Below are 72,089 nucleotides of genomic sequence, written 5' to 3' on the forward strand. Positions count from 1 at the left end.
GTACGTCAGGGGTTAAGTGTTCTGTTGTATAGTCTGGTAGTCCTTGTCACTACCTTTCTTTACTGAATGTTTTAGATTTCATGTGAGAATGTGGGACGAACACAATCCTTTCTTTTTTCCCTATTTTTTTCCCCCCCGTAACTAATATCACCTACAGTCTTGAACTGGTAAATGAGATTTTTTGCTTAAGATTTTCAACCAGCTCAGCAAGTGACTTTCAGAGGAAGCAAAAAAAAAAAAAAAAAAAGAAAAAAAAGCCACATGCAGATGACACACAGCTCTTCCAAAATGATTAAATGTGGATGAAAATAACAGATTATAGGACGGCAGCCTGTATAGCCAAGTGAGAAAGATGAATTCCCTGTTGCCTGGCAGAGAAACTTATTGTATTAGAGGTGTTTTGCAGTGTTGCATTTTAACAACAGTGTGTATCTCAATATATTCTTCTTATTTTTATTTTTAATTCCTAGAGTATAGGTAGTGCTTACAGACTGAGTGACAAACTTTTTGTGAGGCCATACTGACATTCTGGTGGAACTGCATAATTAATTGTACCTGGACTATTAATGATCCTATTGTTTTTATTCCTCAGGGTTGCTGGGCTATTAGAGCTGTGGGTGAATGGAGCAGAAGAACTACTGCACTAAACTGTTAATTTGATTTTCATTGTTACCTCAGGAAACTTTTACTAGAATGTGATAATGTTGTAGCTGTGGCTCAGTGGATGCTTTCATTTTCTGAATGTTATTCAGGCCATACAACAAAAATGTCTCAGATGCTGTTCATGCTGCATTTCAGATTTTGTGCATAGTACGTGACAGTGAAGGGCAGGAGGAAACGTGCCTGATATATGATGTTCTGAGCTAGCTAAAAGAATGGGTTGTTTACAAAAAGTCACGGGAAAGCCTGGAGCTCAATTGGGTCTTTATAGTCTTGATAAGCACACACGGTAATGTAAACCTTCTGGATGTGTTTTAACCTGTTATCTATGGTTCCTTCCTTTGTTCAAATATTGTTGTATTTGTGGAGCAGTGGCAATAATGTGTTACCACCACTGGAGGACATATTCCCCACTTAAAGCTGCCATTGATTGATTTGGAGCAGATCTGCAGTAAGCAGGGTACTGTTTTGAATGTGCTGTCCTTGTTTATATATAAAAAAAAAATCTAAATTACAGACTGAGTAGCTGAAACTGCAAGGAGGTAAACTTGGGCATATCACATGTTGGTCACTGGAGAACAGTGATAGTCACTGAATTTGTGGCTAGATCTTGAGTTGCTGACTGTGAGTTGGAATTACAGCTTGCGCTCAGTTGCATTGAATTCTGCTGAGAGAGCATATATCCTCAAATAAAGTATGCATTTAGGTAGTTGTTTTATACCCACTCTTCTAAGAAAGATGTGGGTTGAAGAATATCCATAGTGGTTTACAATGCTATCACTCTCTGCTAACTATTACCTTTCATCCTGGCTGCTGTTTTTGTCATCTCCCCAGTTTGCTTACATCCCAACTCAAATGCTTAGTTCTCATTGGGGTAATGATTAATGGCTGGAGATTGAAGCAGCTGAAACTAAGGGTTACACACAGACAGCTCTGGTCATACTGTTAAAGTAGAAGAGCTACATGTAGGGTAAGGCTGTGAAGTTTGATGTATGAACGAAGGAAGTGAGAGGTTCAGTTAAGGTATAATGATATGCACTAAGGAAAAACCTCCACAGTTCTAAACAACTCATGCTTCAAAGCATGTAGCTATTAGTGTTGTGTTAAGAGAGCCATTAGACACAAAATGAAGAAATAAGTATGTTGAAAATATACAAAAACTAAAAGCCATACTGTCAGGCACTTCAGGTGTAAACTTGTTGGAGGGTGAAGAAAAGGCATACCTGTGAACTTCGGTATGTCAGTAACCACTCAGACAGCTGGGAGGCGTGAGCACCATCTTACCTCATCCCCATGCTACCCAAGGGAGCAGCTGTGCCAGGGGCTGTGGCAATGTACTTTGTACACAGCAGAGAAATAGCCTTCTGTGTGCCCTGGTGACTTACAAGCAAGCAGGGACAGGTTTTATAGCTGTAGGAGCTAAAGTGCATTCATTCCAGGTCTGCTTTCCCAATGTGACACTTATACATAGTGTTTTTTGGCATGGGAATTATATTAAGAAAGTAAATTGCAGAAGCTGCAGATGACAAATGTAGATGTGTTAAGTCACAGATCTGTCATTAGAAAATAGAGTTGGAATTAGGAAACTGAAGATCTCTGAGGACCTGGGCTCTAATCCAGGTTAAGTAAGGAACATTTTTCAAAGTGCGTGTTAGTGTCTTGCCTGTAGCTAGTTGCAGTTACTGAAATCTTGGATGCTATTTGAATTTCTTTTAAAAACAAACAACTGCTGTTTTTATAAACAAAGGCTTCAATGGTGGTGTTCTCCCTCTAATTACATTAATGCTTGTCCTTTAATTCTTTGCATATGGGAGCTTTAATTGATTGTGTTGCAGAGAAGTTCTTTTGATGCTAAAACTTCTTGTGCTCAGCTTCTGGAAAACGGATGCTATGGTTGTCTGGTGATGAGCCTTATGTGAAGAAAGAAGGGTAGAAATCCTCTTCCTACAAAACAGCAGAGACAGTCTTCCTCATCCATGTAAGCAAGTAGTGTGGTACATGGGGAATAGATCTGAGTAGTGAAACAGCCAGTGCTGGGGACTGTATTGACACTGGAGGAACTGACATCAGACCAGCTCTTGTCCGATCCTGTGAGCTGATGCATTGACATGCTGCCAGTTGTACAGGAATTGGGGAGGCTCCAGGGCTTGTCAAAAGGGTTGTGGGGGGGGCTCACTGACTTGTTGAGAGTGTCTGAGCTTCATGCAACGGTTGAATCATGAGTTGTTTTTTCTGGATGAGCTTAAGCTGAATGTGTCTGCAAGTGCTGTAGTTACAGCTTTGGTTAAACTGTAAACATAAAATCATTTCACTTGAAATCTTTGGATGGGTGTGGTGTTTTTCATTACTTGTTAATCCCTCTGTCTTCATTGATTATTATTGAGGTAATGTGCTTTCATGAGAGAATAAACAGGTGGTTGGTAATCTAATGGTAATCTAATCCTTTCTGTTTAGATTTGAGTTTGATAAACCACCTTCTAGATGCCCTGCATGTTGAAGGCTGTGATTTTTGTCTGCCTGGATTTTTAGAACAGGAACTTTCTTCCTACACACAGCAGCTTCCTTGGTAACTTTGTCCCTGTGTTTAGGTATAGTCACTTCTAAACAGATTTGCCCATCTCCTTGGAGACAGAGCAATACCATTACACATGCTATTAATCCTTAAAGATGTTATACATGCATAAGTTAACACGGAAGAATTATGTTGTCTGCCTTACACTGTAAGGTATGTGGGCAAGAAGAATGTCTTGGCCTATATTAATCTCTGGTGGTACTGCTAACAGGTGCCTCCTGCAGTGTGTTTTTGGTAATTGTGCTGTGTTTATACATGTACAGATAGCATCCAAATAAAGCTAGTTAAGCTGCTAAAATAAACCTGTGGGCAAAATGTATTCTCCTAACAATAGATAATTGTTTACTGTAAATATAAAGTTAGGTCACAGGCTTTAAGGACTGGAACCACTACAGTTCTAGTGCATGTGTGTAGAATATTTGCTCTGTAGTGGGTTGGTGATACTTGCATATCTGAAACCTTCAGAAGAAGCTTGAATTTGTTTTTGATATATTGGAGTGTATATTGACAGAAGGTATATGTAAAATACATAGCTGTTCTTATTTACTTGTATGTTAGGACAGTTCTACCTCTTCTTCCTGCAAGATTTTTATAAACATAAATATACTTTTAAAGGTCCAATTAATGCAGTGAAAATGTGTGGGAGAAATTAACTTTGAAAGCATTTTTCTACAGACATAGCACTTAAATTCAGTAATTCTGGTGACTGTGCATGTGTGGGTGATGTGGAAGAAAGCCTTCTGAAGCCACTAAGACACATCCTATACATTGCTGAGTGCTTCAGTGCTGTGCAGGGGTGCTTGGAGTTGTAGCACAACACAATTAAACACAAAGGCTCATAAGGGTCTGATTATAAAAGCTGCTCCATCAAAATTATCACTTGGTTTTACTGTATTGTACTCATCGTACATCAGTCAAGCACTCCTATGCACTGGTGATTATCCTTTAAGTGCTTTTATGTGGATGAACAGACATGAATTGTAAGCCTGTGTAAAATGTCATAAGGCAAAAACTGTACTGGACACGTACCACAGCTGAGTCAGATCTTCATTACATGAGTCTTGCATGTGGTTACACACAGCTGCAGTGCTGGTGTTTTAAGGCTTTGTTGAATCTGTCTGAAGTTGTCAAAAGAACTCAAGTTCTGTTTTCCCTCTTAGCTTATCCACCGTTGATGCTGTCTTGTGCCATTAGTGACTAAAGCTTGCCTTTGCAGTCTGGTCTGGATGGCTCCAGGTCAAGTTTGCTGAGAGCATCTATAAACAAAAATCTGTCTAGCCTTGCAAAATGGTGAGCTGTGTTTCTTCTGTTTTTCTCTACAGCTAAAAGCCAGACTTGGTGTTCACGAACACCTGTGTAAATCCATCATATTTGATGTGGTTCCGTAAGCGCGTCTTGTTCTCAGTGAAGTCCTCTTCAGATGTTCTTGTTACCCTTCAGCTGTGTTGTGTGCAGGTGCCCAGATGCTGGCGTTGAGAGCTACAGAGGCCTTTGTGAAGGCTCTCTGGGTCAACCCATGCAGGGGACAGCCCGTTCCAGCAGACTCACAGCAGATCGCAGCTGAGCCCATCTGCCAAGCTACTGGCCCCTCTGGTAAAATATATCTAAAAAAGGGTAGAATATTGCATGGTGGGGAAGTGAGAGAAATAGCCCTGCAGGTGCTGAGGTCGGAGGAAGAGGATGTGCTCTAGGTGCCAGAGCAGAAGTTCCCCCCAGTCTATGGAAGGGATCATAGCGTAGCAGGTTTGTGCTGAAGGACTGTAGCCTTAGGAGGGGCCCATGTTGGAGGTGGGGAAAAGCGTGGGGATGAAGGGGATGCAAAGACAAAGTGTTATGGACTGATTGCAATCCCTACTCCCCCTGCTCTGCATAGGGGCAGTTGGGAATGGAGGAGTGAGGTTGAGCCTGGGAAAAGGGAAGGTATTTTGTCTTTGTTTCTCACTATCCAAGTCTAATTGGCATTTAATTAAATTTTCCCCAAGTGGAGTCTGTTTTCCCCATGACAGTAATTGTTAAGTGATCTCCCTGTCTTTATCTCAGCCCATGAGCTTATTTTCTTCCTCCTGTTGAGGAGGAGTGAGAGAGTGGTTGGGTGGAGATCTGGCAACTGGTCCAGGATAATCCACCACAATCCTTAATTTATATATATAATTCATTTCAAAACCTTTCTAAAGGAATTGTCTGGAAAAAAAATTGTGCATGTTGAAGATGTAGGCTTATGCACTACTATCTGACAGTGACAGCTGGAACACTGCTCAGTTTGCAGGTGATTTATTTTTTTCTTTACTAAATGCAGCACTGTAAGCTTTTGCATTACAGTCAAGTGAGTTTAACGCTTTTAATATGACTTCTGGTAACTGGGGCAAGGCTCTTGTCTTAAAATAAGACTATAGATGAGAAAATACATTCTCTAAATGAGCCCAGTGGTATTGTGATGTAACAAAGTCTGGAAATGAATTTAAAGCTGCAATAATACCTGCATGACTTATAAACAACAGAGGTGTGCAAGTATAGTGGGGCATTTTCTTGTTTGTGGAGCTGGTGGAAGTCACAGCAGTGATGTTGGTTTTCGAACAAACCCAGCTCTTACATCAGAGTGCACCCTCAGTAAATTTGCAGATGACAACAAATTGGGAGGAAGTGTCGATCTGCAGGAGGGTAGGAAGGCCCTGTAGAGGGACCTGGACAGGTTGGGTTGATGGGCAGAGGCCAATGGGATGAAGTTCAACATGGCTAAGTGCTGGGTCCTGCATTTTGGCCAGCACAACCCCATGCAGCGCTACAGACCTGGGGGAGAGTGGCTGGAAAGCTGTGCAGAGGAAAAGTACCTGGGGGTCCTGATTGATGCTCATCTGAACATGAGCCAGCAGTGTGCCCAGGTGGCCAAGAAGGCCAACGGCATCCTGGCTTGTATCAGGAATAGTGTAGCCAGCAGGACCAGGAGGTGATTGTCCCCCTGCACTCAGCTCTGGTGAGGCCACCCCTCGAGTACTGTGTTCGGTTTGGGCCCCTCACTACAAGAAGGATATCAAGGCCCTGGAGTGTGTCCAGAGAAGGGCTACGAAGCTGGTGAAGGGCCTGGAACACAAGTCCTATGGGGAGTGGCTGAGGGCACTGGGGTTGTTTAGTCTGGGGAAGAGGAGGCCCAGGGGAGACCTTACTGCTCTCTACAACTCCCTGAAAGGAAGGTGTGGGGAGTTGGGGATCGGCCTCTTCTCACAGGTAATTAGTGATAGGACTAGAGGGAATGGCCTCAAGTTGCACCAGGGGAGGTTCAGGTTGGGAATTAAGATAAATTTCTTCTCAGAAAGAGCAGTCAGGCATTGGGACAGGTTGCCCAGGGAAGTGGTGGAGTCACCGTCCCTGGGGGTGCTTAAGGAATGGTTGGACCTGGTGCTTAGGGATATGGTGTAGTGGCTGACATTGGTAGTAGGGTGATGGTTGGAGCAGATGGTCTTGAAGGTCTCCTCTTCCAATCTTAATGATTCTATTATTCCAGAGTGGGTTTGTTAACTTTTGCTTATGTGCAGTAGGTGTGGAATCACCTTTTCCTGGAAGTATTATAATGAGTCTGAAGGAGGGCCACAAAGATGATTAAGGGACTGGAGCACCTCTTCTATGAGGACAGGCTGGGCGAGTTGGGGCTGTTCAGCCTGGAGAAGAGAAGGCTCCAGGGAGACCTTACAGTGGCCTTCCAATACCTAAAGAGGGCCTGCAGGAAAGCTGGGGAGGGACTCTTTATCAGAGAGTGGAGTGATAGGACAAGGGGGAATGGTTTAAACTAAAAGAGGGGAGAGTTAGAACAGATATTTGGAAAACATTCTGCACTCGGAGGGTGGTGAGACGCTGGAACAGGTTGCCCAGAGAAGCTGTGGATGCCCCATCCCTGGAGATGCTCAAGGGGTGGGTGCTGCTGGATGGGGCTTTAGGCAACCTGGTGTGGTGGGAGGTGTCCCTGCCCATGGCAGGGGGTTGGAACTGGGTGATCTTTAAGGTCCCTTCCAATCCAAACCAGTCTTTTCTTCTGTGAATCATGGAGGTGTTTATTTGTGGAAAAGCTCTGATTGACTTCTTCTTGCAGCAGTATTTTAGATAGTTACTGAAGCTATGCGCAAAATGTATTTCCTTTTTTTTTTTTTATGAAGTCCTTAAATATATGTAGGGAAGTGGGTACTGGTGCTCAGTTCTGTAGAAGTGACCATGAGTTCAGGTCGGGAGCTTTAACAGCTGTCTATGTAGAGCTGCAGAGCGTGTGCATCAGTTACTTGTCATCTCAAAAGCAGCAGCATTCATTTGAACACTGGAAGTGCAAATAATTTACATTTCAACTGTGTGCCTCCAAAGTGAACTTACTTTTGGGAAGGGGAGACTATTTGGTTTTTATTTTGGGAAAAGATAAAATAAGTCTACTGGTAAGATGGAATACTTAAATAAAGAGAGGGCTTGGAAAAAATGGATTATCTGACATGATCGACTCTCCTAGTTGCTACTGTAACCTCAATGATGCTGGTATGGGTAGTGGTATAACTTTGTCCACTGAGAGGTTACAGGACTGACTAGATTAGTAAGTAGAGTCAGTTGAGAAGTCTTTAGAAATCAAATCAGCATGCATGCTGTGCAACATATGACATACATTTCAACAAATATTGTAAAAATACTTGGAATTTGTCAAAGGTGGATGTTGTAAGTATCTTAAAGGGTAGGAGTGTAGGGCCTAGGAGAAAGCCTTAATAAGGCAGAAGTTGAGGGCTTGTCTGTTCTGATGCTGGATTTTCCAGACCTCTAATTACTCAGCCTTGCCATTTTAAAAGTGTTTGGCAATCTTTAAATCAATCAGTCTGCTAAATGAACAGTTGTGTGTGCATTTAGGATTTGCCTTGTAGGGAGGCATGTGGGCTGGAGCAGTGCTCTTGTTTTGTAGGAATGACTGAAAACACCAGGTCTAATTGGACTAAGGCCTTCCCCCCCCCCCTCTTCCCCCAACAGGTGGTATCGCAGGAAAGACACAAGAAACCTGCTGTTTTTCTGTTGTTCTGCAGACTATAAAAGGTGTTTCCTGGGCGAGGGAAGGTGATGAGTTAGGAAGACGGCTGTGCTGTTCAGCTAGGGGCCTGCAGCGTCGTGTGGCACACAGGCCTGTGGTGGCCTGCTGTGGTGACTTGGTTCCCTGATCGCGTGTCAAGATGGATGCACGCAGGCATGGACCTGCAACTGCCATTTGCTGCCTTCACTTCGTTCCTCGGCCTGTGCCTGGCTTCAGCCTCCAGCATTTGCTAGTGTGGCTGATTTACCTGCTGTGCAAGGCCCCTGGTGTGGGTATAAGACTATACAGAATTGTTTTTGTGGAGATGACTTTTTTCCTCCGCTGTGTTTTCAGTTTATTTTCCCCAGACTTGTTGACACCGCTTTTCCCTTCAGTGGGTGGTGGTTCTTGCCTCAGTTCATCCACCAGCATGTGCTGCTTTAGTAAAATCATGCAATCTCTTTCTGAGCAGTGAAAGTCTTGTAACAATGCTTCTGTTCCAGAAATATGTTATCAGGTTGGATGCTAAAAAAGCTGGTTTCCTTTGTTTAAGAGATACAACGTAAAAAAGAGGTTTTACAGGCAAAGTAGGAGGCAGTCTAGTTACTCAAGCACAGAGAGGAAAAATAATAGTTGGTTTATTTGTGTTGGCCTAATTTGATGATTTCAGTAGTAGCAGGAACACTGCTACTACTTTATCTGCAACGTCAGTAGCAAGTTCTTGCCTACATACCCATGACACAGATCTTTCAGCAGAAATAAAACTAGAGCTGGCAGACATTTTGCGTTCAGCCTGTTTAAAGCTGTCTGTGTGTCACCTGTGAAAAATAGAGCATAGCAGTCTGAAGTGGGATGGGATTTTTGGAGATGCATTTCAACCCAACAGCTGAACTGAAGACTTTTCCAGGAACATCTTTTTTTTTTTTTTTTTTTTTTTTGTTGCAGGGAGAACACCTGTAAAAGAAGCCAACCAACCAAAAGCTACCTGGAGTAGAACTCTCTAATCCATATACTTCTGATGAAATACGCAAAGTTGTTTCTTGCATCACACAAACAGGAATTTCTAAGAACTGATGAACATTTTAAGTTGTTAAATCTTGGGAGAGGTTCCTACCCTATCATTACCTAAGAGAGACGAGTTGCAGCATTGTGGATTCATCTAGATAATCAGGCCGCTTTACCCAAGACATTGTGGTTCAGATTGTCTACCCTTGGTGAGATAATGATTGACAAGAAAATTGAAGATGACACCATGTTTCCAGAGTAGAGGTGGTGGCTAGATTCAGAAAAACGAATGAGAAAGGAATTTAATCTTCTCTCCTATAGTGTCTTTACAACAAACTGGTTGTGAATGTGGCTTAGAAGTTCAAGTTTAGGTTGTGAAGGATTCATGAATGCATGTGAAAATCCTGAAGCCTGAAAACCTCATTAAGTTCTGTGTAGCATCCCCATCTTTTGGTTGAAGATTCTTGCAGTGTGTGTCCTGGTACACAGGACATCTGACCCATACAGAGGCTGATGAACTTTGGAAGCTGTGTTGTTAGCAGATGTAATCAAACCCCTGGTGACAATGGTGATGGTCCTAGCTGTGTCCAGTAGTTTTGGCCGTAGAGATGGTACAGTCCCTACATGATAATCCACTTCTTCCATGCATGTGTTGGGACAGTGGTGTGATAAACTTGCAGGAACCAAGGCCTTCTTTCCACCGACTTCCAGGATAACTTTCCAAATGAAGGCAAAAAATAGATTACCTGTAACCTCCTACTGATGTTGTTCATCACAGCCTGCTACAGATACGGGGTAGATGAAAAGACTCAGCCCTGTGTGCCCCTATAAAGGGATTTATGCTGATAAGATTTTAAAGTCATAATTACTTTCCTTTTATATTGTGGGATAGCAGGGTCAAGAAAACATGGTTAGAATCCAGCAATCGGGATTATTTTTTTCTAGACGAATGTTAGCAACATAACTTCTTTAATATTTGTCTAGCTTAATTGGAATGCCATAGAAAATTATATGATCTGCTATTCTTAGTTTTCCATGTCTGTTTTGATGATACTGTACATTAGACTGCTATTAAATATTCTAAGCCATTGTACTTGTTGTCGTATTGCATCTGCCTACGAGAAATTTGTTTGATCATTAAGTCACTGGGGGGAAAGGATACAGCTCTGTGCACTTTTTTTTTGAAGTAGGTAATTCTGAAGCTGAAGTGTTTCTAGGTATGATGCTAGTGGCAGGCTTCTCAAACATAGCAGTGACAGCATTAAAATATTCTTCTTTTAAAACCCCAAGAGCAGGCATCAGCAAGACTTCAGTCTCACGCCTTTAATTATCTGTTCCAACCTTGCATTTCCTCAAATGCAAGAAACTCAGCATTTTTTTCCCCTCACGGTGTCACGCTGTTGCATATTATATTGCTGTAAAGTTAAAACTTGATGAAAATGTTGGTAGATACCTTAGTTGAAGATAAGGTGCTTGGAAAAGAAGGTGTGTATTTTTGGGCAGGCTTTGGGCACTGAGGAAAGGTTTGGCCCAGAATCTGCAGTGTAGGTAAAATAATCCTGCTGCTGTGTAAACAAATGGAAGTGAGCTGGATTGCCTGCACAATGGATTACACTGCATGAACAAAGGCAGGCGGTCTGGGAGCTCATGCTAACAGCAAATATTTAAACTATATTTTTAAGATGTGCAAATTTTGAGAGATGTGCAACGCTTGAAAATTGGCTTCTCTTGATCTGACACGTTGAAGTTCATGCATTGTTGGTCTCTCCGCAGCAGTGCGTGACATCAGAAATGTCATGACCACTCTGTTAGCACATTTATCTTCTTCTGCTAGAAAAAAAAAAAGGGGGGGTAATTCTAGTGGTGTGGCCATGTAAATGAGCTCCCTTTCTTCCTGATTAATGTCAAAAGGTAAATGGGTTATCCTTTTTCTCTTTGCATTGTATATGAACTCTTAATGATCTGTTAGCTATTATAGTGTTAGAATTAATGATGAAATACGTGTGTTGCACAGAAGTCTGGTAGTTGATGTTAAGAAATTCATTCTGTTGAATATGGAACAAAACCTAATCCACAAATAAATAGAAAACCATATGTATTCAAAGTTAGACTAGAAGGTTGTTTCCCTAGTGTTGAAGTACCATGCTCTTGATGGATATTGTAATTTTTTTTCCTTTGTTCAGTAGTTAAAGATCATTATGCGTGTTTGTCACTCAAATGTTGGGACACTTAAGAGGGGGCAGAAGGCAAATAGGAAAACAGCATAACTGTTAAGAAAGAAACTTACTGAGACCTCAGTACCATGAGTGTGCTGGAACCAGCAGAAGAAACGTAAAAACTTTCTTATTTTTGTGAAATAGTGTGGCTTGGTCATCTTAGTGACTTCCTTCTCTTTCAGCCTTACTGTTTCCACTGGTATCTCTGTACTTCACTGGTCTGATAGCTGTACTAGAGCAGTAAAATGTTTCCTGCAGTTTTCTCAATCTTTTTTATGAATGCACTGAGGCTCATTTCATCAAGAGTTTCTGATGACACCAGTAGTTCAGGAAACACTGCTGTCATCTCCAAAAGATGTTGGCGGTATTTCTATGCTTTCTTGTTTTATGCCTCTTAATAAGCCAGTTTCCATTACATGTTGCTAAACTATTTTTCTTAATTAAAGTTACAATTCAGTTGAGCCCGTCTCTCAGCACGTTTGGAGGACATAAATGTATATCTAATTTCCGTCCTTCCCCTTTTCTCTGCAGACACAGTTGCATTTGTAGTCTGCAGAGATCACTGGGTCGCCTTGTGCAGTAACAAAGGGAGATTCCCACCCTGTGAAGCTACCGGCATAGCAGAGTAGGAGGGGAGGAAAAAATAGTTAAAATTCCAAGTTCAGTAACATTTGTGGTTTATGCTCATTCTACAAGAGAAAGTAAACCAGTTATTTTTGATGGAAGTGCTCTGCTGCTAAACTGAAGGACTGAGCCTTCTTGAAAGTGAGGACATCTGTTTCAAGTTTACTGTTTGCTTGACTGCTTGACTTTAAGATAAAGAATAATGCTTATCGGCTTCACTTTCAGCCTTTTGCTGGAATGGGACATCTCCATGCAGATTAAAAAAAAAAAAAAATCGATAAATGTGAATAAACTTGCCTGAAAGGTTGAACTCCTAATTTTTAACTATGCTGCAAATCTACCTTAACAAGCATAGAACTGTTTTAGGTGGATACATTCAACATAATCCCAAAAAGTAATGGTTCCAGATACAGTAGAAAACTCTCTCATTCCAACTGAGCAGTAGCAGAGACTAGTAGCGTTTATTTAAAGTTATATCCTCCTGATCTATATAAGGGGAAAATATGGTCACAGCGCAGAAATAGAGAACATTATTTTGCTTGTATATTCTGCTGCAAGGCAAGACTGGATCAGAAACCTTACATAAAGAATAACATGCCAAGGTAGTATATAACATGGCTGCTTGTTTATAGAATTGTGTGCTATAAATGAACAAAAGTGATAAGGTAAAGATGAATGCTAGTCAAATAACTTACTTGGAACCCTTTTTGTGGGCCATGTAAGAATCTGGATTTTTTTCTTAAGTTTTTGAAGGATCGACTGTAAAAAGACAGTAGCAGGAAGCAATTTTTTTTTGCAGGATGTTTTGACCTGCACTGCCTTTGCTGCTGATCTGACAGTGTAAATGGAAAATAAAGTAGGAGATCTCTAGGCTTTAAATTTTATAGTTGAACTTGATTTGATTCTTCCCCTCCCCCCAAGTGAATTTATAGCAGCAGATGTTTAGCCTGGGTCTTCATAATTGAGATGTATTGTCCCACATGCTTTGTGAGTGATTATTGTGGTAAAAATCTATTGGCTCTTGATTACAATGCTAATGAAAGTCTTTGTCAGATAGCTTGTTTGACATCCACTTTTTTCAAAATTTGAGTTCTCATTGTAAAACACTGCAATGTAACTTTATAACTTTTTACAAGAGTTGCAGTCTGAGCTATATTGAATTCTTCATTTAAAAGGCTGTTTTTAGAATAGTGCATCAATGTAGCTTTTGAGAGACTTTTACGATATTCCATTGACATGCTTGAATAGGTGGTGTTTAAGTAGGAATATCTGAATGTCGTAGTGCAATACTCTTGTGGTTCATGCTGATGCCTGTTTTTCTTTGCTCTGCATGTTGCATGAAGACTATCTTGAGGGTTACTTAACACGTGAAGATGCTCCTCTAAAGCTTGTCTTAATTCTGAACTTCATGTTGTCTTGTACTGTTCCTCAGACTGGCTGGTACTTGGTGATCCAGGTTGCTGTAACATTGCACTCTCAGTGCTTCAGGGAGTGCTAGCTACTTATCACACATACTCATCCATTTCTGCCACCTTTGTTCTCAATAAGGATGTGGGAAGAGGTGAGCGAGACTTGCGGCTCTAGTAGGTGTTTCCAGGTTTCATCTGCTCGGTTGTGCTTGGTATTACGCTGGTTGAATGGAATGTCCCTCTTCTCCCATGGAATGATGTTGCTCGTGGAAACAAGCCTGGTGCTCGTTACTGCGTGTCATTTCTTGTAATGATGGTAAATCATAAATGACTTTATAAATGACCTTCTGAATGTGTCCTCCTATCTGTATGTATCTCTTTCTAGATGAATATCAGCTAGAATTAAAATGTGGTAGGGCGTGTGTATTTTGTTTTGCTTCTAAGCATTGCTTCTAAGCATTTGCTTCTAAGCATTGTAGCTTTTCTTATAAAAAAAAAAAAAGAGCATTTTATGCACTTTCTGTCATGGTAAACCTTGAGGGTTTCTCAGGGTAAACCCTGAAAATTGACTTTATATGCATTAAGTATACTTTATATTACTGTTGTCCACCTCATCACTCCATCTTGCTTACAGAACAACAATCAGTGTTTTTTTTAAAAACAAAACAAAAAAACCCTCTACCCTATTCCTGTGTCTGAGGACAACTTTGTCATAATTTGGGGAAAATAACTACAAGAGCCTCAGGTCAGAGGTCTAATTGACTCTGAGGTGCTATGGCACTTATTACTTGAGTAGGAAGTTGAGCTAGTGTGGTTTGTTTTTTTTTTTTTTTGAGATGAAAGAAAGTGACTCCTCTGTTTCTTCAAACATCTTTAGTATTACTAAGACAAACCTACTCAAACTAGAGAATAAAAATGATTATCGAGTTGTCATAACTTTGGACCTCTGAGATCAACAGTCCTGCTCTCACTTTCAACAAATCCAAACTTATAGTCATTTGGATTCATGAAAAAGTGAACACACAAAGACTCATTTTGATGGTATGGATAATTGGAGATAATCAACTGGCATTTTATTCTCCATTGCCTCCCACTGAAACGTGACAGTGTGATCATGTGATTTAAAGATTTCTTAAATAGAAAAGAAAATATATACACACACAAAAATATACATACAAAAAAAAAAGCCCACCAAACATTGGAAATGTAGAAATGCAAAGTTTTTGGTTGGCTGACTGTTTAAAGATGCTGTAAGGAGAGCACACTGTGGGCTTCAGTTAAGAATGCTGATATTGAATCCTGAACATCCTTGATGAAAGGAATGCTGCAGTAACTACTCACCAGCTTGCAATGGACTATATGAAAAAGAAATGATTTCTAACTCTTGGATATTTTTCTATATAGGCATTCTTGTACTGACAAAGCCTCTGTACTCTGTCCTCAAGCCTTCTCCCAAACTGATCTTCTGTTGAGAACAAGCAGAGCTGTTTGCAGCAGCAGTCATAATAATTCTGTTCATGGATATATATATTTCTTCTGATTCAGGAGAGAATCTCTTACTAAATTCCATAGAATCTGTATTTTTCAGATTCTTATGAATCTTAAGAAAGTGGCCAGCGCACCTCTCTGTTCATGTGGTAGGCACGCGCTTGGGTTGTGCGTGGTAGGGGCGCAACAGGTCTCATTCTGCATCTCTTTGCTTTGTTTGATTCAGATGAGACCTGTGTCTTAGGTTTCCTGCTTGGTTGGCAGGGCCAATTCCCTGTGCTGGGGGAAGGGGCTGTAGCTGTTTCTCTGTTTGTAGCTGTACGTGTACTGTCATAGCTGCTTGCAACATCAACATCCAATTAAGCATCCGCTAAGCTAGACAGACTTCACGCAGCCTGGAATGCTGAAATACTTTGTGCAAGTCTTTGAGTCCTTTAAAAGCAGAATTCAGTCTTAGCTTAGTTTTTAATGTGAAAGCTATCAACTTCAATTGTTCAGTGACTGGAAGCTGGTCTAAAAGATTGAACTGCATGGCAGGGCTTAGGTCGTAGTCTGTCAGATGAGTTTTTCTGTCACTACAAGGGGAGTAGTCTTTGATCAGGCTGCAAGTTTATGCTACAGGGGCATGTTCTGTTAAAACAGAGGGCAAATAAATCTTTTTTTTTTTCTGAAGAACCAGTGTAATTCTTGGCTATGAGGGTGTCATATCCCATTGTAGCACAGGGCAGCATGGCCATTGCAGCAGGGCTGAGGGCTGTGAATCCTGCTCTTGTAACACTGCTTCTGTGGCTTCATAGTGCTCTGTCCAGGTAACTGATGTTCACAAGCTCTGCCCCAAATCTGCAGTGACTCAAAGGTGATGCTTATAAACTAGTAAGTCTGTCGTTTACATGCTAATAAGCACGTCTGCACTATTATTTTTTAAATTTTGTCTTGCCGGGTGGGGGGCACCATGTTTTTTTTGCCATGTACAAAGCCTTAGCAATGCTTCTGCTACCATGTTTTTCCATATTGGAATATGGTACTAAATAATTGGGGTTGCTGAAAAGGTGTCTATGTAAATTGTAAGTGCCTTGTTTTGCAGGTAGTTAGTATTTTATTAAAAAAAAATAAATCAAGAATAACAAAAAATCCTGAGGAACATTCATAAATATTTTCCTTCTAGCAAGCTGAATTGATCTGTGAATGTGTCCTAACTCATGCACAGTTGAATTGTGCATGCAGCTTAAAAGCTTATATATAAAATTAACAGGCGGAATTGTTTCACCTCAGGGGTAATTATTTTTTCTGATGATAATTACAGTGCAGAGCTAAACGTATTATCATGACGATGCTTTAATCACACAGTGTAGCTCCTACTAGAAATTGCTGGTACCAAGGTAATACTGGGAGTGTTGTGAGTAACCTGGGAAAGGCTGAAGAAACTTTTGTTTTTCAGCTGTTTGAAAAGCTTCTATGAAGTGAAGAATCTTATTGCTGTAAACTAAGCTTTTTTTGCTTTTTTTAATCTTTTCCTGGCTAAGTTTCAGGCAACTTTATTTCTCTCTTATTCAATTCAGTTATCTTTCTTTTTAATCAAATGTTCTGCTTTCAGGCTAAGGGGATGAGATCAAGGGATTGTACCAGAATAGAACCGTAATCTAGTGATAAACCTTGTCCATTGTGAATGAAACTGAACTTCTGGGCCCACTTCATACTGTACCTGACTTCTTGGCTTTAACTTCTTACTAATTTAGAGGAAGGCATCCATGACTGGATTGAGCTGTACATTTAATAAAACTCTTTGAAAATAGTAATATGTTTTAGTTCATTCCAAGAATAAAGTAAGCCTGTGTAGGGGGGTATTTGGAAGTTATTACTGCAATGATGGGGCTTCTGGTGCTGTCACTTTCTTGGCTTAGACAAAATTGTGGCAGGAAACTAAGCATTCAGTTAAGTTGTCTGTCTATTCCTTCTGTGAAAATCCGTGTAGAGATACAAATATGACGGAGCTTGAGAGAAAATGGTTCTCTGGATATCCATTTGGTCATCTACCCATTGCTGCAAACAACCTGTGTAAATGGTCTCCAAATTAGCTTTCCTTGCCCAGTGTAAAGGTTGGAACTGAGTACATTTTCTGAAGTAACTTTTAAAAATTTTAAGTGGACTGCTATATAAAACCTAAATCTTAACTGTAGAGATGTTGTATGTGTTTTTTTTAGGCAAGTAATAGAGGCCGCCTTAGTGAGCATTACTTTAGTATTCTGAGCATTTTCAGGGCATTTTCTGATGTCTAATCTCCAGGACATAATAAACCCTAAATCACTAGTACTATGTTTTAATGTTGTTCTTCCCCCTCACCACAGTGTGCCAAAGAAGTGACTCTTGTAAAAATGAGTTTTAAGTATTTTCTTGGTAGATAGTGTTTGCCTAGTGCATGGGAGCTGGAGAATGGAAGAACAGATGCTTTGCTGTAATGTGATTCTTTCCCATCATGCATGAAGTGGATTAAGACCAGAGACAGTGATTCACATTATCAATGCAAATTATTTTCTAGCATTAAAGAGGAAATAAGCCCCCAAAATGTTTTCTTTTTTCAACTTTTAAAATGAATTCTGTCTGACTGTTAATGAAATGAAAAAGATTTTCATCATTCCATCTTTTTGGTAGACTTGTTAAAGAATGCATGAAGAATTAAGCTTGTATTAAGTTCTTTTAATCTGTTTATTGCTTAATTATTCTTTATACAGATACTTATGATTTAAGCGTTTCCCTGGAACTGGAGAAAGTCCTGCTTTGATTCTTAAGTTTCTAATACAGATTTTACTGCATTTTTGTCAGTCAAATTAGCTCATGGAAACTCAAGTACACAAATTCTGGTCAAACTATTTTGCCACTTCCATCTGTAGTGATAAAATGGTCGTTACCATTGTAATGAAGGGAACGTCTTAACACTGTAGGTATGTAAAAAGCAAGCAGTGAACCTGATATGTGTACAATCTCAAAGAAAGGAGAGGCTATTTTGAAAGCCACCAATGGAAATAATGCAGGATCATAAAAAAAAAAAAGGCTAGTTTGTGTCCCTATTTATTAGAAAGGGCCGTGATGAGATGGACATGCTCTGTTTTGAATGTGGTCTTACCTGTCACCTGCTGCCTTCTTTATTTTAAGATTAAATTCTGCATTTGTGGGACATGAAGCTCGTGGTGACAGGTTGTTAAACTTCACACAAGCAGAATGAGAAAGGTGCCTTCCTGTGCGTAACTCCTCATGTAGTGAAGGTGAGCAACCTTGGAGGTGTTTCTTGAGGTACTTCTATTGACTGCTGAGCAAGCGAGGTGGTGGAGAACAGGGAGAGGAGAGCTTTTACAGCTGTGCTAAGTGGGGAAGGGAAGAGATGAAATGGAAAAGTGAAGGCATCAAACTTGTGCTCTAATGGAAGAGTCATGGGCAGGAGGGGAGACCAACCCCCAAGTCTAACTGCTTACGAAAACTTGTGTATTTAGAGAGGGAGAAGCAGATTCATGCAAATGGGTTTACTTCTATATATTCTGTATATATTCTGTATAAACTGGAGAAAAGCAAGAACCCAAAAAATAATTTTGAAAGCATGCTCCATCTTCTGTTTAATTGAAGGAGTAAAAGGTAAACCAGGTTGCTTCTTTCTTAAAACTATGATTATACCAACCCAGTAGCCTGCTATATTCCCCAGGTGACTTGGTTTAGTTACTGCAGGAATTTCAGAAAGTTTGCAAATCCTTTTTTTAAAGGCTTGAAGATAGGACTTTGTTTTCTGTAATTAAGAGAGTGCCATGGGTGTATTTTAACAGAGCTGTTGAGGGGATGTGTGTTTTTTTTTGAAAAAAACTTTTTTTTTTCCACTGACAGTACGCTCTACCCCCAGAGTATATCTTAGGTTGCTGTGTTTAGCAGAGACTTTTTGGAATATCTGTCTTTAGCCTGAGCGTGTGCGGTGGCATTGTGTTGGTGTCTAGCTAAGCTCCACCCATGCTGCTGTCTAACTCCCCCTCCTCAGAAGGACAGGGGGAAAGAAAATGGTGAAAAAAGGCGATCTGTCGGCAATTATTGCCACAGACAAAACAGACTCAGTGTAAAGGAGATAAATGTAATTTACTGCCAACTACTAACAGACTAGAGCAGTGAGAAGCTAAAAACATACTAGAAACACCTTCCCCTCACTGCTCCAACATCCCTGCTACCATGGGGTCCATCCACCAGGAGCAAACTGCTCCAGCACGGGTCCCACACGGGTGGGCGGCAGCTCCCCCCAGACCCCTGCTCCTGCGTGGGCTCCTCTCCACGGGCTGCAGCTCCGGCCCAGGGCCTGCTCCTGCGGGGGCTCTCCATGGGCCGCAGCCTCCTCCAGGCCACATCCACCTGCTCCACCGGGGGCTCCTCCACGGGCTGCAGCGTGGAGATCTGCTCCGTGTGGGACCCATGGGCTGCAGGGGGACAGCCTGCTCCACCAGGGGCCTCTCCACAGGCCGCAGGGGAACTGCTGCTGCCTGCCTGGAGCACCTCCTGCCCTCCTGCTGCACTCACCTGGGGGGCTGCAGGGCTGCTTCTCTCTCCTCTCTCCAGGCTGCTGTTCAATAGCAATTTTTTTCCCCTTTTCTTCAATCTGCTCTCCCAGCAGCCTGGCCAGCACTGCTCCCTGGCTTGGCTCTGGCCAGCAGTGGGTCCCTTTTGCAGCTGGCTCTGGTCTGACATGAGGCAGCTGCTGGGCTCTGCTCACGGAGGCCACCCCACAGCACCCCGCTACCAAACCCTTGCTACATGAACCCAGTACAGCGTGTTCAGGTGTCTCTTAGCAACTTGCATTTTATGGGCTCCAACAGGTGATTTTTTTTGTTGTTGTTATAGACTCTTTCCAGCACTGCCCATACTTTTTTTTTTTCCCCAGTCCTTGGCTGAATGGATTTTTGAAACTATAATGTTTTGATATAACTGGCCACAAAATCATTTCAAGTTACAATATCACACAGAATCAAGTGAGACTATTTCTGTGATGCTTAGTTGGGCACAATAGGTGATCATATGCCAAAATACTGTTCAGTGCATACTGAGCAGCAGTTAAATTTAACCTTTCAATTTTTCAGCAGAACTAAGTAACTTAAAAGGAGTGCTTATGTAGGAAAATGAAATCACAGGGTAATTATTGTGCTCAGTGAAAATATTCATCTGTTTACCTGGAAGGACCCAATGCTTGTTAAATTACTGAACCGAAAAAATATGCAGCATGTCTTTAGGATTTTCTTCATGTATCCCTCAAGATTTATAGAATTAAGACAAAAGATACTTTAATGACCAATGTATAATCTAAATATGATGACTGAGTTTTAAATTACTGGGGACCAGGAAAACATTTGGTTGCAATTTTGTAAAACAGTCATTCATGGCAGAAAATGATACTCTGATTCATCTATGTAGACGTCAATTTTTGGCTTTAAAGTATATTTATGTGCATAGTTTAAAAGATGGTTATGAGGTTTCCTGGGGCTTTGCAGTTAAAGGGAAAATTGCAAAGACCCCTTTAGAAATATTATCTTACATGAGCATTGTAAAAGTGAAAATTGTAATTCCCCTTCCCATCCTTTGTAAGCCTGGGATGTGATTTATGTGGACTAATTTCTACCAGCAATTCCACTCTCAGTAAAATATTAGTGTTGATTATAGCTGATGCATTTCAGAAGCTTAGGTATAAGGGTTTGAAACACTTACCCTCAAAAGGCATTCTTTTTTTCCCCATTCTTTAAAGCCCCCAGATCACAGTGGATTTCCAAAAGGAAGAAGCAAGTACAGTCTACTGCAGAGTGGCCATGCTTTCGTTATATTTCCCTTGTCTTCCAAATTCAAAAGTCTCTAGCAGTGTTGGTTTCTCCCCTTCCCCCCAATGCAGTGTGTCCTTTCTCTCCCTTAGATTGTAATACAGAGATAACTAGGATTTTGTTCTGTGTAGAAGGATGCATCTAGCCTGAGAGCAGGATGATGCTTCTCCAACAGAAAGGCCAAGGTTTGTTCTGAAGTAGATGTGGTTTTAGAGCACGGAACTCCTTTTGAGGGTACTAACTGACTCTGTTCTGCTCCTTCCTCTCCCTTTTGGGGTTAATATGCTGTTGTGTTCTGTACAGAAGATCCATAACAGGATTATTTTTTTTTGTGGCAAGTTAGCTGAGAATAGGCTAGTGGGTGAGCCCTTTGAGGTGTTGTGGTTGTGGAGAATATGTTCATTTTTTTTAACTGTATGTGACAAAAATGAAATGTTTCCCTCTTTTTACATTTACCAAGGAAAATGTTTTTTTGTTCTGTCTAGCAAGTGTCAGATGGGTGTTTTGCATGTAATTGAGAGAAGTGGATGACTTTCTAAAGCATGCTATTTATTTTCTAACTTTTGATTTAGATGAAGAATGGAATTGTAAAAGGAGCACCCCCTCAGCTCCTCTGCCCCTAAGACATGGCTGATGTCCCCTTCCAGGATATCTACCATATCTTCACTGAGGCTGACCTGAGGGCATATTTTATATTTCCTCTTCCTGCCTCACAGATGAGGATGTCTGCTGAATTTTGTTGCACAGGATCCTGCCTTGCTGCTTCCTTGGCTTTGATTTGCAGGGCTGCATTTGGCTTATACTTGTAAGTGCTGCTCTGTGCTTTTGCTGGAGAATTTCACATGCGCCCCATATCAGTGTTCCCGAGCCCACTAGTGCACAAGTCACTGCTGTATCCCAAACAAGGTAAAAATAGTTCAGACAATCTTTGTAGCAGTGCACAAGACTATTTTGCAGAGCTTACTTTATTGTTATTTTAGTACCACAAGCAAGCTTGCTGTTTCCCTTAATGGGAAACAGATGTTTTACTAGACAAATGTATATGAAATTTTTAAAAAGAAGTTTGGCTTGGCAACTTCTTTTGATATAGTTGCAGATTGAAGCATAAGAAAATGATACTGTCTGACCTACAATATAGCAGAGAATACAGGGCTTTCTTGAATCGTTTTCCTTTTGGGTAATAGTGAGTCTTTTGGGGAAAAGGAGGATTAACTTTTTTCAGCTTACATGAAGAATTAAAATCCTGAATGCTGGTGTTAGCTTAGTTCAAAATATATTTTTTATTTCTTTAGAAAAAAAAAGTCAAATAGACCACTACATGTAGGGTACCAATTCCTAGATAAAACATCCCATCATGTTTTGGGTTCTTAATCAGAAGAGTTGCTGTGGTTCTTCCTGAACTAAAGAAGTGTTCATCTAACACAGCCTCCCCAATGTCTGTGCTGTCTGGTGGTCAACAGCAACTGCTGTGCTCCTGAAAATTGTCAGAGCTAAATTGAGGGGAGGGGAAAAAAAAGAATACGTAGTATCTAAGTATTCAACAATTTCCTGTTGCTTTAAGTAGAAGATGAACATTTCTTAGAGGAAGTAGGAGGGGAAGAGGAGTCTCCTCACAGGATACTTGCTGCTCAAGATAGGAAGCAAATTTAAAGTCTTGAACTTAGGACATTTCAGCATTTTATCTAATTAAAAATGTTTTCATTTAGTAGGCAGGAAGGCTGTGCTTCCCTTTCTCCTTCTAATCAGGGCAAGCATCCATATGAAATCTGAGTGCGTAGGATGTCTACGCCTGGGGTAGGGGACGGTTGAGCTTGGCTTTGTGCCGTTCCTCCTGCCTGGGTTTTGTCCCTGCCACTTTGCTGGGACTGCTGGTGGCTGCTTGGGCTGCCTGGTGGTGCCCGGGCAGAGCGGCCCTGCTGTTGGCTTCTTCTCTCATTGGCACGTTCAACATGCTTCAGCTCACTGCCTCTGCTCCCGAGTCTCTGTGGGAAACCAGGCTTTTGTTATGTGTCGAGGGATAAATCTGTCGTCCCCTGTACCGCAGTCCCCACGGGCTTTGCCTCTGCTGCCAGCGCGTCTACCGCTGCTTTCCCGTAGTACTTCACGAGTAGCTAGGAAAAGGCATCTTTGTGTGCATGCTGTGATCCAGTGCCACGTGGCGAGCCTTCTTCTGTGGTGTGTAGCTCAGCGTTAACCAGGTGAACTGGTGAGGTGCCACAGCAGCAACAGGGTACCGGTGGTGCTGCTCAGGGAGGTGGACAGAGGCTCCGAGGACGTGTGGCTGGTGGACACTAAGTTGATGCATATGCCCACGTTTTGGGATTTTTTGCCCTATGTTTTGGATGTGTATTTCGTTGCCTTGGGGAGTATTTGCCTACAAAGAGCTGGAGAAATTTACAACTTTCTGGCATTGGGGGAAATTCTGCATTAAGCGTTGGGATGTTGTTAGAGCTATGGAGTTGTCCTTCTGCCACTAACAACTCTTTTTTACTTTTTTTTAAATGACATGTGGGACCTCAGCTAAAGTGATCCTTGCCCAGCAGAGTTGGGGTGCTACCTGCGTGTACTCTGGGCACTTTGGTCAACAAAGTAGAGGTAAAAGAGTTAAATGGCACAGACATATTTTGGTCACTTGGCATTTTAGAGGTCAGCTCTGCAAAGAAGGCTGGTGTATTTCCAGTTCTGAATCGAAGCCAGCTGGCTGCCAAAGTCTGATGTCTTCATCAACATTTTCAGGCAAATGCTGAGTAGTGTAAGGTTTGGAATAAAACTGAGAGCTTGTAACACTGACCGCAGCTAGCGGGATCGTGCTGGTGGACTAATACCTTGTTTAAACACAGAAAAGCTGAAAAAACTGTAAGAACATATTAAAAATGTAATAGGTAAAAATGTTTGAAAATAGTTACCACTTGCTATGCACACGCAGACCGTGTGTGCTCTGTGCTGTTAATGTGTGTGCTCATGTTCATTGCTGAGTGTGTCTGGTTCCTGTCTGTATGCTGTGCTAGCAATGAAGCAGTTCTTGGCTTCAGAGTTGCACACATGAGCAGAGGAGCCTTTAAAATGTTCTTGCTTACTGCCTGGCATCTTTAGAAGTCACAGTACAAATTGTGCCTGTAGCCCTTCAGAAAATCTTTAACATTTCAGAAGAGGCAAGTCCCATAATACTGTCATCCTCAAGCTGATTTCTATAGCTCCTTAGAGGAAACCTTCCAGCAGAACTTGAGGTGGAAAGTAATAAAAAAAAAAAAAAAAAAAACACCACTGCACAGGGAGAGGATTCTATGGTGTCTTGAAAAATGCAAGTTTATCTTCCAGCTACATTGGAAGCCTTTTCTCATTTTATATCCTGTTCTTAGGGATTGCTAGTTAATAATTCACGTGTACTGCAGTTACCAATTAAAGAAAAATTGAATTTGAAACAGCAGTAGGTTCAATTAAATATATTTGGGAATCAGTTATTTCTTCCATTGCTCAGGAAGGGAGTTAAATTATTTAAAAAGTCTTTTCTTTGTACATTTTTCTTTTACATGAGCAAAAAGTACCAATGGCTAATTACCATTCCTGAAGAATTAAACATTTTCAGGCTCTAAAACTTGCGACTTGAAAACAGAAAAAGCAAGCCAATTCAAGATGAAATAAGTGTTACTTAGACTGCGTGCTTAAAGCACGTGATAATATTTGACTTTTTTTTGTGAGGACTGTCAGAAATCAAAACTCTAGCTTGAATATGCAGTGTAGAATAACAAGTTAGATTGTGTGCACTGAAAACTGAACTCATTAGAAGCAAATGGAGGCAGAGTTGGCATTCTTGCTTGGTTACAAAGAATGTAAGGTGAATTTGTTCCTTCCAGAGTGCCTTGATTTCCCACACCCCTTTACCCCCAGCAAGCACTCCTTACTACTTGAACGAAGACGAAAAGGTCCCTCATTACATGGTATGTTTGTTACTGGCTTGACTTTACTTTTTTTGACTAACTTGTGTTCCCTAATTGGCCTCAGTAACATACCACATTAGTCATGTTATGGCTATTTGCCATGGACTGTAGGAAAAAAAGGTGCTTGTTTCTAAATGGAAACTTGGAGAATTTCCTGTTTTGGTGAGAGGAGACTACTAGTTAACATGCATTGCTGTCCTGATAAACTTCTTATAAGGCAATCACTTCTTGCAGAAAAGGTATGCTAATCAGGGAGTGAATGGTATTTAAAAAAAAAAAAAGTACTTGCTTTTAAAAGGAAATGAGCTTCACCTCTGGTAACATAATACAAGAAAAACACAAGGTTGGCTGTGTTAAAACAGCATCAGGAGAAATCTGAGTTTAAACTGTATAGATTCTTAGCAGGCTATAGCAAAGCTGAGATCATTATTGTTATTTTTAAGGGTCTTTTCCTAGTAGTGGGGACCTTTGACTTCTTCTTTCATGAGTGCAGCTTGATGCCAGCTTTATCACAGGGTGCCTTTTGTAGCAAGAGTGAGGCTGGGGTGTGTTGCTGGTTGTACAGCCGCACACAGAGCATGGCTGTCCAACAGCAGAAGCCTACCTGCTCGTCATGGCTCCCCTGATGTATGAAATTAGTTTTTGGTGTGTTCAGCTGAGTGTTTTCTAATTGATTCCATAGGTTAGTGCAAGTAGCTGGATGGATTGAATAAATCAGCATGTGTCAGGCATGCCCACCTTTGTGTTTGGATTATTCTAGTTTGCATTTAGCCTTTTGAACTCTAGTACTGTATGTATGGCTGTCTAAAAGACCCGTTAAGTTTCGACTGCACTGTAAGTAGCCTTCCACTCCTGCTCTCTTCCTCTGAGTTTATGAATGGTGTTAGACTGACAGGGCACTGCTTTGTGTTCTTGAGCAAATAGTTCTGCAGCAGTCCCACAGAGCAAGATGAGAGACGTCTGTCTCAATACTTTGTCATGTACAATATGCCTTTAGGTACCCAAAGTTCATGGACAAAATAGATTCATAAAATCTGACTGGAGAATAGGCTTCTTTTTCTTTTTTTTTTTTTTGGGGGGGAGCAATTACTGTCTTGATTAATTTGCTAGATTTTTTTTAGTGAAATTTTAGAGATGTTAGTCATAGTCCTCCAGATTAAAAAAAAAAAGTATATAATTTCAGGAAATGGAGTAACATAATCTAGAATATTTGAATTTTGCTGCATTGATGGAAAGAAATATCAAATTATTAAAGTAACATTTATACTTACACAGCTTACAATTTTATTGAAGAAATTATTAGCTTTCTGTGTTACAGGGTTGATGGAAATTGTAGGAGGCTTTTTGGTTAAAAAGTTGTAGGACGGAATTTGGTTTTCAGAAATAAAAAATCCCCTTGCAAGGGATGCTGGCAGATGACTTGAGCTAGGAAACAGCTTCCTTTTCCAAATGTAAGCTGAGGGCAAATTTGTTTTCTACGGTGTGATACCTGCATTTCCATGCAGTTTTCTATATAGTTGTTTTATACAATGGTAAATTGTAAATATAAACTTGTTTCATTTTTTTAATGAGACTTTCACTGTCTCAAGACATTGCAGAAAGAATGAATTTCCCTGGAATACCGCCTGCATCAAGCTTTTAAAGGTAACTCCAAATGTGGAAAAAAAAACCTTATAGTTGTTGTTTTCCCTGAAAATGAGCTAAATGTCATTCTTACCAGAACACATTAAAAAAGGCAATCTTTTCTACATAAGACTCTCATGGTACTCAGCTGAAGGGGTTTCTTCAGCCCAGCTTCCTAATGAATTACCTTGGTGTTGCTAGATCAAGAGTGAAGTCGGTAGTTTGATCTTGCATGCTTTGGAGTACTTCAGAATGATAGCTGTATGTTTGTATCCCCACAGTAATTGTCAGCTTCTGTGCTCGATCAACAGCAAATTTCAGTAAAATCAAGTAGCATTGGTGTGGGGTCTCTCAACGTAACTTGAAGTTCTGTTTTTGGCAGTGTTTGTTAGCAATTTAGAGAACAGTTTCTGTTCTCTGTGGTGACTGGGACTCAAGAGACCTGGGGAGCTGCATCTAATAATCTTGCATCATGTAGATGTCATTTTAATAGTGAATCCAATGAAAAGTGTAGATTCTGCTACCCAGCAATGCAGATCAGCTAATTGTCTTGTCTGGTGTATTAATGAAGTTAACTGGATATTAATATTTTTGCTGATGCCATCCTTTATTGTGTGCACAAGCTGAACTTTCAGTTGCTAGTGAAACTTCAAATCTGTTTTTTTCATAATACACTTGTAGTGTATTCTAGTGTATTATGTCTGTTGTGGAACAAATTCCCCATAAAAATGAATCTGGCTTCAGGTTCTTTTTATCACAACAGGTATTTTTTGTCTTAGCTGCAAACACGTCATACTTTTTGCCATGTGTTAAGCCTTCAGTAATGAGTACTGTAGTTTTCTGGAGAAACTAGTTGTCTACAAATAACTCCGCATAGTTGTCATCAAATGTGAAATATAAATGTTGATAGGTGTTTTTATGGAATCTTTTAAATATTGCCTGAAAGAGGAAAAATGAAACTATTGAACAGAGCATATGTTTTCTTTATACTGACTTTGCTTAGCTGGCTAATTTTTAGTGCATTAGTTAGTAGGAGGGGTCTTTCAGAGTTTCTTCCAAGTCCTCATGATTGAATTTGAGCTCATCTAAGACTTGAAAATGTTTTTTTTCATTTTTTTCTCATCATTTATGTTCTGCATCTCAGTGCTGTAAAATAAATGGTTACCCAAGAGTATGCAGCTAACATCAAAAAAGTGATGTTCCTTATTAGCTTGAAACAGCTTGTTTAGAAGTAGTTGATATTTGAGTAAATAGTATGAAACCAAGAGTGTAAAAAGCTTTTAGCTGGAAGGTTCTGGTAGCTTTTAGTGTTTTCTTTTATCAAACCGTGGTGTTTTTTCCTGCCAACACTCTGACCCTTGCTTTGTGTTTCTCTATTCCCCATATATGCCCCTGAAAACAAGAAAGGGAGGTAGGGTAACAGAGGGGAAGAGAAATAAAGCTGGGATTATTGCAGGTACCTCTCAGTGCAGATTCCTATCAACCAAGAGGTAAGTAACTCAAGATACTGCCGCAGACATCTTAAAAGCCAACTTGGTAAGAGGTTGGTAGTCAGCAGCTAGGATGAAGGCATGCACTCAGTTTCTGGCCTGTGGCAAATGCTGACATTTCTAATGGTTATTTCTGTAGCCTGGATTTGTCATAGATGTGTATTGATTAAAATAAAATAACTTCAAATTAAAGCTGTCAGCACAAACCAGTCAGAAGTGGCGGGGCTCGACTGGGAACCTGCCCAGTCTCCTCTCAGCTAAGCCTCAGAATAAAAGGTTACGCCACAGCTTCCCGGTCACCTGCAGGCTTTTCAGGATTTATCTGAACTTGGCTGAAGTTCCTGAGGTACTTCCCTTGGCAAAAATGGATCACAGGAAGGCAGCTTCAAAAATCCCTGTGTTTGAGGGACTGTTTATCTGAACAGCCTCTTTTGCATGCTGGAAAATGGGATGGGTTGTTTTAGTTATGGGTCAGTCTTAATTGAAGTTTTCAAGTTGTCCTTACTATGCTGTGGTTGAATGACGATGGAGATTATGGCACTGGGAGACTCGGTTGCGTGACTGGAGAAGGTATTGTGTGGTCTGGTGTATTTTTCTGTCATTTTCTGTTTTCCTGCTGCTCCCACTGGTCTGCTGTCTTCATGCTGCATCAGCTGTGCTATCTTCATGTTTCCTTGACAGGAGCAGGAAATGCACATTTTCTCATGAGGCTGAGTAATAGGAAAAGGGCAGAGCTGGGGCAAAGAAATAATCCATGCAGAAAGGTTTCAGTTGTTCCTCCCCACCTCCCTTTCCGCTTCTGAAGGTGGGGCAGGAAAAGACAGTATTTTTTGATGAGCTTCCTAATAACCAAAGTAGAGCAGTCGTTTGGATACCCAAGAACCTTATACACTTGATATCCCAATGCAACTTGACCTGTGATACCTGATCACCATTCAGAAAGTAGAAATCAATTATTTCTAAATAGTGCAGCTGTCACATGCAACAAAGTGTGTTAGTATAAATATCAGTGGGCAATAGTGTAACTGTTCATTTTAAAGCCTGGTGGTAAATGCTATTCTCTTGAAACTGTGTGAAGAAAATGGACTTTGTCCAAAATGTATTTGTAAGTCTGTGGTATACACAGATTATATAAAAACTAAAAACACTTTAAAGCATCTGTAAAGGGTACCTAAATGTGTTCTTTTGTTGCTGTCACTTAAAAAGTTGGGTATAATTGCTGTCCTGTTTGTTAGCTAATGATATAGTAATTTGAAAATCAACCAACAGTGTGTATAGATGGTCAAAACATAGCAAAAGCAGTGCATTTGGGGCAAAACTAGATGTACCAATGGGCACGTATGGGGTGCTTTGCCACCCCTTGATTGCAGTGAGTGCATGTAGACTTGCTGTGTACTGGGATCTGTCTGTGAAGCACAGATGTGTTTTCAGGATTAAAATAAACTTACTTAACACAAGATGTTGTGTCATCTGCTTTGGCACCACCTGTGTCAGGTGTCAGTACTTGTGTTGCTGAAGTGCTGGCTTGGACTTCTTTCTTGAGATGTATTTGGCTGTGCCCATGTGCTTCCTCTCATCCCAGCCTTCCTGCTGTCTGGTACTTGGTGGGCGCAGGATTGCCCCTCTCTGACTTCTGCAGAGGCACCAGCAGGGACAGTAATCAACAGCAGCTTTCACTGAAGAGCAGGGTCTGATTCATTTCCCACTTTCTGCTCTTTAGCCTGCTCTGTAGAATGCATAGTAGTAGCTCGAAATTAGCTCTCCTCTCCCCTGAGATATTCGTGAAGCTATTTCCTTACCAGCCCATATAATCTTTTTTTTTTGGTAGTAGTTGTAGTAGGTGCTGGAGAATACAGGCTCTGTCCTGCTGCTCTGTACAGCTATTCTCTGGGGACCAAGAGGGAATGGGGAGCTGTGTTTTTTTTTTTTTTTTTAAAGTAACTGTCTGCTGTCTAAACAAAAAAAAACTTCTTGTCATCCCTTCCTGTTACATTACGTGGTTTGTGACTTGTGACCCTGTGCTGGGAAAAAGCCTGTTGTGACCGAGGATTGTCACGTGCCTTGCTGGTAGCCCTTGCTGGTAGCGGCTCTGGGAAGTGGGAGGGCGGCTGTGACTGAGTCTCTGATCCAGACCAGTGTGCTTTCCTGTGATGGCATCGGGGCCATAGCTGCGTCGACGTCCTCTTTGCAGTTGTCTTGTGGTCAGCTGTGCTCCCTTCTTGGGCAGTGAACAACTGCGGCAATCAGTGCTTGGGAAAAGGCTTCTGATGTGATTCCTTTACATAGCATAAGTAGCAAGTACCTTCTGTTATTTACTGCTCCTTCTGGCTTTGAGTATTTCTCTGTGAATTTCAGGATTTGCGAGGGTTCAATCACTGCTGCTCTGCTGTGTGATATCTTCACAGTTAAGCCCAGCATTTTGCCCAGGTTTCTGATCAAAAGAACCAGCTTTTGATGAAGAAGGTTCATTCTCGAATAAACTGATGGTTTGGTTTTTGAGCTGCCTCGAGAGTCAAAAATGTGTCTTCAGAAACTTGTTATAGTACTTCATCTCCTAGTTCCTTCTAGGAAGCTCCATTACTTCAGATCCTTCTTCGTGGAGAAAACCAATTTTAGGAACGGTAAACTTCTACCTGTCGCAAAAAGAAGGGTTTTATTTTAAGTAACAAAGAAATGAGCCACTGAAATCTGTGCCTTTCCTTTGCGTGTGTTTGGGTGTCTAGATAATAAAATGGAAGTATCAGATCATATTTGATATACTTGTATGTGTATGTGGGTTCATTACACGGTCAGAAATAGAACTAGACTTATGAACAGGCAAAGACAATTTCATAATTCTCTAGTTTTGAGGCTGTTCCTTGTTAGATGTTTTCATACTCCCCCAGCTAACTGTAATGTAACCAGACCTACTAGTGTTGCTATTGCTGTTTTATCTTTCAGTATATCAATTTGATTTCTTAGGCAAATCTGAAAAGACCATTACTATGGTATTTGTCTGTGGGTTTTGTTTCCTTCTGTGGTTATAAATACAAGCACAGCTGTTACATTGGTGTTTTTTTATTGCCCCTCAGTTTATGCACACATGATGAAATAGTTTGACACCAAAGACTACAGTCTGAGAATATGGGAAATATCTTTGAAATAAGAATAAGAATGAAAAAAAAATTTTCCCTCCCCCACCACCCCCCTTGTACCCCCCCCCCCCCCCCCCCCCCCCAAAAAAAAAAAAAAAGGGAAAATGGAAAATAACTTCCTTTCCAGACTTTGGTTATCTAATTAAGTTTTTGTTTCTCTTCTGAGTTTTTGTTTTTTTTTTAAGCCAGAGAATGTTTGTTAGTGTTTGGTGTTTTATCTCTGTCTTTCTCTGGAGTTTTGCCCTCTAGTTACTATTATCAAGTCTTATATAGAATTAACAAATTATATATAGATTGCCTTGAAATCTCCAAGGGGGGGGGGGGAGGGGGGAGCAACTTCATAAGATCCTCCTCCATTATTTATCTCAGAGTCAGCTTAAATCTTTCAAACTAAATATTTGATTTTTTTTTTTTTTACATGATATAAATTTTGTATTTTCCCATTCAGAAAACAGAGTTCCTAGCAAAGTAGTAGATCTGCTTGCAAGTTAACTGTTAAAGAAAGCTAAACATTTTTTAGCTTTAGGCACTTCCACTATATTTATGCTTAGTTGCCATTTTAAGCACATTAAAGAATACCGATATCAGGAGTCACCAATTTTATTCAAACAGTTGCAAATGATTGACTCTTCCTTTCCTGTCTTCATTAGCTAGTCTCAGTTCCTTTGAGAAGGGGCAAAATGGCCTTTTTTAATTTGGACGGTGCTCAGGGTCATGCTTCTCAGCTGAATAAACATGGAAAGCAAAATATACTTAATCTCCTACTGGCTTTTCTCAGAACTTGAGAGAGGATGCTGCACTGCTTATTCCAAAGCAAAATAGGTCATCTCTCTTGGTTTGGAGTATCCTTTTGATTTCCCACAACTTCCGTGTTACTAACAAATCATGTACCTGAAAATTGAATTAAGCAGTGGATTTCCTTTTAGTTGCACAACAAGCTTAATTCTGCAAAAATAAAATAAGGTCTGCCTTCTGGATTTGTCTTGTAATCGAGTGCCACTGTTCCAGTTAATGAAAAGTTAAAATACTTCAAAGTAGTAAATTCCTGTGGCTTTTTAAATCTGATTTGAGTTGCAGAAGTAAGCCAAGAGATCAAAGAGAACGGACGTACATTGATCTTTCTTTCTGAGGCTCAGCTTTTTATAATCTATAATGTTATGGAATGGTAAATGCAAAGGAAAAATGTATCCCCTAGATGCACATTAGCTTTAGTTGTGCTAGTAACTGCTGTTCAAAATTTGTTCTCTCTGATTCATTGCCTTTAAAGGTGTGATTTTCCCCCCACCAACCCCCTCAGTCATGTATGCTCAGTATGTACGGCTACATATTTGGGTGTATACATATATAATTAAAATCTCCCCTTGCTAACAAAAGAATTTAAAGGTATATATTTTAAGAAAAATTATCAGAGGTGAACTCCAAACTCCAAGCCATGTTTTTTTTGCATACTTGACAAATGTCTGTTTTTATATAAGATTTTTATATATATAAATATATATATATATATGTAAGGAGTAGGTAATGAGTGATTAAATGCATGTGGGTTAAACAGCAAGTGTGGCCATGTTTTCAAATAATGAATAACTTCACAATTTATGTAATTGAAACTCAGAACAGTTGATGTAATAGTGGAGATTTGCTAAAAGAGCTTGAACCTCATGCACAAATCTGGGTCATTTTTAGGGGATTTATGATGTCAATGGTTTTATTTCTTTAGTATGTGTGAAGCTTATCTGCTCCCAAGGGCTATGTGGCTTCTATGGCTTAGATCTGAAACAAGTGAACGTTGATTAAGGTAGAAGAAAACCATTTCATGAAACTTGTGTTTAGTATAATTCTGCTTTATGCTGTAGGTGATAAGGTGGTGTAGTACTGATTATTTTGAAGTAGTCATTTCCTTGCTAATCTCATTTCTGTCTCTCAAAGACCTCAGAATGTATTATCTTGAGCTGAAGGGTGTCTCCTGAGTTCTGGTAGTGATACATTCTTTTGTCTGTTTGAGGCTTCACCATCAACTCCATTTTGAATTTTGTGTTATATATTTGCAACTGCTTAGGTACATACCAAAACCATTCCACCTTGGACATTTCAGATTTTGTGCATTAGCTCTAAAAGCCTGTTCTGAGAGCAGTGAGTGGCATCCCTGGCCGAGGCAGGGGGTTTGGAACTAGATGATCTTTAAGGTTCCTTCCAACCCTAGCCGTTCTATGATATGATCCAGTCTCTGGGCACTGTGTTAACTCATGTGCAGTCCAGACTTTTATATACAAATTGCAGGAGCTTTGTGTTGTCTGAGTGATTTGGGCTTTTTCCTCTAAGATTTTGAATGGGGGTTGGTGTGAGCAAATGACATTGATTCACCTGAAAAGCAAAAGCAAACAGCTTAGGCATGACTCATGAAAGAGCTTCGAGTTGTTAGTGAAAAGGGGACTGCAGCTTCTCTGCTTTAGCTTTTAAACAAACTGCTATTAAAGGTAGGTTAGGAGCTATTATGGAATTCATTTTAGGTAATGCAAAGGAGGGATCCATGGAAACCTTCCTGAGAAAGGTTTGGCTTTCGTGCATGAATATAGTGCTTCAGACTGTAAACGAGACCAAATGACTACAAGGATTAGTTGGGTGTTAGTATTTGCAGTTGATCTGGGGAAAAAAAATTTACTTACACTTTACAAATGTAAAATAGCATGTCAGTCCTCATACAGTTCTCCATGTTAATGCTGTGTCTCACCAAGTGTAACTTATTTTCTGTTAATATGCTCACTAACCTTTATTTCTGATTTCTGAATGTGTAGGTACAAACTATTGATTTTATTTAGGCTTGTATGATAGTGGAACTGAAACACAGTTTTGTTACTGGACCAGCGTACCTGATCAATCTAAGTTTTTTTTTCTTTTTTTTTTCCCTTGACCATAATATGAAGTCGTAAAAACTCCTCGAGTTCTACAATACTGCTTTTTGGTTAGTGGTGTTCCTAACAGTAAAGCTAGGTCTGTTTAGAAAGCTGCACTTTGTGTGCCTAACAGCAAATTTAAACTTTCTAGCTGAGCCCTTTCTTAATGAATGAAGCCTTGGGAGTTGTGGTTTCAGAGCTAATGTGAGCGTAGGAGGGAGGCTGGCTCCAGAATGCGCTGTCTGAATGACAGGATGTCTTCAGCTACTGGGGAAGTGAAGAGCGCAGTGGTGGCTCTTCCCTAGAGAAATGTAAGAGGAACCCTTGTGAAAATGAATTGTGGATGGGAGGCAGGAGAAAAATTAGTGAGAATAAAGTTTAAGAAGCAGATCTTTCTCCATGCCCCTTGCAAACTTTTCCCTGATGTCACTTTTGAGTTAGATTTAAGACTTTGACAGCAAAAGGAAGAAAAGAATACCTTCAAGGTAATGGAAAGGAGCCTTGTCAGACTTTAAGGATTTTCTTTTCATACTCAGAAGTGTACAAAAAACTCACTTCTTTTGATATCTGTATTATCTTTCTCCTACTGAGATCTTCAGATTTCCGTGACAGTCTTCTGAAGACTCTTGATTAGATCTCTAATGAGAAGATAGGACCTGATACACTTACAGACTGTCCCCCTTCTGTTTGTGCTACATATCTTGTCTCTATGAGGGACATGGATGGGTCCCACAAAGAGTTGGTTGAGCCAACTCCGACACATTTCACAGCCTGAGGATGAGACTGCCTCTATTGATCTGGATTTTTGACAGGCATCTTTTTTCTGACTAGACAACCTGCTGATCTAGGGGACTGTTCTCGCAGTAATGTTAGCTTCATTTAGCATTACACAGCATAAACATATACAGCAATAATGCTGTGTGAAGACACGTTTTGTCTGTCTTGCTGGTTGACAGGGGCCGCTGTCCTGTGGTTCATGTTGAACATCCTGGGATGTCTTTCAGCAGTCTGCTTCTGAATATTTCTGGAACTTTCACTAAACGAGCACAATGGAAAAGAAATCTGAGACAATTTTCTATTCTGTGCTGTATTATAAAAATAAGTATTTTACAGGCTGTGAATCAAGAGCTGCCTGCCCCAAGGTCATTTTTCAGTGGATAAAACACTTGAAAATGGCAGCTATCTTATGAGGGCAGCAAAGGGAAGATTATTTGAAATACAAACTAGACAACAATGAAGGTTCAAATTCTAAGGTGAAAGTAGAAAAAATGTTACAAGATTTTCATTGCTTCATTTCTGTGTTTTTTTTTCTTTTGACTGACACTGGTTTCAGCTGGATTCCTTTGTTGTACTTGGTTGCTTCCAGTAAAGAAATTACTGTAGTGACAGAAAATAGCATCCACCATGGGAATGCAGCACATACTTTTGAAGATGTGCCAAAGAGCTTGGATGCAGTCAAGGATCCTGTCTAAAAAGAAGGATGAACAAGGGCTAGAGTCAAGCAGGCTAGTAGGGACAGAATTGCATTTTCTATCCACTGCTTACTTACTCCCTGTTTCTTGCAGATACCTGTGCAGTTTTTCCCTTCCCTACAATTTTGGTGTAGGTATGAGTATAGGAACTCTGAATTGGAAGCCTGAGGTAAGTTACAAGTGTCTAAATATTAGTATTTTGATGAAGTGCTGTTACAGAGAAAATGCTCATGTTATAATAGAATCGTATCATATAAATTTGGTTGGAAAACAACTTTAAGATCAAGTCCAACCATCAACTTAACACCAGCATGTCCACCAGTAAATGATGTCCCTAAGCATCACATCCACATGTCTGATGTGCTTCCAGGGATGGGGGCTCCACTACTTTCCTGGGCAGGCTGTTCCAATGCCTAACCAGCCTTTCCATGAATAAATTCTTCTTAATGTCCAATGTAAACCTCTCCTGGCACAACTTGAGGCTATTTCCTTGTGTCCTATCAGTTGTCACCTGATAAGAGACCAACACCCACCTTGCTACAATCTCCTTTCAGGTAATCGTAGAGAGAGATGGGCTTCTTCCCTCACCCTCCTTTTCTCCAGACTAAAAAAGTGCATTTCCATCAGCTGCTGGTCATGTATCTTGATATCTAGTCCATTCACCAGCTTTGTTGCTCTGCTCTGAATGCATCCTAGCAGCTCAATATCTTTCTTGTAGTGAGGGTCCCAAAACTGAAGACTCAAGGTGCGGTCTCACCAGTGCTGCATCCAAGGGGACAATCCCTTCCCTAGGCCTGCTGGCCACACCATTTCTGGGGCAGGCCAGGAGGCTGTTGGCCCTCTTGGCCAGCTGGACCACAGCTGGCTCACGTTCAGCTGGCTGTTGACCAGCACCCCCAGGTCCTTTTCTGCCAGACAACTTTCCAGCCACCTTCCCCAAGCCTGTACCACTACAAGAGGTTGTTATGCCCCGAGTGCAGCACCCAGCGGTTAGCCCTGTTGCATGCCACGCAACTGGATGCGGCCCATCAATCTAGCCTATGGAGATCCCTCAGCAGGGCCTTCCTAGCCTCGACCAGATCAACACTGCTGCCCAACTTGGTGTCATCTGTGAACTTACTGAGGATGCACTTGGTCCCCTTATCAAGATCATTGATAAAAACATTAAACAAAACCCAGTCCCAATACTGAGCCCTGGGGAACACCACTTGTGAGTGACTGTCTGCCAGATGGACTTCATTCGCAACAACCCTTTGGGCCCAGCTGTTCAGCCACTTTTAACCAGCAAACAGTGCATCTGTCCAAGCCATGAACAGCCAGTTTCTGCAGGAGCATGCTGTGGGAAACTGTCAAATGCTTTTCTAAGTCCAAGTAAACAACATCCACAGCATTTCTCTTGTCTTCTGAGTGTGTTATCTTACCACAGGAGGAGACCGGGTTAGTCAAGCAGGGCCTACCTTTCATAAACCCACACTGACTAGGTCTGATCACCTCATTGTCCTGTATGTGCTGTGTGATGGCACTCAAGATGTTAGTTTTGCCTTGCTCTTGAGTCAGAATTTCTGACAGTGCTCTTTCTTAATGATGCTGTTAATGTGTATTTGCAACTACAGCATGGTAGTAGACTAGAAGTGACTTAGGTTCTTTCATGTTCTTTAATAGTCACTTGCAGAGAGCCCATTGTTTCATGTTGTTCTTGTAGGATCTCTTATGCAGGTTACGTGAGACATGAAGCTGTACCAGTGGCTGTTGAATATGACAGCCTTTGTATGAGGCATGAACAAATGCAACATTGCACTCTAGATCTTGCTGCCTGTACGTGGTTCTACACCTTTGCATCTGCAAAAATAGCTGCAACAGTGGTATTACTGGATAGAGGATAGCTTTGGGAATCCAGGCTGCCTGCCTAAATATAAAGGAGAATTGTCGTTATGTTTCTGATCAAATAGATATACTAATTGTGCTAGTTCTAGTGTAATTTTGTAAAATGGGAACAAGTGTGCAAAGTGCTTTTCTTTTGATGGCAAAACTTGCCAAGGTTGACTTGTCATTTGATTGTCTTTGGCCAGCATAGTACGTGCTTCTGATAGGAAAGAGTCCTGGATCCCGTGTTGTCTGGATGGGTAGGAGCTCTAAGCACTGTGGGAGGTGGGTGTCATATGGACTAGATCACAAATACATTTTGAGCCCTTCCCACCCCCCCACCCCCCCCAAAAAAAAAGGGGGGGGGGGGCAGTCAGGTGTTTGGGATCATTTCCTTCCTGGGAAAGAATATGCTGCAGAAATGTCACATGGAGTTCCCTGCTGAGTAGCTTTGATAAGGTATGCTGTTGATCTGTTAAAGACGCTGACAGCTTTCAGGAAAACCAAATATTAGAGCTAAACTTGGCCAGTCTTTATTCTATTGAAATTACATACTCAAACATTATTATTATTTTTTAACATACAAAATACAGTCTTTCTTTCCCAAATGGGCCTTATCTTGGAAACCACTAACTAGTGTGCATAACTAAGGAAACATTTCAGTCTTAGCCAAAGGAAGCTTAGTGAATTGTTAAAGTACAAGTAATTCTTGGGTAGCTTTGTGATTTAAAGTTGTTTGCTCTCCTGTCTGTATGTTACTTGTTCAGGTTGACTGTTACCAATCATTTTATGAAGCTGCTATGGAAATAATGACAAGGTCACTAAGAAACCAAGTTGTGTATCCTAGTCCCTCTGGCCTTCCTTAACAACTTTTTGTTATATCTTCGTTTTAAACTGCAGGATGTAAGTCTATGTCATATCAGCACATGTGAAGCAAGCAATTCTGAAGAATTCCTACAATTACTCATACTGTAGGAGGAGAGGACCCTGTTGGCTGTTTTTGCCCTCGTAAAAGTTTACTGGTAAAACATACCGTACTGCTAGGATCATACTTCTGGGAAGGTATGTTCTTGAGCATTGAGCATTTAGGAAACAATTCTAAAGTTTTTCCTTTTTTTGGGAGTGGGTTGTCTAATAGACAAAATATAAAGATAGAGAAAAATCGGCAGATTAGTCTTGAAAAGAAATGCTGGAAAAAAAATATATTTTAAAATATTGCTTCAATAGTCAAGTAATTAAACTGGAACTTGAATTTCCATGGTATTAGCTTTTACTTTACTTTGTTATAAGATGGAGAGCTGAAGGTACTCTCATGGTCAGAGTGAAGGGTGGGTATTTTTTGGAGTGCAGGATGCACCAGCTTCACTGTTGTAGAATTCTCAGGTGTTGAACCTAGCCTTAAGATAAATCAACAGTTTTATTTCTTAGGAAATAGTTTTATTCAATAACTTTTACATTCAGTATGAAAATGTCCAGTTAACAGAACAGATGAACATTACTAAAAATAATTGGATCAACTCCCACAGTGGTACATAGTCATACAAGTCATACATTTCAAAGCTTTTAACACTGCACATCTTTCCTTGTGGACTTTTATTAGTATAACTTGACAAGACTAGTTTATTTGCAACTAGTTTATTTGCAATTTAGGCTCCAGTTTCCTGGGTTAGTGTGCTACCTATCCAAATAAGATCAGCTAAAATTAAGTGAAATAGTACTATAGGTAATACAGGTATTTTCATACAAGATGCTATTTGTATATATGGATAAAGCTAATGAAAAGTCCCTTATTTAATATTAAATACTTCAACATATTTCTGATTATACTTGAGAGAACCTGAAAAATGAAATTGTGTGGCTTGAGAGGAGTTGCCCTGGGCCTCTTTTGTGTGTAACTGTAACTGCATGTCCTAATCTCATTCTTCATTATTTATTCTTGCTGTTATTTTTCAGTCCTTATATATAAGGAAAATAAGATCAAGTGCCCCAGTCCCAAAGGACATGGACTGAAAAGTGCACTTGGCTTATTAGGGAAACTTGTGCTCTTTGTCAGTGTCCAGAAAAAAACTGATTTCCTGCTTAAAATATGCACGTAACATCTCAGTTAAACTTAGGGGCTTTGAAAGCCCAAAGATGCTTTGACATGCATAAACTGTGTTTCTCTGGTATGTATGGTGTATGGTTGATGCCAATATATCAACTGCCTGAGTGGAAAACAGTTGGTTTCCAGACAACTTTGACTCTGACTCTTATTATGTTATTAGACTTCACACCCCTTACTCTGGTTTTGTGTACTTCAGAATAAAATGTTCATTTTCAAATTTGTGCTGCTAGGTTTCTTAGAAATCTTAAGTCTCTAAAATAAAAAATTGTAAGCTGTAGGATTGGCAGTATCTTTGCTCCCTAAAAGCTATGTTTTTTTTTTTTTTTTAATTTAAAATGGTAAAAATGCTTCTGTATTTTGAAGTTACCAGTGTGGAATTACTCTAGTCCATAATCTCTGCTCAACTGCAGGTAGTGATTAAAGGACTGAGTGTCATTTAATGATTTAGCATTAACTGAGACAACCTCTGTTTTAAGAAATATGCAGGGTCCCGTTATTTTGAGTAAGATGTAGCCTTGATGATACAGGATGTAGTTTGCTCCCATGAAGTGAGGGCACTTGAATTGAGAAGCTCACTTCCAAGTTGGTTGAAAGATACCATGTCTGTAAGACAGCATGGACTGCATGAATCACTGTAGACTCTGGAAACCAAGGGGAGTGTATGGTGGTTGTTCTGGTCTTGAGCATGCTTCCTTCTCGCGAGTAGAAAATGAAAAGAAATGAAATAAAATTAAGACTCAAACAGTGTGAAACGTGCATAGAATTATACTTTGTTTTTTATTATACTGGCTTACTTTCGTAATATATGATAAAACTTCTAATTCAGATCTTCCTGTCCTGTTGCAGACACCATAGAGCTTGTGTACTAAGCTCTATGCTGTAGATGTTTCAATATAACTTGCATTAAATTACTTATATTCATGACATCCATTGTGATATCAAAGTAATGAACCGCTACAATTTACTAGACAACTAATCTTTGTAATTTAGAGAGTATTAAGTCATACTGAACTTTTATGAAAGTGTGTAAAAAATCTCTGAGGTGATATGATCTATAAATGAAACTCTGAAAGCCATGCATGTAATCTTTTTCTGTTAATTTTAGCTTTTGTGCATGTAGATGAAGAAATCAGAGTAGTTCTAAACTGTGCTGTTGGTGAAGACAAATGCAATCATTCATTTTGGATGCATTTTGTGTCTTGGGTTTGTGTTCTACATGTACATACTGATGATGTATGTATTCTTTCAGTTACAATATATGTACTGTTATCTTGTTCACACCGAACAGGGCGTAATACAGGATTTTTTTTATCTAAGTAGGGATCTTTTTCTTCCACACATCAGTGACATCGTATTAGATAGTTACACATACAATTGGAAAAGCCTGGATAAAGAGACAAGGATGAGTGAAGATAAGTCTACTGAAGTGTAGGTTTTACAATGAGAATATTTAGGAAGTATGTGCAGTTTACTTGCTTGAATTATGCAAAAGATTAATTAGAGGGGTGGAGTATTTCAGATCATCCTGTACCACATTTCTGGTTACATTTTCACTTTGTCTTTTATTTTTGTAATTGAGGCTGAATGCAGATAGGGTTGTGCTCCCCCCTCTTCTCCCCCCTCCCCCCCCAAATACACTAGCCCTTCTGATATGTTTTTGCTAACTGTGTTGGTAAGGCTTAAAGAGAAGCATCTGAATTGCATCTGAATTCTGTGTTATATGCCTTGGGTACAACTATAAAGCTATCAGATGCCTTATTCTAGTTCACTTTAAAAACAGTTCAGGAAACGGATTTTTTTTTTAGTGGAAGCTATTGTTCAATAACTGCACGTGGTATCTTAGCACTGAAAAGGAAGAAAGAGATCAAAAAGCTCTTGTCTGCAAGGTCTCTTGTGGCGAGGCTGCATTATTTAAAAACTTAGGAGCATGTTAAATGCAAACTCAGGGAAAAGCCTGCATTTTCTGGAACTGTGTATGCTACATTTGAAGGTTAATTAAAAAATATGAGGAGATGCACCTACTTGTAATTACTAATTTATGTTCAAGTACACACACACACATCACTTGTACATTGATCAAGTAAAGCATTTCTTTTTGAAATCAGACTGTAAATTAACAATGCAATCCTTTCACATAAATAATCTTGCTTTCATCTTGCATTGATTTATGGATCAACTTCAGCCCTATTACATGCTGAGAACCTTTTACTCCAAGCTCACTTCATCATAGGTTTCTCTCCTTTGTTTTGTACCTGCCTTGCATAAAAGTGTTGTCGTTCCTTTTGATATGTTATTCCTAATGGAAGTGATTTTGGATTTGAAGCTTTATATGGCCAAATGGATTATTTAATATTTTAGTGGTCTAAATAAGGAATAATAAATTGAGAATCTATTTTCTTTCCATGTGATATGAAATTATGGCCTCTGTTTTTAAAACTTAAGTGTGTCTGAATTGTTGTAGCCAGAATACCAGTTACGCTCTACAGTGCTTGGTAGTGCCTCTTAGAAAGGTGCATTACAAATGTGTTTGTGATTAGTCAGAGTATTAAGTTAATGAATAGGAAATCTGTAAGTCAGGTTCCTTAAATGCTATGTTATGGTCAAGAAGCTCTTGCAGCACTTTTGGCTGCAGTTGTTCAGAATGGCTGGTCATGCTGATCTAGTCAGTGGAATGAGAAATGTTTCACCTTGTGTTTCTGTTTTTAATTTCAGTGTAACTGAGGGAAAAGTAAGACCTAATTGAGCATGGATGGAGCAGACAGACTCAAATAAACAATTAGTTTTCTGAGGCCTCCAATGCAACAGAATAAATGAAACCTTTATAGGTAGTCCAGGAGCTCATTGGTGGATGTGAATGGAAATAGATTTTATAAAGAACTAAAATGCTTTCACTTCATTAGTATTCATGGTATGAAAAAAAAAAAAACCTCTTTCCAGGGATATATATTCTCCTCTGAATTATTTTTTTCATGAGACTATTGATGGTGGTGTCAACAGCTGATTAAGATGAATAGGCCTTTTTCTTATGTATTTCAATCTTTTTTTTTTTGCAATTGAAAGTGACTTTGAAGGTTAGTTTGACTAAATTTTCTTCCCCCTAGTTAAATATCCAGGAAAAAATCTTTCTAAAAAATCTGTGTATTAGCAGCAGCATTGAAAATGTTTGAAATAAGGTGTGCATGTGGATGCTTGCATATGTGGAGTATAAATACATATTTCCATGCATTTTTCTTGGCTTTTGTGTGCTGTGAAAAGGATTATTAAAATAATTAAGAGTAGAAATTTTGCCTGTGGTGTCTAAAAATATCATTCCTTCTCTATTTTCTATGTAGCAATATCTTCTTTCATTGGGAAATTAACAAAAAAACACACTTGGCTAGTTTCATGTTTTTCTCTACGGCAGAGCATAGCACATAGCACTGTTAGTGCTGATATCTCTGCATACGGAGGTAAGAAAACGCATACAGCCATAGAGTAATAAAGAATAAAAATTGACAAAGTTTTATGCAAAGGAAAGCAAGAAAATAGCCCTTTTGGTCATGTAATTTTCATATGCAAGTGATGCACGGTATCAATCACTTGTTGAGAGTTGGTTCCCAGTGTTTCTGCTGCAAGATGGCCTTTCTGTCCTCTTCCCTTTGCTAGGAGTGGATAAGTTGTTGAAGTCAGAACAACCCTCCTGAGGCATGTACTTTGTGTGGTAAAGAGGTGATCCTGCAGCATGCTCTCCATGTCAGTGCTGCCTGGGGTTATGCCCTGGGGGCACCCACTGCTGGTCCTGCTGGAAGCAGCAGAAGACCTGCTGAAGCACCAGGGCCAATGCCTAAGCCTTAAACCTGCAGCACCTTGTCACTCCTCAGATGTTATTGTGTGTGTGTGTGTGGGGGGTTCTTCAATGCCGCAAGTGTGCAGGTTTTTGGGCTGCTTGCTGGACCTTTGCATGGGGTGGATGTGGTAGTAGTCACCTGGCAGCACTTCTCAGCACCACAAAATGCTGCTCCTTGCCAAGGTGGCCATTGGGATGGGATGGGAAGGGAGTATCCTTCTGCTGAGTGGTGGTGGCATGTGCTGCTGCACATCTGGGCAGGGAAGGGCCTGCTGTTCTTTTATTTGTCAGATCTCTTTCAGATCCCTTGTGAAGCTGTGGAAGCCAGGGTGAAAAGCAAGCTTGGAAGAGCCGCACCCCTGACAGAAAGGAGGATTTCTTCTGGCCAGTACCTGTATGGCAGAGGTGGGCGGGTTGGGCAGACCCCTCCAACCCTGCTCACTGCTTTTGTGCTCTTGGGACAACACTACCAGTCCAGTTTCCTCACAGAATCTGGTATGTCAGGTCTGGTCCCTGGTGCCTGGCCTGGTAGGGCTCACCCAGGGCGCTGCTGCAGCCCTGTGCTGGCCACGCTGTGGCCTCAAGAGCACAGTCAGTTTTCCTTAGGTTGGAAATGATAGATTTTTGTCAGAAATGAAGGCCTTTGTATATCTTGTACCTTCCTGAAGATGCTTTTAGGAGGGTCAGATTAAAAATAAAGTCTTGATGCAACCAGCCTGTAAAATGTCCTGTATGATGCTGTTTAGTCAGGAGCGGAGCTACATTTATCTATATCTATTTAGAGCTGTGTTTTGCTTCTTGACTCATGGTGTAGGGCCTTTGAAGAGATCTTCAGAATTTGCTATTTATTTTTTTCCGTAATATTTATTAAAGCTGAATGGGTAGGCCCAAGGAGACTTGGGTCAGGCTGAGTTGTGTCCGTCTGTCTGTGTATACAGAGCTGCCACACAGGAGGCTTTCTGAACTGAAGGACTTGATCACATTGGAACAGAACTGTTCCCTCTTAACCACTGTAAACTAATAATTGGCTCAGATAGCAGCACAGATACATATTTATAGGCCACTTCTTGGCCTTGAAGAGTGCTGTGGAGGCTGTGCTTCGTTTTCAGTGCAATCATGTGTAAACATGTTTGTGAAAATGCGCTGGATGTGAGCTGATTTTTTTCTTTAAACATAGCTATAGCTGATTCCTCATGTTCCTCTGAGTTTTTTTTTATTTTTTTAGTTGACCAGAGGTCAGATTTGTTTTCAAGAAGAATGCAACTACTTTAAAGGCAAATCTACACTTCTCAAATGGGCCTGAAGTAGCAAAATAATATTGATGCATCTCTATTGATTCCTAGCAGATTTTTATAAATATTTCTGTACTACCTAGATTATGATAGGTAAGATTATGCTATAGAAAAGCATCACAAGTTCTGTTTGCTGATTCTGTTTGTTTATACATCATGATATATTCAGCATAATAAATTAAGCTATTTTGAATAGCAACTTAGTTTTCAATGTTTGTGTGCGTGTAGGATGTAAAATCAATAAATAAAATGGTTATAGAAGTGATGCTTTGTGAATAGCAGCTTTACAATGCATTTCTTCTCTTTAGCTTGGTAAGGGGGTGTTTGCAGTGTCAGCTGCAGGTTGTGTTCATATGTAAATTGAGAGTTGCTGTATGAATGACTAGCAAATACACTGACTATAAAAAAGTTCTTTTCTGCGTCTTACCCCTTCTCTTTCAACAGGGAGCTGAGGACCTGACTTATTTTCTGTCTGTGCAGTAGTTGACAGGCTGGTGTCACTGTCCTAGCGAAGAAAGTGGAGGTCACAGGGAATAAAGTGAGATAGTCCAAGGCTTGAAGTCCTGAACAGAAATGACACGTGCCATTCAGCTGGAGAATTTGCAAGGTCTCTGAGACCAAGCTCTGACGGTGTCTGCAGATCATTGCTATTAAGGGGGGTGGGAAGGCAGTGCCAAATATGAGAAATGTGGGATGAGTGACCATCTTCCTACAGACTACAGAAGGTTGGAAATAAAATCTGTATATTTTCAAGGAAGTGTGGTAAGAAAGTGGGCAAGAAAAGGGATCTTTCCTTGTCTTATGAAATCCATGTGGCCTGGTGAGACTTCCTCTGTATCCTCTCTTTTCCATCATTATCACTGTCTTCTGGAATTGGTGATACTTTCTGGAGAAGTGTTTCCTTTTACCTCTGTGCCAAATTAGGTTATTTGTGATTCTCTGCTCTGCAAAGCAGAGGAGAGCTGTGAATATTCAGAATAGTTGCACAGTTCTCTAAACCCTACTCAAAACTGAGATTAATATCCTTTGTGGGCAAGGGGAATGTAGAATATTCCACCTGTCAGCTGGTTTAATGGGAACTGTTAATGATCTTGTTCTGCTGTTTGGTTTAATGCAGGTTCATGGATACTCCTCAGTTTCACTGTGTGATCCCTGCTAGGATTGCATCCCCAAGCAGGGTCCTTCAAAAGGTGATGATACTGTGACTAAATGCAGTAGGGCTGCTCATCACAGACATGAGTTACTGCACTTTGTCTACTGGAAATTTGTTTGCACCTGCTTGTGATGGTCGTCTAGGACAGATGCCTTTTGGGAGTCTTATAAATACCCTGTTGTATAGTGTTTCTTGTTCACATCTACTTTGATTCTTCTGAATGCTCATCACGTACCTAGAGTAACTAAAGTGCAGTATACTCTTAATTGGCTAGAATGTTTTTTTAATAACAAATTCTAAGATGTCCTTAGTTTTTGGAAGATATTCTATCTGTTAATAATGGTTTAATACTGTTGCTATATATGTCAATGCAGCTCATCAAAACTTGAGCATCTGTGCCAAATTAAATTACATCTAGAGAGTGAATAGTTAAGCAATAAGCACATGCTTCTCCCTATATGTAAAGCTAGCTGACACAGTTTACTTCAAAATAAAAAAAAAAAAAGAAAAAAAAAGGAAGAATGCACTTTGAAACTATTATATTTCAGCATCTGTGCTTAAAATGCTCACAAAGGAGCCTGGTGGAGGCACGGTGTGCTATGAGGAACACAGTGTAAATGTGAAGAAACAGATTGATTTATGTTCCTAGCAGTCTGTTCTGCTACATAGGGTCAGTCATTGTTGATCCGCTGGTAGGTGTTAACTGGCCTCAGAAGTATGCTTATTTCTGGCACTACCTTTGTCTGAGATGTAAGAGACAGGGAGGGGTATGGAAGGGTTGTGAAATTAGGTTCATCTTAAGCAATTAGCTGGATAATTATTCAGTAAAAGTTACTATTTCTGAGTATCTTTTCACCACCAGGTAGACTCCTTTATGTTTTGTCTGCACGGCACTTGTGTAATGTTTTTCTTTCTTGCTTCTTGAAACATCTGGATCGGTATGATGCAATTTGACATGTTTGACAAAATACTTATTAGTAGCATTTTATTTTGGGACTTTGGGTTGATAATGAAGAAAAAGTAAGTATTTAAAGTATGTTGAATATGTTGTACTTTCAGTGAGTTATATGTAACAGATTTCAGGTGATATATCTCGTTCGGATTAATGCCTGACTGGGGGAGGCTTAACATAGGTGGTGGCACACTTCTTTTTTATGGAACCTTAGGATTTAATGTGCACATAAGACATGACCTGAGGCATAGTGGAATTTTGCAGTATTCAAGAGAAAGAAATTAAAATGCTCAATAGAACATTTTGTTTTTATTTTTAGAACTGAATACTTTACCTGTATTTCCCTGTTTCTGTGGGAAATGAGATTACTGTCTTAAAGTAGCAATTAAGGGAGGTTGAGGGTGAAGTAACACCATAGTGGGTGTTTCAAGAAAAAGTGGAGCTGAGCAGATGAGTTCTGTTCTCATTACAGTGTCATTTTTATTGAAACAAATCTCAGCAATTCCGAACAGCTTATTTTTCTTATCCTTATGGTGTTATCAGTGAGATTGCATTATCTTAGCCTTATTCACCTTCTTGTAGCATGGATTTCCTCTCCTGGAATCCATTGTTTTCTTTCTGACTGCCTCACATCTGATTTTGCACTCATCTCAAATTATACTTCTAAACTCTAATGTTAGGTCTTATTTTGAACTGGTGGTTGTTCTTAATTTTCATGAGGACATGTGGGCTAGCATACTTGATGTGACTACTTAATGATATAATTATCAAGCAGTGAATTCATTCTAGCTGTAGAATAAATACACCATGGTATACAGCTGGATTTAATGCTACTAAGGTTTTTCAAATCATAAAGATAATCCTTTCTGAATAGGTGAGCTGTTAATAGTCCATGGCTAGTATAGTGTGAGAATAAGTTTCTTTAGAGGAATGTAGCTGATGCTATTCACACAGAAAATGAATAGCTTCAAAATGCAGAGGAAAAAAACATGGTTTGAGGACAAATTGATTCTGTCCTGATTTTCCTGGAGGAAATTCCTGTGGAACTGGAGGAGATTGTCACTCAAATTCCATCCATGTTTGTATGGGATCTCTAAATCTACATGTAAAAGTCTCTCATAAGAATATTTTGATGATTCTGTTCTATGCAATTCTTAAGCTGTTCTCCTCTAATGATACCTTGTCTTCCGTTTTTTTAAGGTTCATAGTGTGAGGGGAATAGTGTTTTTGTGAAAGCCATTACCTGCCAAATTTTACAGTGCTTCTATAAGAAATTTGTGTGTACAACATAATTGGGCATCTTTTTTTTTTTCAGGAAATATACATAAAAATGGGTTTGAAGAAACGAACTTTGTAGAACAGAATGTTCTACTTGTTTGGAGTTTGCCATGTGTTTTTTGTCTCTCAACGTGCCTTTGTCAGAAGGGAATTTCTTGGTGTTTAACACTGGAGGAGGGAATGTTTTTTACAGAAGTTAATTATCCATGCATTTGTGAATATTAACAGCAGACACTGGTGGTGAGATGTGTACTGATTAGAAATACATTGCTAACCAGCCTGTATAAACTCAATGGCTAACTTAAGTCCCTTTGTACTAAAGATGCAGGCCAATCAAGTGCACTTGTGTTCACATACTTTGTCAGAGCTGTAAATGGCTATTACTGTAGTTTTGAATTAGTGACTTTCTGAAGTAACTACTCAAATTCTTTTATTCCCTTTTTTCCTGCCCTGCTGTTCCATAGACGGGTGGAAAAAAAAAAGCCTTCTGTTTTTCCATCACTTCTTAAGTCACTAACATATTTTTAAAAGCGTGTGGACAGAAGTTTATGCTTTTGACCTGTGTGCGGTAATGGCAGTGGGCAGAGCGTATGATGGCCAAAACCTTGAAGGATATCTGTTGGAAACTGCCCAACATGGAAGCAGCTATTGTATTTCTTGCAACTTGCTGTCAAGCAAGCTTCACAATAAATAATAAAAAAGCAGCCAACCAAACCACAGCTGTCCTATTGTGCTTGTATGCCATCCAAATACCAAAATGTCCAAATTTCTAGTAAGTGTGAAGTAAGTACCAATAGAGTTATGATTGTGGCTAGGCAAAAGCATTTGACATGTTGATCAGAGGCAGCGTGAATAAAATTATTTAAAATACCTGGTATAATTTCCTTCCCCAAGCTACGTGCTTTAATGTTTTCTTGAAAGCAATAATCACAGAATTAACAAAGTTGGAAAAGACCTTCAAGATCCTCTGGTCCAACCATCACCCTACTATCAATGTCACCCACTAAACCATATAATCATAGAATATCCCGAGGTGGAAGGGACCCATAAGGATCATCGAATCCAGCTCCTGGCTCCACACAGGTCTATCCAAAAATTCAGACCATATGACTAAGGGCACAGTCCAAATATTTCTTAAACTCCAACAGGCTTGGTGCAGTGACTACGCGCCTGGGGAGCCTGTTCCAGTGCGCAACAACCCTCTCGGTGAAGAACCTCTTCCTGATGTTCAGCCTGAACCTCCCCTGTTGCAGCTTGACACCATTCCCGCGGGTCTTGTCACTGGTCACGAACGAGAACAGATCAGCACCTGCCCTTCCACTCCCCCACGTGAGGAAGTTGTAGACTGCGATGAGGCCTCCCCTCAGCCTCCTCTTCTCCAGGCTGAATAGGCCCAGTGACCTCAGCCGCTCCTCATATGTCTTCCCCTCTAGACCCTTCACCATCTTCGTTGCCCTCCTCTGGACATTCTCCAACAGTTTCACATCCTTTTTGTACTGTGGTGCCCAGAACTGCACACAGTACTCGAGGTGAGGCTGCACCAGCGCAGAGTAGAGTGGGACAATCCCTTCCCTCAACCAACTAGCGATGCCGTGCTTGATGCACCCTAGGATATGGTTGGCCCTCCTGGCTGCCAGGGCACACTGCTGGCTCATATTCAACTTGCTGTCAACCACAACCCCCAGATCCCTCTCTGCGGGGTTGCTCTCCAGCATCTTGTTGCCCAGTCTGTACGTATAGCCAGGGTTGCCCCATCCCAGGTGCAGGACCTGCCACTTGCTCTTGTTAAACTTCATGTGGTTGGTGATCGCCCAGCTCTCCAATCTGTCCAGATCTCTCTGCAAGGCCTTTCCACCCTCAACAGGGTCAACAGTTCCTCCCAGTTTAGTATCATCAGCAAATTTGCTCAAAACACCTTCTAGTCCTACATCCAAATCGTTTGTAAAAACATTGAAGAGGACTGGCCCTAAAATGGAGCCTTGGGGGACCCCACTGGTGACCGTCCACCAGCTTGATGCGGCCCCATTTACCACAACCCTTTGAGCCCTGCCTGTCAGCTAATTACTCACCCATCGTGTGATGCATTGTGTGATGTTTTTGTTTAGCTGTATGCTGGACATTTTGTTCAGTAGGATCCTATGGGAAACTGTGTCAAAAGCTTTGCTGAAGTCCAAAAAGATCCCATCAGCTGGTTTCCCTTTATCGACTAGATGGGTGATCTTATAAAAGGAAATCAAGTTAGTCAAACAGGACCTACCGCTTGCGAAACCATGTTGGCTGGGACCAATGACTGCATTGTCCCCCAGGTGTGCTTCAATAACTCCCAAGATAATCTTCTCCATAATTTTACCAGGCACTGATGTGAGACTGACAGGCCTGTAGTTGCCAGGGTCTTCTTTCTTGCCCTTCTTGAAAATTGGTACAACATTTGCCAGCTTCCAGTGTACTGGGACCTCTCCAGATTCCCAAGACAGTTGAAAAATAATTGAGAGATTTCCTGTGATGACCATGTCCCTACGCATCAGGGTAGGATCTGTACCCAATAAGATGCACAATGTGAATGTTCCTAGTGTTCAGCTTTCCAGGAGGGCTTTCAAATAAGTATTAGCAAGTTTGGATAGGTCTTGCAATAATTTAAGCTTGCCATAATATTAGCACTGGACAATTGTAGTGTCATTGTATCTGAATCAACTATTTTGTGTGATCTAAATGTGTGCCATGTTATAGTTCATCAGAATCAGCTGTGTGCTTCAAGGAAGCAGAACTTACTGAAACATTCTCTGTTGGTTTCACTTGCTTGGACTTGAATGCTGTGCCTGGCAGGAGGGGAAGGCTGTTTTATAGAGGACAGAAAGCCTTTTCATCTGCTGCATAGGTTTTTCTGTGGAGTCTGAATTCACTCCAGAAAGCCTGTCTGGGTCAAGTTGGTTCATGTAGCTGCCGTTTGGTCTTTGAGAGATCTTATTCAGGTTGAGCTTGCAAGCCTGGATGCTCTCTGCAGTCCATTTCCCTTATGCTTCCCCAGCACCAGACTTGTTACATCAAGGCTGTTAAAGTCTGTCTACTCTTCAGCCCACTACAACAGCAGTTACAAGGTACAGAATGCTTTCAAATACACACTGTACATATTACAGATATTATTTCATTCCTTTGGAAGCAAAAAGTGAGCCTTTGGATAGTGTCCAGAAATGTCTTGTTTATCTATGTGTAGTTGCTTTTTTTAAAGTTGGAGTTTGTCATCAATATGAAAATGTTAAATCTTGTATTCTTTCTTTGTAGTGCTAGATCACATAATGTTTTTGGTGTAGCTGCTTCAGGTTTGTCTACAGCCAGCTGAAGCACAGATGATGGATCTGTGCAAGTGTAGCCTACCATACTGAGTTTGACTGCTCCTATATTAAGATGAAATCCTGTTCCCAAGGAAGGTATTTCAGGAAAACCTAATATTGCTGTAATATTTTGGTCCTGCCTTTGTCACAGGCAAGAATATTTATTTTTATTTATCCCCATGTAATAGAATCCTGTTCCCCTTCAACAGAATCTGAGTTTCATCCTGTTGTGTTTAAGAAATGCAGAACTTCAGAAACTGCATTTCATTCCCCTGTTTCTCACGTCTGAGAATTGCACGGGAGCTTTCAAGTTGAGGACAGCAGGTTGAAAAGCACTTGTTATAAAGAGGGGAAAGCAGGGAGACGTCCTTTTCTTCCTTCCCCTGGTTCCTGGTCTGGCTCCTGAGAGCCTCCACTTGTAGGACCTCTGGCATGGCCACGCTGCGTGGGGTCATGATGACTTTGTCGTGGCTGGTAGCTTCTGTGCAAGCTGCGTGGTGTGGTCTTCTCCCTTTCCATGCAAGAGCTGAAAAGTCTGTGTGCCTGAAGTTGTTTCCTAAATCGCATCAAACAGAAATTTTAGTTGTGGAAAAGCCACTTAGCAGTACGGAGGCAGTTTTGCAAGGGAATGATAGCTGGGTGCTGCTGTTGAAACAGTGGCTGGTAGATGCTTACACTGTCTCTTACTCTTCAAAAATAGTACTTTTCTGAGGCTGCCAGTTTGGGCAATATAAAAACATCTTAAATATGACCTGGAGGCCTGGACAGTACTGTACTGCTCTGTACCGTAGTCTCATACTAAACTTTCCTCCGAAACCATGTGTGCTTCAATAAAAGCTGTGGAAAAAAAAGGAGTGCAGCTTGACTGGAAATATAAAGAACTTTGTGTATTCCACAACACAGTTTGATGACAAGTAGAGGCTTCATTGCGGGAGGAGGGCTCTAGCTCTGTTAAGTGCTGTGTAGTGTGCAGGGAGCTGAGTGCCTTTGTTTCTGTGTGTGAAGTCTTAACCTTATGCAAGGAAAAAAAATAAAATAGGGTTGGTTTCCTTGATGAGTGAGCCTATCTTAAGAAAGTACATGAATATTTGCCAATAACACCTAAAACCCTGATGGGACCATGCTGTTTTCAGATGCACAGAGTCCAGTGTCGCGCAGTCATTGCTGTCTGTCTGCTGGTGAGCAGTTTAAGGAACTGAAGACCCTTTGAGTATTTGCTCAGTAGTCACCTTAGAAGTCTAAAAACAGTGTTTCCTAGAAGCTGGTAGGCAAATGCTTTACCTTTTTGCCAGATGTTGTCAGCCATTTCCTTTTTAATATAACTGATTTGTATATTCACCTTGTGAGGTACCTTAGGACTTGGAAATTGAGGTATATTGGAAATACTTGCATTCATGAATGACAAATGGTTAATTAAATGATAAATGTTAATTAAATATTCTGTGTGACCCCCAAGCCCCGCCTGATTTAGGAAATCGCTCTAGGAGTGTGCTTTGAGTTAATCAGTCACTTCAGTGTCTTGGCCTGGACATGAATGAATCTTAATATGCTGAGGAAGCAGATTCAGAAAACACTGTTGCTGATTTTTTGGAAGTGTGTATCTGCAAACACTTCCATTGAGCTTTGGATTTGATTTAACCACAAAGAATAAAAAGCACTACATAACCTGAAATAATAAATACAAAATATACTCTGAACATAAGCAATTTAAAATGCCTTGCAGCATATGTAGTACTTTGCTATGCAATTAACTTTAAGCAAAAAGGGCCTTCACTGTGCATCTTCATAGGTGACTGGAGTTGACCTTGACTCCTTCTTTTCTGTGGACAGAGAGGATGAAGCCATCAGGTATATGCTCACTTTGTTTTCTTCTTTTTGTTTTTGTAAATTTAGCAAAATATTGAGACATCAAATGTACTGCCAAAACCAGAAGGCTGAAATGTTGTGTAGGAATGATGAGAGGAACAGAATTTGAAGGATGAGGATTTGTTTTTACACTCATGTTGAAGTCAGTGTGAATGAATGCCAGCTTTATAAACAGAATAATTTAAACATTTTTTTCCCCCACTGGCATTGATAAATCTGTTTTTCAGTGTTTTTCTTAGTCTGGGCAGTGGTTTGCATTTTGATTGTACAGTGCCATCTAGTGTCTGCTCAGGTAAAGCTGTGAAGAGATTGCTGAGGAATAATACTGCCAAGAGCAGAGGTTGCAAGGTCAGATGGTTCACACCTGCAAAAAGGCTGCTTTATGGAAGGTCACCTAAGCTTAAGCCTCATCCTAAACCTGATCCCTTTGTACCTCGAGATGGGACAACGGGAGAAAAATGTTCCTTGTGTGGGAGTGTGGTAGGATGTGCTGTAAGCCCTGTGAGGAGGATGGCTTTTGTGTATAGCCAGCTACAAATCGGACACTTGGAAAATTTTCAGTTTGTTTGCATTTTAATTACTTTAAGATCTTTTTATACACTTTTTTTTTTTTTTCTGAATACCGTAACTTTTATGCAAAGGAAACTTCATTTTTTTTTGTTGTTGTTTCTTGATTTCGGTAGGGTAAGATAAACATGTAATCAGTGTCTTTTTTCCTGTGCTTCTTTTCAGCTTGATCACATACTATCCCCGCCACCTATGCCTTTTCGAAAATCCAGCAATCCTGAGGTCTCTTCTGGCCCTGGAAAACCTTTTAAATTTAAGAGGCAACTGAGTGAGGATGGGAGACAGCTCAGAAGAGGAAGCCTTGGAGGAGCTCTGACTGGTGAGTTTGGGGTGTGGACATAGTCACCTGGAGGTTTAGCAGCTCTAGACCTGATGGCACCTCGACCCTGGGGTCGGTCTTGGGGCCAGACTCTTGGTGGGAGGTGTGTGTCCCACCTGGACATACATAAAGTCTCTTCCATGTGTGCTAACCAGTAGCCAGTGGGGTGAGATCATACTGGAAGCTCTCTTTTTGGGGTGCTGATAGGTGGCTGAGCATATACTGGAAATGACCTGGTTCTTGAAATTTTCGGGGGTTATGGCATTTATCTGGCAGACTGGCAGTTTAAGGGTTGTTTGAAATGTACTTACATGCATTCATCCATGAGATCTCCCATACATCTTGTTTCCTCAAGGAGCTCTAGTACACAGATGGTCCTTTTAGACTTGATTTCATTAAAGGAAAAGCAATATGGCCTCATTTATCTGGCTGAGCACTCCCAGGGGTGGAGGAGCACTGCCAGTTAGCCCTGGTTACGGACCATGTCTTCTCTTCTGTGAAGACATGCCATGGTAGCAGGTAGCCAGGACTCATGAGGAAGGCTCGTACCCTCGCTGCCCTGGTGTCTGTGTAAGCTGCAGTGAACGATTTCAGATGCCAAAGCTGTGACTGGGTCCTGGGAGCTGCATGGCTGCAGCATTCGCTGAAGAGTGCTTGTCATTGAATGTATGAGAGAAATGAGTGTGAAAATATAGGGACAAGTTATCTGGGCCTTGCTTTGTGTATTTGAGGATAAAGAATTTTAAAACTCACTAGAATTTGCCACTCAAATGTATTTCTGAAATGCATTGTGATAGGGACAATAGACTTTAAAGAGCTAAAGAGCTTCCCAGAATTGATGAATATTGGACTCAGCATCTATCTTGTTTTGTCCAAGTTATGTTGGTTGATACCAAAATCAGGTGAAATTCAAAGCAGAGAAAGCTGAATTGTCATTTACTTGCAATATGACTGTCCCGGCTCTAAATTGTGTATGATGATCAAAAGTGTTTTTGGGGTTACAAAATGGCAGATAGAGCTGACTCTTCCTCAGTGAGCTTCTGAGAAGTGCATTTAAGGTATTTCCTTTTCGAATTTCCTTTCTACCCCTATACTTCTTCTTACGCTGGAAGACACTCCAAACAGTTAATGTAATACTATTTATTGTGGTATTTTGAAGAAAGGGAAAAGCTTGCTGTGCTACAGCAGCTGGGAGAGGGGAGTGAGAAGCAGCCCTGCAGCCCCCCAGGTGAGTGCAGCAGGAGGGCAGGAGGTGCTCCAGGCAGGCAGCAGCAGTTCCCCTGCGGCCTGTGGAGAGGCCCCTGGTGGAGCAGGCTGTCCCCCTGCAGCCCATGGGTCCCACATGGAGCAGATCTCCACGCTGCAGCCCCTGGAGGAGCCCCTGGTGGAGCAGGTGGATGTGGCCTGGAGGAGGCTGCGGCCCATGGAGAGCCCCCGCAGGAGCAGGCCCCGGGCCGGAGCTGCAGCCCGTGGAGAGGAGTGGCACAGAGTGACGATGAAGGAGTGGTGGAGACGAAGTGCTATAGACTGACTGCAGCCCCCATGTTTTGTTTCCCTGTACCACTCAGGGGGTGGAGGTGGAAGAGGGTGGATGGGGAGAAGGTGTCTTTAATTTGTTGTTTTTTTTTTTTGTTGCTCACTGCTCTAGTCTGGCAGTGATAGGCAATAAATGATATTAATCTCCCTATGCTGAGTCTGTTTTGCCTATGATGATAGTAGTTGAGTGATCTCCCCGTCCTTATCTCAGCCCTTGAGCCCTTTCATTGTATTTTCTCCCCCTTTCCCTCAGCTGCCCAGCAAGGTAAAACCACCACAGAGGGCCAAGCTAGTTTTTTTACTGACAATAAAAACTTCAATCACACTGTTATTTCTGCAAAAGTTTTTTTTGACTTTAAAATAGAGCGGTGGTATTCAAAAATGGAGATTTCCTGCAGTTAAACCCTTCAGCTAAAAAGAAGGCAGCGTAATTGAAAACAAATGAAGCAAACATGCTCTGCTGCTATAGTCCCTGGTCTTTATCTCTGTGCTTGAATTATTGCTTGAGGCCTTTATAAAAGGAAGTGGATATAATTTTTGTCTGCTTGCAATATGTTGTGCAGGGTTTCATGTCAGGATTTGGGAATATAGCGTGCAGTGGTGTTAAACTGCTTTATTACTAATGCACTTTCAATGAACCTGAATACCTTAAGTTCTTAGAATTATACAATAGTTAAAATATCTTACCAGCTTTCACAACACTGATTGAATTAATCAGTCATTCTGATGACAGAAGGTCATTAGTATTCTTTCATGATCTTTGTTCAAAAAAAAAAAAAGATTTAAAGAAACTGCTGCAGATACAGAGACACATGCCCTAAAATGTTTTCAAATGCCCAGCAAAACTTGCCCAGCAAAAAGTAAGTGTTACTTTGGACCTGTATTTACTCGCCTACATACTTAAGCTTTTGGATGTTTTTTGTAGCTTCCTTAATGCTTAAGAGTGGGTTACTATTATGGTTTGAAACCACAAGTATCACGATATCACAGAATCATAGAATAGCCTGATTTGGAAGAGATCCAAGAGTCCTTGCATTAAAGCGAGTAACTTTATTGACTTGTCCTTGGTTTGGGTCAGTTTCTGCGCCTGTATATCCCCTCCTTAATTTCTTAGAGACTTTGCATTTATAGGAAGATACGTGTGGTCCATAAAGAAAGAAAGAAAAAGAATGTCTCACAAAGGCTATCGCCCTGGAAAATGGTTCAGAATGGTATTTTTCAAATAGTTTAAAGTACAGTCCCTGTATCACTCAAAAATGTTACCTTTGTTAAACTTTGAGGAATACATTAAGTGGGAGTAAGTAAAGCAAGAGGGAAAATTACAAGCTCAAAAGTTTGCAGAATATGCCTTCACAGTGAGCAACAAGCACCAGTTAATGTTAGGAAAGCTGTAAATTGATCAGTGTGTTACTTTAGCTTTCCCTTCTGTGTTAAAAGTACAAAATTATTGAGTCATAGAGCATAAGTAGTATTAATGATAAAAAAAATGAAAATAAAAATTTGATTTCTTTATATAAGACAGGATATTTCAAATCCTGCAGGGCTGACTACTAATAGAGGTAAATAAGTATTTTTTTCATCTCTGGGAATAGGTTCCAATTAAGTGAGTTTGCTAGGCTTTACAGGAGGGAGTAATACCATGCACGACATCTAAGAAGAAGAAAAAGTCTGCGTTGTTGCAATATATTGAGTGGATTTACAAAACCTGAAGGAATTCAGTTACTGAGAACCTATTGCTATGAATAAGCTGAAGTAAATTACAAAACTATTTATATAAGATTACAAGAAAAACTAGAATGACATACAAGGTTTTTCCAATGGAAATCAACACAAGAGAAAAAGGTTGTAAATTTGGATGAGAGTGAGGATAGAGACTGAACTTACATTCAGTGCAGCTCAATTGCACTGTGTTAAGCAATCTAGCAGCCACATGTTTTCAGAGTTAAAGAAAATTAAATCCATGTTTTTCGAGGCTAAAACTACTGTTGCTTCCTGTTGAAAATTGCTAGGGAACCACTGACATTAAATAAAGTTTGGCCAATAAAAGAAATGAATACTGCTTCCTGGAGATACCAGGCTATTACATTTTGGAAAAGTCACTCCAGTCTAATTGTTGTGACAGTATTGCCTTACTTAATCTTCATCCCCAAGGAAGGAAAGAAGGAAGACTTTTGGGGAGAGATGAATTTTGAATGAAAAAACTTTACTGGATGTGGCCTGATATTAGTCTAGCAAATCTACTTTAATAGCTCTTATTGCGAAGTGCTAGCATTATTGCTAAATAGATAGAAAAGGTGAAAAATATTTCATGGTTGGGTTAGGTTGCTAAACAGGAGTGTTAAAAAAACATGAGTTAAAACATCTTTGTGGTAGAAGCATTTTGTACTGGTTAACTTGGAAGCAATTTATGACCAGTTTCTCTTCTAATTTAAAAGGTCGTGTTTCCAAAGGGTTAAAGAGTTTGGATGGTAGAACTGCCTGTGGTTTCTCTGGATTCCTGGTCCCTTGCAGGACACCTGAGTGCAGTCACTGGGCGCTTCTTGTACAGTTAACATTTGCCTTCTTCCCCGCTCTGTTGCTTCTGCCTCTGAAGTGTTCCCTTTCCACCTTCCCTTCATGCCAGTGTTCCTGTAACCGTGCTGGCTACATCTTCTACCTGGAGGTAGACTGGAGCTGGGAAGTTCTGCTTACACCACAGATGGCATCAAACACAACCCTTGCGCAGTCCATGCAACTGCTGGATAAGCCCTGTTGCAAAGCTAAGCTGGAGCTACTCATCTGATGGCAGTCTCTCAGACACAGAGGGAAGAGGTCTGTACTTTTGACCAGTGCTGCCGCCACTGGCCAGGCTGAGGGCAAAGCCTGGTCAGATGAGGGCAGGTCTGTTCTTCTCCAGACTGTCAGCTCCTGCGTGTGTTCCTGGGTGTAAATGCCTCTCCCCCCTCTCCCTTTATATTGCCTTTTAATGGATTCCAAACAAGGCGCAGGCTGGGGCTTTAGTATTTTGTTTCTGATCAGGAGAAAAGATGTTTAATTAAAAAGCTGCTTTTCTGCAGTGGCTGGTTTTCTTGATCTCTGCAAACTTCAGAGGGTTGTCTACAGACAGAGGGTTTTTGTTTGAAATTGTCTGCAGATTTATTTTGCTTTGTTCAGAGATGCTTAAACAGAATTCATAGCAGAAAGTAATGTGAAAGGCTGAGAAATTGTATGAGCTTTCACTGTGGAGGGGTTTAACCTGGGAAACCACTCGGACAAGCAAATCAAATTGTCTTTGCTTTCATATCCCGTTGCTGCTCCTTAGCTCACACCACAGTGTGTGGTGTGCTCTGTTCAGTCTGCTCAGCTGCTCTGGTACAACACTTGGAGATGGCTGTTTGCCTCTCTTCTGAACTGTATGAATATGTACTGCTGATGAGAGTTTGCATTTTGCAGGATGCTGTAGCTAGTTCAGTTGTCCTATGCTGCACAGTTAGATGTATCAAAAAAAAAAAAAAAAGGCACGCACAAAAGCAAAACCCACTAAACTTTGTTACCTATAGTTTGAACTTCTTATCTTGCCTTCTGTTATCTCATTGATAACTGCCTAGAAACAGACTTCCTGCTGAGCTAATTGTCTCTAATTGTGGTAGAGCCGTTATCTTGCTAACCTTAAATTGATCTTACACAAACACTAGTGAGATAATGCATACAGTTTTCGTTTTACAGCATTTTTAATCCAAAGATCCTACATCACTTTAATAAAGTTAACTCTGGTTAACTTTCTGGGCTGCTGGAGAGCTAAAACCATAAATAAATAAATAAATAAATCTTGGGATGTATGTGTTTTTTATTGTTTATTGTTCCTCCTTTGATTAGCTTCCCACCTCTAAGTCATTAGTCATCTAAATATTGCCAGCAGTGATTGCAATTCCCATATAAATAATCTGTGGTTGACTTGAAGTAAATTCAGAGATTCTCAGTCTGGTTTTCACATTAGAGATTCATCACTCTACTTAGAGTGATTAGCAGAAAGATCAACAGCGTTATGGGCCATGAAGAACAAGCTGTTCAGTTATCTAAGGGTTGGCATGTGCTGTCAGGACTTGTAGGCTGTCCCCCTGCGTGTAGGAGAGCAGTTGGCAGTGGCAGAAATTTGGAGTTCTCGCTAATCCTGTATTGCGTGACATTTTTCATTAATATTGCTGATATGCAGATTAGCTCATTAAACCTTAATGTCTAAAGCTTGATACAACTTGGTGGCTGGGGAGAGTGGAGTGTAAAATCACCGGAGTGTGCTCTGAAACCTCTTTGGCAGTGCTACCTTCCCATTCCCTACAACGGTTTTTCGGTTTTTTGTAACTAGGATGTAATTGCTTTAGTGACAAGCATTTTAAAAAGATTGTTCTTATCGCTGATGGTCGATAGAAGTAGATAAGAGGAAGTGTTCCTTATTTCCTCTGTACTATCTCAGAATTGTTTACTGACTTCCAGTTAGGGGCCTAATTAATTATCCGAGTGCCCCTGTGTGAGAAGCCCAGTGACTTCATAGCTGTCTCTGGGGATACAGCTCCAGGGACCTTGTTGAGGCGTCTCCAGTTCCAGAACCTCACCGCAGCGGGATGCGGGGGAAGGATGGCGGCCTGTGCCGATGCTCTGTCAGGCATCCCTTTCTGCAGGAAATTTTCCCTCCTAGGCTTTCTTCCCCCCACACATCAGACCAGGAGTACGTTTCATAGCAGTTTTCGTTGTCGTGATGTGTGGTGGGACTGGACCTGGTTGGTTTGGTGAGTTTTCTCAGCTGAGGGTGCCGCTGCCTGGTGATGGGGCAAAAGGAGTGAGGCTCCACATCCAGGTGAACTACACACCACCGTGGGGAGTGGGTAGGCACAAACCATCTCATCCAGCGTCGCTGCCTGCACAGAGCATGTCCAGGAGTCTTCTCAGTGCCTCCCTCTAATGCTTCCGTAAAGTGTGTTACCACATGTTAAATGTTTTCCAGAGTTAGTAGGAAGAGATATAAGCAATATATTCCATAATTACATACCTGAGAAAATTGCTTTTTTAAGCAGGCGGTATAAGACTGTCTTCCACTGATGAAACAAATATATTCTGCTATGAAATATATATTTTCAAATGATTCTTGGTGCAGTAGTGTTTGAGATGCCATTAGGTTATGTTTGTCATTGTCAGTTACTTTTGTCACTTAAGGCTTCAGTCAGTGTGTATAGTTCGGTTGATATTGCTTCCCTGTATGCTAGGGGATAATTTCCATATTCTTTGACATGTGGATTCTGCATCATGTAATAGTCTGAGATGAGAGCAGGAGATATTGCATTCCTGTCTCGTTATTTTGCCTTTAACTCCTTGATTGCAGCTTAATCGGGTTTATATCATCAGAACATCAGAAGCTGATTGTTGTTGAGATCAAAGCAAACTGCAGCAGTAGAGCGCCTAATTAGCGGATGAACTTGGGAGTTCCTTGTTTTGAAGGGTGAAGAAGTAGAATTTAGCCATTTTTGGGATGCTTTATGAAAGCAGCTTGAAATTCGGTTAAACAGTCGCTTGTACAGTGGAAAAATAAAACATGGAGAAAAAGAAGAATATGCATAGTAAATTTCTGAGGTTTAAGTTGTAGCGCTGAGAAATACTGCAATAGCTGTTGAATTAACTGGCTCAAGTACACTTAGCAGTGTAAGTATAGAAGCACATATGAAAGAACTTGCCTGGACTTAGTTAAATGCTTTGGTTTGATCAGCTGATTAACTAAACCTGAGCATTGTAATGCTACAGTCTTGTTGTTGCTGGTACCTGAGCTCATTAGTGCAAAACTGTCTCTGCAGTGTTTATAAATAAGTTATAATTGCACATCAAAATTGCATTACTCATGCTCCTAGAGGCTTAAGTCTTCCCGTTTCACCTACGTGCACTCTCAAGAGAGGGCTTGATGCTGTGGAGCCAATGGACTCACTGCTAGTGAAGGGAAATTGTCCTTGCTTGCTCCAAGACAGATGATTTAACATGAATTGATTGTACAACTGAGAAACACATGAGAAGAGCAAAAAGCAGCTTTTATGTGTAATCTTTGGAATGGTGGTCAAATGTTTGAATTGGAAAGTTTATTGTTATTTCCCATTGAAAACAGTAAGGGGCTTTTTATTAGGAAACTTCTTTCCCTGTTAGAAAAATTACTGTAAGCACATAGTTACAGATCGGCTCTTGAATTTTGTGGCATAGCAAGGTACACCTGAAACAGAACAAGGGGAAATGGTAGGGATTATTTATAATGTAGAGGGGTGCCACGTGCCACTTTATGCTTGTAGTGGTAGGACAAGGGGTAATGGTTTTAAGTTGTAAGAGGGTAGATTTACATCATTTGCAGTTTCTGGCCATTTTCTTCATGTATAATGGAATAATTTTGTTCAGATCTTATAATATCTATGAAGCAGGTAGCAAAAGCAAATACTGAGATGAAGAAGAGTTGGGAGCCAAGAAAAGAAAATTTACAGATGGCTGAAGTCATTGTTCATGTAGTCATTGAACTGAGCACTGGTGAATGTAGATGTATTCTACACGCAGCTTGGTTGTGAGCTTGTTCAGAGTCGTTCAGTGTTGTTCGGTGTTCAGAGTTGCAGATAAGAACTATCTCTGAGCTTTTGCTTTGCAGGATTCCTGTTTTTGCAAAATCGACTTTATATCAGAAGGTACAATAAAACTACCTCATTGTCACTTAGATGTGGTCCAGTTTAATGCACTTCCAGTAGCATTACATGTTCAGTGTGAACTTTAAACATTGATTTTCCAAGACTGTTTTTTTCCCTGTTATTAGAATTTCAGAACTGGACCTTATTTTTTTTCTAGAATAGGAGTGAATTAGAGAAAAGAGTGAAGGGGAAGCAGGGAGTTGTGTGTCAGGGCTTTGTTGTAGAATGGACCAGCAGCCTGTAAGTTTTGAAGGTGTATGCTGGTACTGTGGGAAAAGGGTTCTATTTGTTGATAAGATAAAGAAAAGGAAGCAACAGTACGTGCCTGTCTCTGAGCTCACTGATTAAATACCTTCAGCTGTTTGTTTTGCTGAGTTGTATTTCTGTATGGTTGGAAGGAAGGAAAATAGAGTTGTAAATGATAACTTCAGGCTGTATAGTTTCTTAGTATGATATCAGTGGCACTGGCTGACTAACACTGCTTTTAAGGTAGATATTTTTGGCATGGAAAACTTAAAAACAAAACAAAAACCTCCAACCTTTAAAATGTTCTAATGCTGTCACAGTGCTTCAAAAGTGGTTTGTAAATAAATGGTCAAAATAAAAATATAATTACACCGAGTATGTGTTAGCAGAAGAATTTTGAGTAATCTTTTAAATAAGTTTCTGTATTGTCATTTAAGTGTTTTTCAGCTATTGAAATGGGACAAGAGAAGTTTCTTGCAAGCTTGAAATGATTGAGTGTTTCTGAAAGGAAGGATAATTGTATGTGATTTGTATATTTCTTTATTGGTAACACTCATAAACAATCTTTATTGTTTTTGATAGATTGGATACAGATCTAAACCTGCATCCTACTAGTTTCCAATCTGAAACTTGATGTGCCCTTTTCCAAAGTTACAATGTGTGTCTTAGTTTTGCCTTTGTGGGCCAAATTTATTTCATTCATGACCAAATACCACTTCCTCAGCTAATTCTAGAAACTGAAACCAAGATAGAGAATTTTAAGGGGATTCTGCAGTGCATCAAAAAGTGTAAAATTTGTAATTAATTTTTAATAGGATTTCTTGCAAGGGTTCTTGTACAGTAACATTTCTTTTGTTTCCATCCCCTGTTCTTTAGCTTTCCATTTACCACTTACTACTAGTGGGAATTATGTGCTTTAATTCCCCATGCACTGGTGTGAGAGTAGACCCTAAAATTTACAGCCTTTACATCATTTCCTACAGCAGGGCAGCCTGGAACAGTTAAATTTGCAGTAATAAAGCAGAGTGCCCTAAGCTGACAGTAAGCTGCGAAGGTAGGAGGCTCTTCCCCTTCTCCCGCGGCAGTTTCTGAAGTCGTGTGCAGGCTTTGTGGCCATGGCTGCTCTGCGAGGTGCTGTGGGCTGCCAGGCGTGGAGGTGGCTGGGGGCTGGCTTTGGTCTTTCGACCACTGGCAGTGATACCTGACGGGAACTTCCCCTTGTTTGGTGGGGAGGAAAGGGAAAGGAATAGGAAGAGGGAGAAGTACCCAACTGTTTCCTTGCAGAGCACTTCTATCACCCACAGCTGTCTGCAGTAGGATCCAGTTTCGGCTTCCACTGTGCCTTGTGTCTTTTGCTCTTTCTCAGATAGCTTGCACTTACGAGTTTCCCCAAGGATTGGTGTAGAGTGAGCAAACCACCTGAAACCATGCTTGGTGAATCTGTCTGTACCACAGAGGTCACTTGAGATAGAATCAGCTGTTTTTGACCTCAAAGTAGTGAGAGGAACCTACCTTTCTGAACTGTTTTTAAATAATCTGCAGGTCATAAATATCTCCAATTGATTTATCAAAACAAGTAAAATAAGTATTTCTTGGCCTTTGCCCTGAAGATTGCAGGATGGCTAGAGCCTAGTTTGTAGAAACGCATTGATGCTGGCCTAATTTGTCTGTGATACCTTATAATCAGGTGCACAGTTTCTGCTCTTCTGCTTTGGGCTAATGGTGTCCATAGTTGCTGTCAGACCAAATCCAGATGTTTGAATTGTTTAAAAGTGCTTACTTGTTCTTCATTTAAAACTGTGTAAAGGAGGACTGCTTTTAATACTTTGATTTGAAATTGTCTGTTAAAATCTGCCAAGATGCTTCCTCTGTGTTTATCCTTATATTTTGATTAATTGCCTAACAATTTTCAACAGTGCAATCCGCACTGCGCTAAGAATTTTTGTAAAAGCAAAAACTTATTTGGATGCCAGAAGTTTTTCTCCATCATAGGTAACTGCTAAAATATCAGACTGCTGAAGACTTGAAACGTGTAATTTCTAACTTAAAAATGAAACTACAAGGTTTATAGGTTTAATCCTATTAAATTAAAATGAAATTACAAGTTTTAATCTTTTAGTCATTCTCAGTCATTCTGTTGGGATGTGGATTTCAGAGGAGGAGAGAGTGAAGGAGAATGGTACCTTAGCAGTAGGAAAGATTTCTGTAATTAGAATAAAGCAAAGCTCACCTTCTGTGACAGATCTTTGCAGAAATGTATGTGTTTTTTCAGTCTCTTTTGGCCTTAAACAGTAAAAAATAGAAGAAGCGTGCACACACTGGACACAACAGAAGCAAGAAATAATAAAGATTTCCTTTGGGCATTCTGCAAACATCCATTATATAGGAAGCAAGACCTGTGATAGGCAAGTTCAAGGGGAAGGTTACGCTTTGATCTGCAGTGATGTATTCTCTGTGTCCACCAACTATTATGTAATACCATTAAATAATGCTAAATTATTGCCATTACATAATCAACTTAAGTCACCTTCCATTGAAGAGCATTTTGATAAATGTGCTGGACTAATGAGGATTGTATTCAGATGTGGGAAGAGATGACATTGGAACAAAGTGGTGTGACTTCAGGCTATTTTAATGTCTTCACGCATGGGAAGGATATCAGAGATGCCAGCAAAGCCACTTTAAAGGACATGGTAGGAAGTCACAGGCCATTTTCGGACTGAATGGGACAGCAGTAGGTGAACCTCTATTAGCAGATGACTCATCTGTATCAATAACTAATAAAAGTAATGATAAAATTACAACCCGTGTGGCAATGGTCTGCAATAGCCTGGACTCTGACACTTTCTCTGCTGTATGTATGCCAAAATGCTGAATTACAGTGGCAGGGATGAGATGTAGTTGAGGTCCCCCATGAGTCAATTCACTCAGAAAAGAAAGCTGCTTGGAGCTTTGCACTTGAAGGCAGAAATGAATGCAGTGTGAAAATCAATAATGCATTTCAGCTCAAGTTTTGTGTGTAATACTGATACTTAAATCACTTACTGGTGAGAGGGTGTCACTGTGTAAATTCAAGGGGTTATTAAAGAACACAGCAGAATTGTAAAAAGGAAAAAGGCATACAATTATTAATGGAACTGTAGCAGAACATATAGGAGTAGTATGGGGACAAGAAACAAGACTGGATAGTCTGAAAATGAGGCGACTGAAATTTTTTAATGGGGAGGAATTGAGGGAGAATTTCTGGCTAATTCATTGCGAAGACTTTTTTTTGTGTAGTGGCTTAATGTGGTGGCTCCCTAACCCCTCAGAGTGGACTGAGGTTTGGAAGAAATATTTTTCTATAAGAAATCATGGTGTTCTATTTGTTTTTGGAAATGAAACAACAAACAAACAAAAAAACCTCATTACACTCATTTAAAGAAACATAGTATTTAAAGTACAGTTGTCATTTTCTGGGTATTTTGTTGTAGCTGGCTTTCTTGTCGGTAACTGCTGTTCTCCTGAAATGAATTCTTACGTTGCGGACACTGGCTGTGATGCTGAGTCAATCTGCTCTGCTTTTTTTGTCAGCCAGGAAAACCTTGCAGTTGAAGAAAGGGCTTAGTAAACACTTTGTTGTTGTGAACAGAAGGCTTGCCTGCTCTCCCTATTCTATATTAAAATATCATAGACTTTTTCAAGTGTTTGATCAAGGTAAAAACTGAATAAAATACAGATGCTTGTAAAAGACAAAAGATAAAGGCAACTATGAAGATGTTCCATGTCAGCACAGCCCGGCGCGTGGCAATGTACAGAGTGCTCCACTCTGGGTGACTAGCATGAATGGGAATCACAATATTTTCTGTGTTTTTTGGTCTGCCTCCCATTTACAAGAAGAAGTACAAGCATTAATAATAGCACTTATTTCTTGTATGCCTTTCTGCTTTCAGACTTCATTGATCTGTTAAACCCCTTTGCTACAGGATCCAAACTGAAAAAAAGCTAGGTTAATTTGTGAACAAAATCCAAGTAATTGCCTTCTTTTTTTTTTTTTGTTTGGGAAGCTCAGTGAGATTCATCTAAAAAGAAAATTAGTGCAGCCTGGGAAAGGTCTTGTGTCTAACAATGGATTTCTCAAAAAGTTTAAAACCCCTACTATAAAGTGCCTTGGTTAACCAGAGAGTGCTTCCCTTTCCCAATTTTAGAACAAACTTTGTCATTAAAACATTTTTTACTTTACATTCTTCTTTGTTCTTCAGATTAAAATTTTGGAGCATTCTTGCAGAGTTTAATTCCTGTGTTTTTATCTGAGAGGTTTGTGTAGTCTGGAATTCAGCAGTAGAAAATATCCGGTTTTAGCCTGAGAACCTCATTTTAACATTGACTTTTGGGAGAGGAATCAAAAAAAAAAAAAAAACACAAACAAAAAAAAGTAAGCAAAATGTATAAACCTCTTTCATTGCGTAAAGTACTAAAGATACCTGTTTAAATGCAGAGTATGTATAACTTGTTTTTTTTCTACTCACTTTTTTTCATCCTTCCCCCCTGAATGAGAAGGAATTAACCTTCTGAGGTTATAAATTACACCTCTCACTGGCACATTCCAGGATGAACATCCATGGAATATCAAAGATATGGATTAAGCTTTCTTTATGGAAGCCTTTTAGTTGAGTATGGTGGAAGGACATGAAAAAGAAACCTGAATTCTAGAGAGTGTTTTCCTGGGTGACTTTGCAAAACTCTGCATCTTTGTCCTACATTTTTCTTCCAGTCTTGGGCAAGTTGTTAGAAATTGGGTGAAAACTGTCTACAGGTTCAACTTTACCAGTGTACCAATGAACAATAATGTGCTTGTTTGGCTGAGAAGTGTTAAGAGGACTGTCTGGTGTTGTTGCTTGTGAACTCTACAGATCCCAGTAAAGTCGGTTTCCACAGACCTCAACAACCCTGTGGATCTGATGTTTAAAAATAAGGTTGTGAAGCTAAGGACTTTGATTTCTGAGCAAACACGTGCCCACTCACCAGCGCACAAATCCTCTGTCAAAAGTCATGCATGTACCCCATAGTTCTCTGAGGGGACCAATGCTAATGTAGCAATGGCATTTCAAGAAACAGGTGCTTACTATCTGTGGCTTTGAAGATGACTTTCATTTCAGCTGTTCAATCAAAATCTTGCATCATGTTTTTGAACATAGATTTGTTTAAAAAAAAAAATCCGAATTGTCCCTGCATCAGCTTGTTGATTTTTCTAAGAGAAGTCAGTTGCTTGAGTGGTGTGATTGCCCCACTTGCCCCACTTTTACATTTTTCAGATGTAACGAGGAATTTACACATTTAAGACAACTCTATATAGTCTGTTACCCTGTTTGATAGTGGTGGCTGAAAGTAAGCAGAAAGGGAACAGTATCATTACGCACTTGTCATAGAATCACAGAACGGCTTGGGTTGGAAGGGACCTTAAAGATCACCAGCCTGTTTGAGCCCCCTGCCATGGGCAGGGACACCTCCCACCAGACCAGGTTGCCCAAAGCCCCATCCAGCCTGGCCTTGAGCACTTTCAGGGATGGGGCATCCACAGCTTCTCTGGGCAGCCTGTGCCAGTGCCTCACCAACCTCTGAGTGAAGAATTTCCTCCTAACATCTAATCTAAATCTCCTCTCTTGTAGTTTAAAGCCATTTCCCCTTGTCCTATCACAATCACCCGAGTAAAACATCACTCAATATATTTTCCAGAATTTTCTCCTTGCTTCTGGTTTGCTGCTCAGGGGCTTCCTGAGATGGTTCAGCCTAGTTAATACCCCCAAAATTCTCTTTTCTGTGAACTTGCTCAGTCTCTCCTTGAAGGCATAAATGTTTTGGCTGCATTCGTCAAGGTGTTTCACAGATCAGTCGTTTTTGCATGGAATAGCGTTGTCTTTTTTGAAACACAGTCCTCCCAGCTTCCTTCTGTTGTGTTTTACTGGGAGAGGCAGCAGTGATTATTGTATCCTTGACATTCCTGTTTAGTTATGATCCCATTTTCTGAAAATATGCAATGAGGACAAAAAAAAAAAAAAAAACACTGTAAAAATGTCAGCCTTTTTAAGGGAAGAGAGGGAAGAGAATAGTCAGGAAGCCATCTCTGTAGCATTTTTAATGTAACCTTGCTGTTTACCAGGGTTGATCAGGAGAGCTGAAATTTTATTTGATGTTAGCCTTAGAGGGTCATGGCTTATCATAGCTCTTTGAAACAAAAATGTGTCAAATAACCATCTTTCAAAGAGTAATAAAACCAAGGGCAATATTTTTTTAAAAAATGTATTTTTTACTCTTATTTTATTTCCGGAAAACCTTCAGAATGAAAGTTTCTTTGGTTCATACCCTCTGTTGTAGATGTTTGCTCTGTTGTTGCGTTAATCATGTTTCAGAGTAGGGTAAAGGTATAGTTGTGAGATTATTGGGGGGTGGGGGGGCGGGGGGGAAGAATTTGCATGAGAAAAAGGTTGACATGTGGAAGGGTGACATTAAGGGGTGGCAAGTGAATTCTAAAAATACTGCTTTGATGGAATCTCTTCTGGCCAGGTCTATGGTGAAAGATCGAATGTTTTAAAATGGTGAGATGCCTACTTTAAAAACAAAACAAAACAAAGATAAAGTAAGAGTTTTGTCTTGTAGTAAACTGTCCATTACATTGCTTCATCTGCAACATCTAATATTTTAACATACTCTTTCTTAACTTAACAGGCAGGTATCTGCTTCCCAATGCAAACGGACAGCAGCTGTGGCAACCTGCAGAAACCTCTAATCTTGTTCGCATGCGCTGCCAAGCACTTGGGCAGTCAGCACCTTCACTTACTGCTAGTTTGGTGAGTAATTTTTTTCAAAGCTAGGAGTATACAAAAAAAATCCATTACATCTCCATCATTTCTGAATTTTTGGAGGGATAGGAATCAATCCAGAGTTTATGTCCATATCAACCCCTGTTCCTTAAGCTTTATCTTTCCAGTTACTAATGCATTCCAGAATACAATATTATTTAAATGTCATTCAGTCACACTCAGCATGTTATAGTAACAGTAACTCTGAATAGCATTACTGGGTTTTGCATAAACTCTTAGCTGAATGTTGCATTAACGTAGCTATTTGCATTTAAATGGTTTCTTTCCTTAAAAAAAAAAAAAAGGAAAAAAAAGGCATGCTTTTTAAGATGACAATGGAAGGTAGCTGTCCATTCTCCTGGGCATTCTTTTCCATCAATTTCTTTGTTTCCACTTTCTGCTGGACTCTTGTCCTTAGGAGAATGTGGGTATATGAAGCATGAACTTAATTAAGCCTTTTGGACAAAATGGTAAAGGGAGAGAAAGGGGAAGAAATGCCTCATACAGTCAAACTTTCAGCTTTTGTTTTGAAGTGTCTGTTATCCTGCTTTCTGTTTCTGTATATTAAGATCTTAATTGTTGAAATTCAGTGCAGGACCCCGTACACTAATCTGTACTTCTCTTCAAAGAATTGTGTTAATGAATATATGTATAAAAAAGCTTAAAAGTGTTTCTAATGGTCAAACAATGCTAAACAGGTAGCACCATGCCAGTTTTTATTATCATAGTGGTGTATAGATGGCTGGTTTCCCCATGAATCTGTCTGAAATAGTATTTCATTTCAACAACAACACATCTGCTCTTACAAATGTAATTGTGATTTCTGCTTCTTTGTGATGTTGTTTGTGGCTCTGTTGGGCAGATGTTTGTTATCGGACTGCAAACTTATTACAAACATCTGATTCCATTTGAAGTTTTCTGAAGCCCCAGTATTTTCTGAACAGCTGATTATCAACCTATGTATTTTTGTTGGCATTTTATTAGGAGAAATATAATAGTTCACTGTGAAGGAAGTATTCAGATTATGTGTAGTTGAAATGGTAAAGAATGACAATATGATGAAATGAATTTAGGTTTTTATCAGTACAGTACATTTTCCCTCTTTTTTTCTGTAGTTACTAATAAAAAAAACTTCTAATAACTTGACTACATAAGAAAGTGCTGTGTTGGTATTTGATCTTGTAGTTCTGCTTGCACAAGTCGTAGATATCATGCTAGTTGTGCTTTTTTGGTGTAATGTGTAATTATATTAAGAGTGAGATTCAGCAGCATTTTGACAAGAAGTATTTTAAATGGTCATAAAACAAAAGACTGATGAAAAATTCAGTGAGCCATACTTCCTTAGGGGTCTTTTGCTCATCACCTGTTGACTTTTATGGTGTATGTCTGCTACAGACTTCTGTCCTGTCTCTACATCTTTTATCTCTGCCTGACTGCAACTTCTCTCATGTGTTCTGCTGGTGCAGAAGTGAGTTTGAGCGGCAGATCTGGGCAGGTGTCCACTGTGTGGAGATGCAGGTTCTCCAGAGAAGTGTTTGTTTCTTATCTGGAATTGCTGATCAGACTCACTTCCTAAGGAGGCTGGTGTAAAATAGGCAGTGGTATTCTCAAACCTGCTCAGACAAAAACTTTGCTGTCAGACTTCCAAAAAATCTGGTCTTTGCTGAAAAGAGCCTATAAGTTAGGGTTGCTCCCCCAGCTTTATTTTTTTTGTCTTGGTTTGTGCTTTGATGGAGTTGAGTTTGGGAGGCCTATCATTAGTTTATAGTGCTGGAAGCTTTTAATTGTATTTACAAGAATTTAACCTGATGTATAGAAGAGACTTGTATGAGTTTCTGTGTAGCTTTTCAGTTTGAGTTGATTTTTCCAGGTAAGCGAGATGTTACCATAGAAGTTTGGGCATTACCTTCTTCCTTTACTAGGACTGATTATTCTTACTGTCATTGATGCTAGGCTCTGGTGTGGGACCAGTGAGAGCAGTGGCTGGTAGGGGTCAGTATAGGCAAGAATAATTTGTGAGCACCTCAAATGTAAGTTCTAACACTTAGAGAGGTTGCAAATGAGGTACAAAATATAGTTCCCTTTTTCTGTCAATTTGTAAAAACTTGCCAAGATTGCTTATTGTGTGACAGATGTAAATCCTTTCTGTAGGAAACCATAGGTTTTTAAGTGAGTTATGGAATATTGATTAAAAAAAAATGGGTTGCAGATGTTGCTGTGCATGGAGTTCAGTAGGTATCCAGGGTTTATCTCTGCAAAGCTGATAATTTGACTACAGGTTGACAATACAGTTCTCACAGAGCTATGTAAGTGGGTTGAACGTGTGTATGGGGGAGGCTTATTTTCAGGTGAAGGGGCAGTGTTTTGGACTTGCTGTGGGTCAAGCATACCATTGGGAGTCTGCAGAGAGCATTAACATGGATGTGAAGATATGCATAACTTTCATAATGTTTCTAAACTTCATAGAAAGGTGAAGCTGAGGTGCGTAACAATCCTGCTTTTGGATGTTCTTACAGGCCAAGCATTGGTCTGGTCAGTCTCTTTACTTCCCCTTGATAGTCAGTGGAGTAAAATACATGCGCCTGGAAGGCAGGTCAGAATATCTCTCTCTGTTTGCACAGGGTCTTGTGGGAGTTTAGGGAAGCTATGATAGAGTTAGCATACATGACTCTCTTTGCTTTATAGGTTGATGGCCATTTTGCCTGATTGCAGACACCTATTTCAAGGCAAGATGAATTGGCCTCTGGAAGTGCTTCTTTTCTACTGGTCGTTTGCATGGTAACTCAGAGTTGTTGCCTCATTTGGTGTACAAAGTTTGGGAGTAGTTCTCCCCAGAAACACCCTGTCCCACCACTCCACAAGTATT

The sequence above is a fragment of the Cygnus atratus genome, chromosome Z (assembly GCF_013377495.2).
Source record: "Cygnus atratus isolate AKBS03 ecotype Queensland, Australia chromosome Z, CAtr_DNAZoo_HiC_assembly, whole genome shotgun sequence".
In the NCBI taxonomy this organism is placed as follows: domain Eukaryota; kingdom Metazoa; phylum Chordata; class Aves; order Anseriformes; family Anatidae; genus Cygnus; species Cygnus atratus.